A 61843-nucleotide genomic window follows, 5' to 3' on the forward strand; every position below is an offset into this window, starting at 1 on the left:
TGAGAAAGTACAAACATATTTCTGAACAAGGAACATTATTTTATTTAGAAATCTCTTACAACATATTTTTATTTTTCATAGTTATTAACATAGCTTTTTTATTTTTTTATTATCGCTATAAGGTTTCATTGTTAGATGCAGAGGGTAGCATTTTAAAATAGAAGTAATGGAAGCTTGTTTTATAAAGACTTTCAATAGCCTCATTTTATGCAAGAATTATGAGATTTTTCAAATGAAGATGGAATACATTTAACATTTCCACCAATTTGTAGCTACATTTTTATTTTGTAAAATAAATTAATTACATATATTTTTATACATAATCATTAGTCATGATAACATCGATATTTTAAGTTTGTTGGTTCTCTTTTTCTATTTTTGTGTAGGAATGAATCGAGCACCATGTCAAAACAGGAAGGGTAACCCCAATGAATGTTCTACAAAACTAACATAACCAAAGCAACTTACTTGAGAAGGATGTTACCTTCATCGAAATATACCTACAAAACTATATCAGATATACAAGATAGAATATAGAGCATATGATCATAAACATATTTAGAATTTAAGTTTTACAATATACAATTGCCCTATTTATTCTGAGAAATAACTTAATCAAAAATTCTTTGTCAGACAAAAAGGGGAGAGTCTTAAAAATTGGAATAATCATGCTCTATTTTCACCCCACCACCTCAGAAAATGATGAAATCTAAGTATCCTACATATAAGATTGTGACATTTCAGTCAACACTGCTAACCAGGCAGATGACATCACCAACGGGATAAAAATCAAAATAAACTCAGTAATACTTCATACTTGACTTGACTGAGAATTAAATAAATTACTTTTCAATATAATTATAAAACACCCTTTGGATCTAAATAATAATGAACTTGAATCTACATAGAGAGAAGGTAACCAACGATATGAAAGATATTTCGTTATATTTTTACTATCAATAATTCATTATTTAGGAGGAACCTCCTTAGTCTAACCCCATAAAAAAATCGTCATAAAATATGTGAAATCTTCGGGCGCTAAAGTCTAAGGATCTCATATACCACAATTTTCTAAAGAACATGGTTTGATAGAGAATTTTGAAGAATCTTTGCAAAAGGAAGAATACATTTAAAGTAGAAAATGCACAAGTGTGTAATATGCAGTTTAATGATTGAAGCTACAAGACCGACCTGGACATGAACTTCATAATTTTACTACCAGAAACAGCTATAAAAAGATGCAGTAGCAAGTCTGCTACTTCCCACTCAAGGCTAAAAGATTTTTGACCCCTAATCAAAAATGGGTTCATTACTCAAAAGAAGATATTGTCCCTGCTTTGATAATAAGATCAATGAGTAGACGTGCTTTTGAATATTTAAAACAGAAGAAAATCATACAAATGCCAAGTATCCGAACTCAATAGAGATAGCTTCAATATTTTAAAATGAATCCAGGACTTCAAGATTATAGTATCAAAGTCCTTCAAGAAATGATCAAGACCATCACATTTCAATACAAGTGTTCTGTGCCATACTTTGATGAATGTCAAATTAACAAAAATATTATATTAACATGAAGACGCAAAAGATTTATGGGCCTCACTCTAAAGTTCAAGTTGTTATGATGAGAAGATAAGTTGAAAAATGGAAACAGCCGATCTGGTTCCATTTTGATACCACTATGACCAAGAAGCTGCTTGATGATATCATAATCAAAATAGAGAGCAATATTTTTGAAATAAGAGCAATTGTTTGTGATCTTGGGAACCTCACACTCTTCGTTCTAAACTTGGGATTGACGAAGGAAACATGTTCTTCACCAATGTTTGATTAATGATCATAGCAGAGGAGATTCTACAAAATGGAACAACAGAATCAAAATAAGGATGATTGGCTAGTATCAAGTTTAATTAGCTCAGAAAATTCAATATAATATTAATTATCACCAAATACGTACAGGATCGGGGATCAAATTGTCGCCAAAATATTTTTCTACAAAAAACAACACAAAATATACATTTTTTTAACTTTTTATTAAAATCAAAAATATGACGAGCATATAAGTATAGAGTAGCCATTCATTCGATATAATCACCGTTGGCATCAATAACAACCTCAATACGCCCTCTGAACCGCAGAACAATACTCTATTTGTTTACATTAGCCAAACGAAAAATAGGCATACCTGATGTAGTAAATTAGCATCAAAATCATTTAATTTTGGGTACCCCGTACATTAAGATATTGTTTTTTGTTTTTTGAATTTCGATTAAGACTAGTTCGGAAAAGCTGTCAATTGGTTAGAATTTTTTTTTTTGCATAATTTAGCATAAACAATGAATAACATTATTGTAATCTGTAAAAAATATTTCTGAAGTTATCGTATAGATTAAAAAGACAGAACAACAAAAGAAAAATTTGATCTTTTCTTTTCTTTCTATAAATGTAAAAAATGTGCGATACGCGGATCATTAACTTTTTTAAATTTTTTCTTTTTTTTCTGTTCTATAAGGCAATTTTAGAAAAACAAATTTCACACACTTTTTGTAGGTCCAAATAATGTCGATCAAAATTATGTTAAGCAAAACAACTACATGTGTCTTCTTTGTATCTATGTTCACTGAGTAAAGAGTTTCTACTTTTTTCCATAATTTAATTGAGATGTGCGGTCTGAAGATGACCTCCTATGATAATATATAGGTAATTTTTATACCCAATGACAAGTTTCCCTCTTTACCCGTAATCGAAATTCGAAAAATATGAAATCAAGCCGCTCTACTGACCATTCTTAAATTTTTTAAAGATCATTTTTTTCGAATATATACAAGATGAGGTACACATTGAAGAAAAATTACAAATATTATCAATTAAGTTTGAGTAAATCTGCAGGAATTAAAAAATTATTATTATAGTTTTGGAAAATAAGAAACACTGTTTAGGTTGGAACTATATTTAATACATTACTTCGTTTAATCTCTTTTTTTTTTTTGGTACAATTATCGTCAATGTGCATAGATTCAATGTCTGTTCCATCCTTGAGAAGGAGATATAAAAGGAACATTAGTAAATTTAATTGACAATATTCAATGTTAGATAGGTCAATTTGTAAAACTAATATATAAATATGTACCTTTTTTTTGTAACTCTCTCAACTTATATAAAGGAAAAGAAATTGTCAAAAACACTTAGGTAGTTTGGGTAGCTTATTAAAAATATTAACTATGGAAGTTAATGAAAATTTAAATTCTCTGATGGATTAATAATTTATGTAAAGTATTAGTTTGTCAAGCTAAAAATAAGACATTAATTTATTCCGGAATGCTTAAGTTAATTAAACTATTTGTCTTCAAAACGGACAATAAATCCTCTTTAGCTTTTGATTCTTATAGCTTATATAGTGTTACATTTAAGCTGTAAAAGAGGACATTACCTCATAATAATCTTTACATTTATCTCAGTTAGGATTTTAGTTTTACTTTTTCTTTACTAGTAATAAGTTTAGAGTAAGGGTTAAGGTGTAGAGGTAGTGTAGGCCGTTTGTTCCTCATATATATATAACTGTTTCTAAAGTCACCCATATTCTTGTTTACAAATAAGCAGTTTTATAGCTATGAATCTTCTTGAGAAACCGATCTTCTAATCATTATTTCAATTAATCTTTCTTTGCAAATAAACTCGAAACTCAAGACCATTGTAAAATATTGGAATACCGTTTATCTATTTATGACTCAAATAAGAGAATGATATGTTTCAAATAATTTCAAGTTCATTAATTAATTTAAATAAATATATTAATTAATTAATTAGAGAAAAAGTAAGAAGAGATTTGGAGATATTTTTTATTTAATTATTAAACTCAATCGTAAAAAATTATATAAATAGATTCAGAAAAGTTCAATGGTCAAACTTATGAGTCTGAAATTTAGCAAGTAGACGCAAAAAATAACCAAGCATATACCTACGATTTTTTTGAGCCTCCGAGCTCATTAAGATCCAATTTTTGATCAAAATAAAATCTTATTTCCTTATCTCATTCTATATCTCGCTACCTATCTCTGTCTCTCCACACTTCTTTTCTTTCTCTGTATTTTTCTACATCCCTCTCTCTGTCTACTTTCCTCTACCTTCATTCTTTGTTTCTATTTCCCTACATTCCGCTCTTCTTCGGCATCCTTTACTTATATATATATGCCTCCAACGTCTTATAACAATCAAATTACAAAGCCGAATGATTTATTCGAATATGCACGGACAATATTAAAAATATGAAGATATATTTTTGCACAGAAGAAGATTATGAAAAAGAAAATACTATATTAGAAGAAAGGTTTGGTTCTGCAAAAACCATTAATGAGACACTAAAACTTCATTCATGTATTCCCAAATTAGACTGATCACTAATAGTTCGCTTGTATATTGAATCGAAGGAGTCGAAAGTTGAATTTCTTATATAGTTTAAGTTTAAAATGAAAAGGATTGACCCTATTATATTGTTATTTTATAAAATATATACATTTTCAATTACATTATACTTAAATAAGAATCCTATTATATTTTATTAATCAACAGAAAATATCTATATTATATATAATACGAGTTTAAATTTAGAACAATAATAAAAATATGCTATTAAAGCGGCTCGATGTACTCTAAATAACGCTCTTGTTAGAAGTGATCCCATTTCGATCCCAGAATTTTTGATATTTTTGAAAACGTATATTGATACATGTTCTTCCAAAATTTAAACAAAATCGGGGTTGCTTTTTGAGGGCTACACCAGACCCCCAAACATTTATTTTTGATTAAAATAAGACTATAATTTAATATAAGTTAAAATTTGTGTTCTTGTGCATCTTTTGAAGTAATTTGTGTTAAAATCAAGCCCCTATGAGCGGAATTATGGCCTTCTAAACAACACTCTTCCCACGTATCAGACTCAGTATTGAACGAGTCTAGAACAACCCAGGTGAGTCACAGAATCCTAATATTTCACACACTCTCTTGTTTCATATAGAAAAACCAGCTCACCAAAAATCATCAAAATCGGTGATGGTCATGCCATGAGGGTGTGTACACTTGACATGGAATGACCCTACTTGGAGAAAAAAGCGACAAAAATATATCTTTAACTTACATGGAGAATAAGAACGATCAAACTTCACAATCTTTAGAATACTATGTGAAGAAAAAACAACTTGAACACGTTTAAAGAAAATGAATGAACAATCCCCGGCTGTCAGTTAATACAAACCTGATATTCTTGAACAAATTGCGTTAGGATCACTAATCTTGTCCATCGCAAAGACGTCAAGGTATTACTATGAGCTCTTCGACTTATTCAATGATACAACCGAATCCCGAGAAGGATCACCACCTTCCCCAAGTACAATCTATCGACTCAATGCAAACTTAATTGTTGTTTCAATCTACCAGCTTTGTGACTTTCTTTTAAAGTCGAAGTGAATAACAATTGCAACTGATGGGGTCAGTGATTTTCCGGATATTATTAATAAACTGATTATAATAAATAACTGATCATTTGAAGAATTTCACATTGAGTAGCTTTGATGCAATCTGCACAAAAGTAGCAACATGGGTAAGAGAGGTCAAATTAGTTTGACAGAAGATGCCAGGTCTGCTTCGTTGAGCTTAAAATACTCTTTGGCTCAGTGAAGGTCTCTGGCTTCCATAAAAATTACCTCAAGAGAAGGTAGGCTCCAATTCTAGTTTATATCATAGTATTAATAAAATGATGGAAGTAGAAATAAAATGTTCAGAGTAGAAATCAAATCACCCAAAAAAAAAGTTCTTTTTAGTTCTGATAAGGAAAAAAACGACTTGGATGCCTGCAGAGGAGTCAACCCTTCTGCACTGATATAGGAAAGCCGCATTGGAGCCTCAAGACAGAATACTGAAAAGTCTACTGAAACTTATCGATAAACGAGTAAACCTATCATGGAAATCTACATACCATATAAAATTTGGACTTCTTTCTGTAGTCACATTCTCAAAAAATCTGAAAATGCAGCGCGTACTGTCCAAGAAATTCTATCTCATTTGGAATCTTGCCGGCTTGAAGCTAAAGAAGCTTCCAAATCACCGAAACTCCTTCGATTCACTGGTAACGCGTGCATTCTCTGCTAGCTGTACCTGTCAAAGTATATAAAGTAAGTTGAAAAAATTAGTAATACAATGATTAAATTAGTAATAAAGATTTAGTTTTCTCAAGCAAATTTTCATCCAGCCTCGGAGACGTCCTTATGTTACCACAGTTTTCCATAGTACAAGTATCGTCATATTTCATAAACCAACTATGACATCGATTTTTGAGTCATCTGTATAAACGTTGAGGAAATTTGAACTTATCGTTCCTGCTTGCTTCTATTTAACAAGTGAAAAATTATGTCAATTTTTCACTGAGTTCTCTTTATTGGTGTTATAAAAATATTTAACATAGATTTCAACTCTTCCTCATATATAGATATATTTATAACGGTTTCTAAAGTCACTCATATTATTATTACCAAATATGCAGTTATACCTGTGAATCTTCTTGAGCAACCGATCTTCTATTCATTATTTCAATTTAACTCTCTCTGTAAATAAACTTACAACTCAAGGCCAATCTAAAATTAGGGGATATAGTTTATCTATTTATGGCCCAAATAAGAGAATGATATGTTCATTTTGTTAATGCAATCATCAAAATCCAAGTAAATCAACCTAAATTAATTGGGATCCAACAAAATCTTATTTCTTTCAGGGTCCTTATATTATGCCAATGGGATATGGTATCAAAAGCTCTATAATAATCATTGGACTGGGGTCATTTTATTTAAGTAATTTAACATTTAATCATCTAAATAAAATCCCTTTTGGCATTATTTGAGGTACAATTTTTTAAAATAAAGGAAAAGCCACTTTTATTCCTGAAAAAATTGGTAATTTTCAAAACTTTGAGGCTGTTAAGGCTTCCTCTAAATATTGTTTAATTTTGATCAAACTTTACTAATTGTATTTTGTTTATCAAAAGGAACGGATTTCTACCCGGCAACTCGGACATTTTAACAAAATAAAAAATGAGAAACTTCCTAATGTATATGTTGCAGTTCTGATGTGTCAGTGGTATTCAGTTAATTATTAATCACTAATTTTTTCTCTTCTTCGGGGTAATAATTTGTATGCAACAATCTATCAGCTGCAAAGTTAAAAAAACGACCTTCTTCTGGAAACCTCTTTGTAAAACAATAAAAAAATCGGTGCCAGAATCACATAGAATATATTTCTTACAAAATTCAAAATTAAATCCCTGGAGGTCGTTATGAGTATTGTTTTTTGGCATTACAGTTTATTGCCTACAATATTTCATATTCTGACAGATAACCCTCAATTAGGTTGATTTTTTCCCTCAGAGCTTTTTTCTCCTCATTTATACCAATCACAACACATCAAATCTGCAGTTTTATATCTTATTTTTTTCATTTCGAGTGAGCATTACAATGGGGAATGAAGGTATTCTGAACCTTATAGTTCGAAATCGTTTTTGCTAAACCTTTAATGTAATCATTTCTTTACAACACCATAAAAATAGATTTTAGAACAAAGGTAAACTTTTCATATCATAAATAAATGAACAACAAAACAGTTATTCACATCGTAGTTTATTGAACCAAAGTTTAACAATAAATCCAAATTCATTCGATAAATTACAATTAAGATATGATCTGTGTTTTCTTTATTTTAACTTTATTAATCGATTTTGCTGATAAAATAATGTAGTCAGAAGGAATTTAAACATAAGAGGGCAATGGAGCTGGAGGGGCACCATATGCTGGAGGAGGAGGTGGAGGAAGCTCGGTCACAACGTCGGCAACAAATCCACTGTCTCCTTCTACAGTGTAGGAAACAGTCATGATTTTGCCATCAGCACGCAAAACCTTGTATTGTCCAGAGACGGCTCCATGCTTAGCTTCTTCTTCAGCGCTGAAGTCGTTTCCAGATTCGGCATCAAGAACAGCGTAGTTGTAGGCATATGGTGGGATTGGAGCAGGTGGTGGAGGAGGTGGTGGGGCAGGGGCTGGAGCACCATAACCTGCTGGCGGTTGATCTCCATATGCACATGCAACGAGAGCGAAAATAAGAATTACTTTTGAACACATTTTTGTTGTAGATGTGAATGGGTCTAACGCCTATTTGAAAATGATGGCAATTTGTGGAAACTCTTTTATTTTTATAGTGGTTCTCATACACTTACATAAATATTAAAGTCATTGATTTGGGTGATGTAACAACATACTTGTTTTTCTTCTTTTTACTCTAATGTTACTTACCACAATGTTTCTTAGATGCAACATAATGTATATTCATGGTTCATTTTTCAATATATCCAAGTTGAAGTGTATCATACTTAATGTGACAACACATATATTATTTGCATTAATAATGTATATATTTGGTTTAATTAAAATATGTTTAAATGTATTTACATGTTTCCTGCAATATAATCTAGTTCAGCCAGATAATTGGCTTGAGCTTGAACACAGATTTCTGACGTTTTTGCGTGGCATTTTTCTATGTTATGTCAATTTATGTCATAAAAATATGAGAAAATCGTTTTTCCTTTTAGAAAATTCATTTACAAAAGAGAAAAATGTATCTTCCCACATAATTTCCACTCCCGAATAGCTGGTGATGTCTTTGAGGGAACTTATGTCTGAGTTCACTTAGAGTGGGCATCAGCATGAGATGTAAACTTGACAACAGGAGACAGTAGAGAGCAACAGATATAGGATGAAAAAAAATTCCACCTTATTTTATGACATAACTTCAAAAGTCTTTTCTCAAAGTCTTTAAAATTATTCTTTAAATACTAAGTTTTTTGATGTTATTTCATTAGAGGTAAAAACAGTAAAGGTAATACAAATATAAATAAATGAGCAAAAATTGGAGCAATTTATCAATTTTCTAAAATTGCGAGCGATCTTCCACTCTCATTCAAGATTTTCGAGTGGTGCAAAATTGAGCCCCGTTCACTAATGCTTTGGCTATAATCTAATAATTTAGAATAGTCCACTTTTTATGAGTTGGTATTGTGTATAAATAATGAAGAGTAAACCGGTAAATATATAATCTTCATATTTTGTATAATTTATAGATGACAAAATCAAACTATTTTCATATTTATGTAGATAACTGCATTCATTAATCTTGTCATTGTACTTACAAAAATGTCTAGATGGCATTTTTGCTTATAAATAAGGTGATGAAAAATCTATTTAAAAAATGGCCAAACGCCCTATTGGCTAAATGGATTCCTTCTATTACTTGTTTCCTTTTCCCCACGCAAGATTTACTTATGATAATATCACAAGTGACGTCACTATATCATTTTCTTCCCTTACTATTTCAGTTTACAACATGAATTCAGTCTTTGTTAATGCGGACAAAAAACTCTAACAACACTGTTTACTAAAAATATTGATCACGTGGTTTTCGTTTCGACACGTGATTTTTATCTTTTAGGTAATCTAAAGCTATATAACAAAGTAGCTATACTATGACGTTAATATGTTTTATTTTCTGTAATTAAGTTTCAACTTGTACAAGGAGATGTTTCTTAGCCCCAAGCAGGATGTAAAAAGAGGAAATGTCTGGGGAAAAGATTGAAAATGGTCCTCCAGATAGTATTAATACTCATTGGTGCATCCAGTCAATATTTATAATAGTAATAAACGAAACAAAGTAAAAGGGGGAAACATATGTTACCCTCATAAGTGGCATTAAATAATGACATGCATGGATACTGTGAATTCATCTTGACCCGAGTTCCAAACTTTGGGAAATTTATTATTATCTCTGATCCCTTAGTTGAACTCTATTGGCTATCATCACAGATTGTTACTATTCAGATCCCTCATTCGAAATTCTTTATTTAATAATGAACATTAGACGGACTTTTTGAAACCGATTCGAACTTGAACATACTATGCAATGAATAGGAACATTTTCCGTAGGATAAGCTCCCTTTTCAGGTCTATCACCGTAACATATTTTTCAGAAGAAAGGGGAATTTTCTCCTAGTACTTATTTACTAAGGGGAATCGCCCTTTAGAAAAATCGAAAGCTTCGAAAATATAGGATGTAAATATTTATGTTGGTTGACACAGAGTTACGTCATTCACTATTATACTTGGGTACCTTGAAAAATTTAATGTCAAAAAATAAAGTCATGTTTAACTTATTTTATTTAATTAAAAAAATTTTTTTTTTGTTATAAATTCATTAAGTATTTATTGACAACATACAAATATAAATCAATAAAAGTGAATTTTTGTAATTATTTTGATGAAAAAAAAACATGATTCAAAATTTAAAAAAAAATAATACAAAATTTGAAATTTCCCTTTAAAAAAATGGTAATTTTGTTTTATAAATCAACTTTTATAAAACTTTTACCAACCTTTGTAAATTTGTACAAAGGTTATTCCAGTAATAATTGTGCTGTTTAGCCACAGCTAATGAAAATATATTAAACTGATTTGATGCACTATGGAAATGCTTTTGTATTTTAACAAATATCATTTAAAGGAAAAAGTATCATGTGTACAATAAGAGTTGTATCCCTTTAAGCAATAATATACAATGGTAATTTTATTCAAGACCCTATATTTTAATTAATAGATCATGTGAAATAATTATGGTTGATATATGATAACTTCACTGATTTAAAAATAGAATAGAAGGCAATAGTTTTGCTGAAGTTATATAATCTTTTTTAAACTAAGTGTTGTACATATTTCGACCAAAAGATAAATGTAGTACTTGAATAATGAATTTTACAATTTATAAACTCTTCCTTTTTCATGAATTGCTCACAAACAAAGGACTTGCTGTCAAGTTACTTTAGAATAATTTATACATACAATCCAAAATGTTATGTTTAAATTATTACCTATAACTAAAAGTTTTTAAACTATTGTAAAAATTTATAAGAATCAGTGGTTGTTAAACTTAAATGAAGAAAACTGAACATGTAATAGAATAGGATGAAGCAATGGACTGAGCAATATGAAATTGTCCATATGAGGTCCCTCATTTTACTGGAAATTGTGTTTTGAGCAGGACACTGTTAGTAAATAGTAAATATTGTGAAACTTATGAATTTCTTTCTATATTGAAAAAAGGAATGACCAATTTTTATTTAGTCTTACCTAAAGCACTTTAAGATAAGGGGATAACAGACAGTTGAAACAATAATTAATTAAAAAACAAGCAAGTAAATTATTTTCACTTATGCAAAAATCTATGATAAAAAAATGACTAGAAAAGTACCATGTCTAACATTAATGGGAGTCAAAAAATGAACAAAGCATAAGTAAACAAATTTTAAAGCTACCATAATTTAAGTACGAGTTTACTGATCATCAGAATCAGTATTGAAATTGGCAAGAACCAGCTTGTATGAAATACCGGAATAAACTCAATACTGTCAAATAGTTTCAAAAAAATCCTTCATTTTTATCTCCTTGGCAATCAGATCAGTAGATACAGGACAGTAGGACTTGACTATTTCAATTATTTTATCCACATTTTCGACAATTTACATTGCAGGGTGTGGTGTATCTTCTACATCAATTTTATCGTACGAGAATTGACGAAACCGAAATTGTGTAATTTTTGGCTGCTAGACTGTTAAGACCATAAAAACCATTTAATTTTCAGTAGCCTGGCTTAAGTTTTCGCCTTTTTCGAAGAAAAACTGGATAATATTGCTTATTCTCTCTTCTTTGGGGTATATCATTGACGTACACTCAAACGATAGTTACTATAATTACAATAATTAGTTTACGAAATTCAGGTTTTCTTATTCTGAAGTAACGTTTATTATTGTTATTGTACGTCTTAAACACAAAAATGACCTTCAAGACCTTTAACAGATCCAATTCTTGTCTTTAGGGCTTGTATGACTATTAATAATCTGGCAAAATTAAAAACATAATCTTGGAAAAAAACACATATTGGTACAAAAAATATAATTATGATTAAATGTAGTCAAATACTTTTTCTTCCATATAAATTTCATTTTTTTAATATTTTACTTAAAAATAAATGTTTCAAAGAATATATATGCTTGTGTCTAATTTAAATAAAGACAACTGTAATATTATTGTCTTTGCAACAGGTGTGCTGACCCATCATACTTATTTTTTATTTACATTACATCATGTAATCCTTAAAAGAAATCTGGCCCGTTAAAAAGAAAATTTATGTATATATATATATGCATACAGTATTGTTGTTTCTTGAAGAAAGGAATAAGATGGACCAATCACATTATATGTTGTCAATTAACTAAAATAATTGCATTGATGCAAACCTAATAACATTCTTGAGTGGGCACATCCTTCTTCAAGAATTTGTTATGCAATGCTATTCGTCATCTAATGTATCAATAACTGCCTAATGAAACAGGTTGCAGATAGCAAATTACTTGCTACATGTGAGTAATAATAATTTCAATTTTTCCTTAATAATAAAGTAATCAAACTGTTTCATGAAAATTTATCAACATTATTGCTAAAAAGTCGAAGATGAGAAACCCTTTATTCCATTCTTTTGTTAGTATATGGGATTTCAAACATTATGAACATTACACGTGAATTGGTTAAAAATCATTAGATTATCTCAATTTTGTATCTACCTACACCAAAAGAAACCATTAATTGTAAAATTTTATATTTTATTTAGTTTTATATAAGATATGGGGTGAAACACTTTGTTGTTTATTCGCTTGATGTAGCAGAGTTCCCACATCACTTTTTAAAGCATTGCTTAGCTTGTGCTGTATTTTTAATCATGAAGAAACAGTGTAAAATAGTTTTTGAGTAACAAAAGTATTATTTCACTAAGCACAATAACTCACAAACTAAAGAATAGTTAAGAACAGATTGTCTTGAAATTTTGTGAGCTGTCGTTTGAAGGTTGGTACAAACTGGAAGTGAGGTTGCATTTTTTAAATAGTGCCATCTATGTATGGAGCCTGGGACTTTCCAGCCCATGTGATATATAAACAAGTTAAAACTCTCATATCTCTCAAGACCATATAATTTCGACTCTAATCTTTTTTTTCTTATACTAATGATACAGGGTCGTTCGAGTCAATCCGGACCCTCATTAATTACATCCTGAACAATGAGAAAAGCTTTGAATTTTGTTATTTTAATTTTAAAGTGAGAGGTTCAGCTGTACTTTTATGTTAATTGCGCTACTTTTCATTCAAAACGAGTATTTACAAGAGAGGATACCTGGAGGAACACTATCATGTAACTTGGTAGCGCCGACGCAGCCAGGATTAAATCAACAATATACTATGGTACCCAAACAGCACCGTCTACAACGTTTCCTACCGCTTGACCCCCTCTCACAATGTCTGCAAGACTCAAAACTTGTTAAAAGAAGAGAAGGTGCCATTTGTGGACCCCAACACCTGACCCTTTAACTACCCCTATATGAATCCCATGGATTACTTCTTTAAGGGGAGTTAGAGAGGAAGATCTTTGGGAATTCACACAGCAGTATCGACTCCTTGAAGCCCTGGATCTTTAAATAGGGGACAAAGTCTGCCTCGCAGACGTCTTAAATGCCAAGGCATAGAATCGAAAGAATGATTGGAGAAGATGGCAGACACATTGAATGATTTTTTTCTTTTGTATAGTTATAACTTTTAAATAAAATTTCAAACCTTTATTTGCTTCCTTTTATGACCAGGATGCAGTTAAATTTGATCCAGTTTTACCTGAGCAACCAGGTAAATTGATTTTAAAGTTACTCTTTGAAAAAAAATAAAAAAAATGCTACAGAATCGAGTCAAATGCTTGTCCAATCTTACGTTGATCTTTCTTTTTTTTTTTGCTAAATCCCATTGCTTTGAGAGGTTTAAACACTGGATCAAAATTACCCGTTTTCCTTCTTTAATCTAAGAAAAATACCTCTTATTGACATTTTTTAGCCTGCAAATATCTTGAATTTTCCTAAATAGACATTAACCTTAGAAAAAAATCCTTTTTACTATTTTATTTTTTCTGAAATGCACGTGTGTAGAAAGATTGTCTTACAGGTCATTTTGACGCAATTATTAAAAAAGATATTTTATATTATAAAGAATTCTAGAAAATCATATACATATTTAGGAAACCCTTTAGGTTATTGAGGTATATTCTTGTAGAGACCAACCTTGATCATTTTGGATAGAGTGTAATATTATTCCTATTGTAGAAGAATATCAAGATCTGGAGTTTGAAGAAGATATATTAGAAGAAATCTTGAATACTTGCCTCGTCCTCATATGAAGAAAATATTTTTTCGCTAAATGTTGTATTTCCTTGTCAAAAAAAGTTTAATTTTGTTCCATATTGGAAAAATCAGTCAAAAGAGGAGGAATTATACTCGTAACATTATTATAATAACTCCTAGGCTCACAAAACATGCCATAGCTTTTTAAAAAGACATCTTTTCAGTTTGTGATATAACAACGGACTAGTATCCATTAAAAATAATTATTCATTTATTTATATAATTTGGTTACTCCATTAAAAATATACTACACCTCAAAGTCGTAGTACATGTTTCTTTGCAAAATATATTTAAGATCCTGCCAAACTTACTTCAAAAGTAAATTGATGGGTTGGAACGAATAGGAGTTGTAAACTAGTTTCTGAAAACTATAACATTAATTATGTAAGACCTAAAATAACAACATAAAAATAACCGTATTAAAATTTAAATTCAACCTTATACATACATAGGCATCTTTATATTCTGTTCATTAAGGATTTGATTAAGATATAATTTCATTGCTAGCAATTTGATAATCTTACCAACCTGTGGGGCATGGGCTGAATTTTGGCCTGCCTAATGTTTAGGTGAGGTTCATTACCCATTCTCACTTCAAATAGTATATTTTAACAATATTGTCGCAACATCAGCAAATTCCTTAGAACTCTCATAATACGTACACACATTAAAAAAGATTGACAGTGGTTCCTCTTTTCTGAGACTTTAACAGAGTTGCCAGACTAGCTTTTTAGTAGTATTACCTTGAAAAATTAGATTTGGCTTTAAGTTATATTTGGTCTAAAATTGAAATAAATTTGTATTAAAAAGGTTTTTTATCTATCCTTTTTTCATGAAATTTAACAGGATAGTTTCTGGGCCCCATTAAAATATTTCAAGAAATAATGCAGCCCATTATATTAACATCCCTGATAAATCAGACTTGAACACTTTGTTAAGAAAATGGTCATAAGAGAATTTTTATTTTACAAAATATACCTCAGCCAACAGCCTGTGCAGGTGGACAACTGGTCCCTAAGGGGGATCGAAACCTATTGTAAACACTATCCTGAGTATTAAGGACCCCTTCGAATATATTATAATACAAGCCGGTCCACAAGGGTGATCAAAATCTATCGCTGCCACTATCCCGGGTATCAAGAATCCCTTATAGTATCTTAGAAATCCATTATAAATCTACATAGAAATTCCTATCACCCACAAACTCAGGAATCATATGAGAGAGCAAATGGAGACATACAAGACACTCTCATTATGTGGCAACTTGACAACAAGAAAAGTAAATAGGCTAATGGACAGTTATTTGTTCAGTACAAATGGTACAAATTTAATTTTCAGAGTATGTACCTCCGTTAGCCACACATTTTTTCATCTTTCAGGCAATTTATCGATGCCTTTTCTAAAAATGCATTGTCTTTGGCTGCAAACCAGCCATCCATCCATTTTTCGGCTTTAGCGTGTGAATTCAAGCGTAAATCATTGAGTGCCTGGCCCATCGATGCAAACAAGTGATAATCGAAGGACGTCAGATCTGGTGAGTTAGCCACATGAGCAATAGGTTCACATTTGTACTATTCAACAAGCTGGTGGGCGGTTATAGAGTAATGCAGTAGTGCGTTGTCATCAAGGAAAATTAAATTGTGTTGCCTGGTTTCATATTTTGGGTGTTTTTGGCGTATAGCGTATAGTCCAGTGGTCAGCATCTAATTTTTCTGCGAGCTGTTTTTGCGTTTGGCCATCATCTTCATCGAGCCATACCTGCAATTCGGTATCTTCAAACTTTTTTGTTGGCCGGCCACGCCATTTTACACGTCGAAATAACAACTTTGGAATTTTTCAAACCACCAGTAGCACTGTGTTCTGCTTAGGGCATGTCCACTTTAAGCTTCCAGAAGCATATGATAGGCTTGAGAAGTGTTTTTGTCCAATTGGTAATAGAAAATCAATGATGTCTGTACAGCGCACTTGGTAGGCAAAAATTAAGCATTTTTATGAACGAAAAAAATCCGTTGTTGAATGAAACTATACAAACAATGAATTAAATATTGTTGACCCATGTCGAAATAAGCATTTAGATTTTTGGACAGGTTTATAATTTCTAACTGGCGACACTTAAGGATGAATAGCCGAAAGTCAGATTTTATAGGTACTTATATAGTAAATGAAATATACGACCTTTTATTAGGAATTTTTTCAAAGAAGATCAATAATTTTAATAAATTTTTTTATCAGATCTTTACTTGTTGCTGTATTCATCTAGATACTCACATTTTATAAGGATCATTAAAATTTCTCAATTTTTGGCTTACATTTTAGTATAAAATCAACTGTTTCCTCCAGTTGCAGAGGAGTCGTATGACGGTCATAAACCACTACCAAAGTTACTCATACATTTACAGAGGCCAGTAAGTATAATACCAAAATGAATTCAATCCTCTGAGTTGTGTGAATAACGAAGGATGTTGATGCTCAATGAAGCGGTGGCTAATGAACCAACTTTTCGACCAACAGTTCACTTGTGCACCCTATGGCCTTGTGTGTATTATATCACATTGGAAGGGTACTTGATATTTAAAATAGTGGCGGTGATAGGTTATTCTCAACCTTGTTAACAAATAGTTCAGTTGCGTAACCCGTAAATTTAAAAAATTAAATCTGAGTAATACTTCAATTTGGGCGATAGGTTTTTAATTCCCAAATTAGTTTGGAACAAATGGTTAAAAGTTTAAACTCATGGCCAAGTATTATATAATTTTAGAAATAATGAAGTTGAATCTCAAATAGAATATTTTTTTGATTCTGAAATACCTTCTAGGCATAGGCAAATATCTTGTAAAGATTATGATCTACAAATTCAAAATTTATTCTTATAAATTTGTTTAACATCTTCTTGATCTTCTTGCTTCAATCATGGGAAAAAGTAATGATGGAGTTTCTCATTTTTGTCAAAGGAGATAATAAATTTACGGATCAGTTCCAAATTTGGACGGGCTGTATTTACTTCAAATAGCACTGTAAGTATATAATAGCATTTTTAAAACTCAATCATCCATGGATTTGCAAGATGCCCAGTACGGTGCCAATAAAATCCTTTTTTTTTGCAATTTAAAGAAATGAGGGTGCAAATGCGTTCCTTTTGATAAAAAAATATGATTAAGAAAGGAACAATTTTTTTTTAATGATGCCATATGGTATCATTGGGAACATATCAAAGGAAATGATAATTATTCCATATGGCTTCAGTGGGAAAATGCTATAGTATTATTGAAAGGCAAAATAAAACAATAATTTTTTTGAGGTCTAAATAATATAATAAAAATGGAAAAGGGTAAATTCCTTTTAATTCCCTTTCTAAAAAATGTTATATTGATGTACTTATTATTAAATACATTCCTAAAAATAAAATTAAAAACAATTTTCAAAATAGATTTGGCAAATATTGAAAGGTTACGAATATTTTTGGTCTCAACTGTATTTGTATTGCCAATTATCGCCAATTTTTGATCAAAATCAGACCTTATTTTCCTTATCTCATTCTATATCTCTCTACCTCTCTCTATATCTCCAAACTTCTTTTCTCCCTCTGTATTTTTCTACATCCCTCTCTGTCTCCTTTCCTCTACCTTCATTCTTTGTTTCTATTCCCTTATATTACGCTCTTCTTCAGTTATCCTTTACTAGTATATATATGTCTCCCACGTCTTTATAAGCCGAATGATTTATTCCAATATGTACGGACAATATGAAGATATATTTTTGCACAGAAGAAGATTATAAATAAGAAAATTCCTACAATTTTTTTTTTAAATGCACTATGTTTAACATTCCCGTGATAATCCCTAAAGATAACCTTTAATATGAAAAATAATATATTTACAAAAAAATAACACATAAATGCAGTAATTAAAGAACACAAATCAAATGCATACGAGGAAGGGAATTTACAACAACTACGCCTGGGCGCGGTTCTTATAATAACCAGACATAGAAAAGGGGATACCCCATGTCTACCCATCAAACATTTAAAAAGAAGGAAACAAGAAAAAAGAAAACAATTACAGGTATTTGTTCATTAAAGTAAGGAGGGCAACATTATGTACTCCAGAGCTTATACGTCACGAAAAGCATGGGTGTGGTTCATGCGTCATTCATAGACAAACTAACAACTATAATCAAATCACCATGAAAAGGACTTCCCTCATTCAATGTTTATTGAGTGCATTCTTGATCTATAACTAGATTCTCTTAAGAATTGTAATGGCAAAAAAATATTTTGATGGCCATAGGAACTAACTTTTTCAAATGATGGAGAGCACATAATGCCTCAAAAAAACCTCCAGTTCAGTTTGGGTAACTGTATGTTACCACAGTTTTCCAAAATACAAGTACCGTCATATTTCATAAACCAAATCGATTTTGAGCATCTGTATAAATGTTGAAAAAATTTGAATTAATTGTTCCTACTTGCTTATATTTAACAAGTAAAAAATTATATTAATTTTTCTCTTTATTGGTGTTATAAAAATATTTAACATTGATTTCAACTCTTCCTTCATTAGCCAAGCCCCTTTTTCTTTACTTGTAGAATTTCAGATTATTCGAATAACTTCTTCTTTTCTCCTATGGGTTGCTATTGCTCGTCCTTTTATGCTTTGTTGTATAGGTTCTACATAAATCAAGACTTCCATAGATCTAAAGGGAGTAGATTTTATTACACTACAAAACAAAACAAAATTGTTTAACTGTTTTTTCTTCTCAAACTGAATCTTATTTCATATTATTAACAATGCCCATATTCCTGCTCCGTAAGTCAAAAACGATTCGACATAGGTTTTACGTATTTATCTAACATATATTGGTCATAAAGCCTACTGCAATCATTTTACTAGTATAAAATAAAGACTTTTTGCCTTCCTGATGGTGTAATCCAAATGCACTTTCCCATTCCATTTTCAGAGGCTGACTAAATCAAGATACATGTATCGGCTTACACATTCTATCATTTTACCATTTGTATACAGTATTTTTGTATCCACTTTTTGACACCCGGTGAATAGCCTGCATTTTATTTATTTTTAGCAAACATAAGACAAATCTTATCCAAACACCTACTTATTTCATTCACCTATTTTACATAATATAATCCATTGCTGAGTGATCTATCCCAGTTATTATCAGGGCTATATCCTCCACAAGTCCAATAGTCAATTTTATTCTAGACTTAGGTAGAATTAAATGCTGAAAAGCACGGTTCCACATGAATGGAGATAAAATTTCTCCTTTGGGGCATCCTTTTGTTGACGTAAATAAGATTTTACAACCCTTGTTGAGAACATTGAACCCTTTTATTTTACAAAAAGTACTTGACCCATTTGTTTGTTCAATCATCAATGTCGAACTTAAAAAACAAGTACTGATAGACCCTAGAAAGGATATCGAACCGTTTCTAGAAAAGATATGTTCATAAACAATAATTTTTCTGTATCGGATCTTCCACTATTGTAAAATCCATCGTCCCTCCGCCTTTGTTAAAAACACCAAGAGCTCTGATGTAGCAGAAGACTTTGCACAATTTATTATATGGATCACCGATGAGATTATTGTCTCTTGATGTTAAATCCATCTCTAACCTTTGGATTGGCAGCGACTATCCATTAATATTTTTTTGCTTTAATCTCGTACTTCATAACTTTTATTATCTGGTAAGTATATTTCACCGGATATGTTATTATTTTATGATGCATTTATAAAACTTACAATAAAAGTAGGCCAGAGTTCATCATTCAAAGTGAGGTTATAGTATTAGTTTTGTCTACGCTTAATTACTCCATTTGTCTTCTTTCCTTTGATCACACGGCTAATACTTTATTCTGTTTTCTTTGATCACACGGTTAACACTTTATTCTTTTTACAACTTTTATTATCTTTTTTTTATTGGTTTTTATTACGTTTTATCCATTCGTTAAATTTGGATAATGCGCTAAAAATAGTTTTTTTCTGAAATCAATGTTAAGAGTTGTAGAAAATATATTTGCCTTTATGAAAAAAAAACGAAACTTACATGTTAATCCTGACAATTTGATATAACTTTGGAAGTGGAGCAGATCAGCTTTCATGAAGTTTTAATAAACTAGTTAAAAGCATTTATAAAATTAAAAGAAAGAAATACACTGATCTCCTATTCATTATTCCAATTTCTCTCTCTCTGCAAGTAAACTTGAAACTCAAGGCCAATCTAAAATTAGGGAATATTGTTTATCTATTTATGACCCAAATAAGAGAATTATATATTCATTTTGTATATGCATGAACAAAATTTCAAAGAAAAAATATTGTGATTATTATTGTAATTCCTATTATTTGTGATAATGATAGAAACAATGTGGATGTACCTCATTGTTGCATCTGGAAAACACATATTGTGCCTTTAGATTACACTCTGAACCTTTTCTTCTTCTTAATTGAGGAGTACACCTGATAAAATGAAGACCATTGTTGCCTCGCAAGCTTTTGCTAGTTCCTTTTCTCAAAGATAAATGGAGTCTGGATTAGTATAACGAAATAAATAGTAGCTAGGGAGATATATGTTTATTGCTTATTCTACTGGCAAGAGTTTAGTTTTTTAAGTTACCAATTTCAAAATTGAAAAAAAGAGTGGAAAAAATTAAAAATTGATCTTGAACAACATCAACAATTATAAAAAACAATTCCACTTGAAATGTAAAGAGTGGTCTAGACAAATGCGGAAAATATTCTAGCGCTTATAACTATCGAACTAGATGTGGTAGAACCATAAATTTTGAATTATTTGAAATCTACATTTGATGGAATTCAATTGTTCATAATGAAATTCGCCTCTCTTGATAACTTTGGCCACACAATCCAAGAAGATTTGAAGACCCATGAGATTTCTATCTTTTGGGAGGGTCTAGTATGAAGACTGTGCCAAATATCATTCGTAGGTGGAGGGCTTGAAGAAGTCCATTACGCGTAAAATGGCAAGCTGGATCCGCACGAAATCACCAAGGCCGGCCAAAGCTTCCAGCTCCGCGTGGCCGAAGTTATCACGGGAAACATATTTCTTTAAGAATAAATGAACGTCATTAAATGTAGCTTTCAATAATACAACTTTTTTACTTTTTTTATTACTGCTGCTACTGGTGGTTGGTAATGTCAAAAATGCAAATGGAGTCAAAATTGTCGACCAAGTAATCAAGAACATTGATATATTTTATGTGATGTGTGTGATGGTGCTTTTCATGCTCATTTTCTTCTGCTCACTGTCTTTGTTTTACAAAAAAATGGATGGAAATGTAAAAATGTACAGATTACAGGATGAGATCATCTGGAGCTCGATTCTATAGAAATTATTCAATCTGTGATTCTTGCTACCAGCTGAGAAACAAGGGAATGACATTTAATGTTTAGAACATTGTGTATCAAAATTCTTTTTAACTTGATAAGCCAAGGCCGCTAACACTTTGAGGAAATTAATCTGAGTCAAACCATCTTCCTATATTGCAAATTCAATTATTATCTTACAAATAACCCTTTAATACTAATTTTAGTTTTGTTCAACTTTTTTGTTAATCTTCATTTATTGATTATGAAGAAAGTTTCATAATTTACGAAATAATGATGTTAATTCTTTAAAATTAATGAGCATCTTTCAGAATTGAATTATCTTTCAAACTATTTAATTTGCATGTTTCATTAAAATCATTTAATTCTATTATGTCTATTATGTTTTATATCCATCTCTCCAAACGACATTTAAATTGGTCATTTATTACTAAAAGTTTATATTTTTTGTTCCTTTTTAGTTTTATAAAAAGGAAATTAGATAAAAAGAACAAAATTTCTTCTTATTTTATAAAAATACCATTTTTTTATACATAGTTAATAAAATCTAATTTTGATTTACTCAAAAGCGCCTGGTGATTTATTTATGAATAATTTTGAACTAAATTTATGAGATATATCAGTAGAAATATATATTAAAAACATAAAGAAATAGGCAAACAAGAATAACTAATGCTATTCTTTCTTCAAGTATTCAAACCAGTACATGTATGTTCATATACGCTACAATAGCCAGATCAATATAAAAGGGAGGAATGGAAAAAAATAAGTATCAGTCTACAACTGAAGAACAAATAATCAACATCAAAATGTACGGAAAATTAGTCCTTCTTTGCGCTGTCATTGCTTGTACCTATGGAGACAAGCCTCCAGCAGGATATGGAGCCCCTCCCCCACCTCCTCCTCCACCAAGCTATGGTGCACCTGCTCCACCTCCTCCACCACCACCTGCACCCATCCCACCATATGCTTACAACTACGCTGTTCTTGATGCCGAATCTGGAAACGACTTTAGTGCTGAAGAAGAGGCTAAGGATGGAGCTGTCGCTGGCCAATACAAGGTCTTGCGTGCTGATGGCAAAATCATGACTGTCACCTACACTGTTGAAGGAGACAATGGATTTGTTGCAGAGGTTGTGACTGAACTTCCACCACCTCCTCCAGCCTATGGTGCTCCTCCAGCTCCATTGCCTTCTTATGCTTAATTATTAAATTCCTTCTGTCATCAAAAAATCAATTACTCAGAATCCGTCCATCAATGGAGTAATATCTTTTGTTGTGATTTACTCATGTATTTTTGTTAAATAAAATGTTCAAAAAAATTATAGATATGTTTATAAGGATTCAGTTTCTGTTATTTCAGAAAAATAATAACTTTCATCCTTTGGATAATTGTCTATACATATGTAAACAAACTTGGATTGTTTGAAGTATTTTAGTGCAGGGTCTTTTTTATACCTTATTAAAAACTTAATTTAGAAACAGTATCAATACATATAATACGGATGTTGAATTCTTAGAACTCGGTAAAATGTAATGGACTCAAATTCTTTCTTGATCCTCTAGCGTGGATTAATCTCCCGATTTTAACAACACATAAAGATTATACTTTACTTTCGATATATTTCCCTCTCTCAATCAGAGGATGTTTGCAGGATTATATATATTCTTTATTTGGGATGGGGGACTACAGCACCTCCAGCTCACCCCCTATTGACGCTCCTGTAACCTCTTATGTACATTCAGCTATTATATGGGTTTAAAGAAATTACTTTTTGAGAAAGTTCAACTTTTTTGTAAGATTAGACAGCTTACCAATCTAATGAGGATGAATTGCTGGACAATTTTTTAAACTCTTAGTATAACCCTGGCCATTTTTTAGATTGTTTTATGGATTAAATCGTGTTATCACAAGGTAATGTACAGAACAGTTAAATTAATATATTTCATATTACTAGTTACTTGTATTTGAAAGTAATACGTTTCTTTAGAATATTACCTTTTTTGTAGAGTAATAAGTTCGAAGTTTTTTCTGATCGGCGATCAATTGAATTATGGTGATATTATACCACTGATCGTAGTATCATAATCGGTACTGATCTGTTTATCGCTATATCGCAACAAAAATAGCAAAAAAAAAAAAATGTGATCCGATCAATTTGTACAAAATTACATATCATGTAATGGGTCTGTGGTTTTTGAGACCATTCTTTGTCTTAAAACTGCTCTCGAGACTGTTTTTTCATGATTTTGGTCTGGTCTTGGTCATAGCTAGTCAAATTAGTCAATCATACCAACTCCTTTATATCCTCTTATCAACTCCCAGACTACCACCATCATATTATTTCTTTACCACTTTTTTGAAAGATACGGATAAGTGTTTTATATTTTTAAATTGTATACACGGTATACTTTGTTTGTATAGTTTGATAATTTTGACGTTTTTTTCCAGTAAGTTTGGTTATGAGCTTATTTAAATTTCAGCTAATAAACAAGACCCATTAATGGTTGCAATATCGCTGGATACAAAGGTAACTGTAGTTGGGAGGTATCGTGAATCTAACTGTAAAAAATTTATTTAAATTACCTGATTAAATGGTTTTCAAGCCACAAATATTCTATTTTTGCAATCCAATTATTTGTTCCCAAGATACGGAGTTCTTTCATTTTACAATTTCAGAAAAAATTTATGCATAGGACAAATTATGAATTAAATGCAGTCTACTATTTATAAAAAATTATTATTTTATACAAAGAGCCTTCTCAGTAGGTGATTTTCGTTCTTTAAAAAATTTCACATATTTCCACAAGAAGGCATCACTCTTTGTCGCTTTGTTAACAAACTAATATAAGATAACAACGCTCATGTTGCATAAAAACATTTTTTTTTTTTTTTACCCTAATTTATTCTCGTATGATACAGATTACAAAAGCACTAATTAAACCATCCAACAATACCTTAACTAATAAAAATGTTCATAGAATCACAATTTAGAAAACTATATAGAAATTTAAAAAAAGTTCAAAACACCAATTTCAATATTCATTTTCTATATAAATATTTAACCAGTATTCCACTTTCATCAAAACTGTCCATCTTGGATATTGATTTTTTGAAAATTTTCACCATCCATTTGTATTAGTACTTGCCTCGTACATAACTGACTGTATTTTTTATATCATGTTTTCTATTTTGTTTTTTTCTGGGTTATTTGACGCCACTAATACTCATCCTTTTTGATTCTATAGTTCCATTTTGTACTATCTCCTCTACTATGATCATTAATCACAGTACCGAAATAAATAGGAACAGAAAGGGCAGTATTTATTCCCACCCCTGATTTATTAGTGTAGAGAGAAGATGAAGTCATTCGATATAGGAAGTAAAAGACTGTTTTTGCATCCTTCTTAAAGCCTAAGATCTCCAGTCTACTGGAGAGCCCATAACAATTGATGCACCTCTGTCTAGATTCTGAGTGATAAAAAATATTTATTGAATCATATTTTATTTATATTTGTAGTTTGCAAATAAAATTATTCATTAGTATAAGATTCCATGATATTCTGAGGTGGTGGGTTGAAAATAAACGACAATCATCCCAATTTTTAAGACCCTCCCATTTTTGTTTGACAAAGAATTTTTGATTAAGTTATTTCTCCAATAAATGGTGGCAATAATACAGTGTATACTGTTAGACTTCAAGCGTAAATACTTTTGGATCATATGCTCTATATTCTATATTGTATATCCGATATAGTTTTGTAGGTATATTTAGATGATAGTAACATTCTTTCAAATAAGTTGCTTGGGTTAAATGTTATATTTGTTGAACATACCACCGTCTACGTCGTAAGCAAGTCTGTAACGTTTGAGAAGAAGAAGGGATCTATCAAAAAGGCCAAACTGGGCCCGAATGAGTTAAATAAAACAGCCCAGGTCAATTCCCTCAAGTCCATTAGGGGCCATGCAAGAGATATCGGGGTTTCAAAAAAGAATGTTTGGAAAGCAATAAAAAAAAATGGGGTTTAAGACCCTTGTGAGGGAGGAGAGTCCACAATTGACCCCTGCAATGAAAAAAAACCATATCCTCTATTATAAAGGCTCTTTTGAAAGAGTCTTTTAAGTTCGTTTGAACTCTTTTTTTGACATTTTGCCCTACCCATTACAGCCGTGATGCCAGACCTCTCAACCACATCCTTTGAGTGCATGTCGAGGGGAAGACTTGCAGTGTTTGTCATCCAAACACCGAGGCCTTCAAAGCTAATGTCAGCCAGTACTGGGACACCGTGGCAGAGGGCCACATCTGCAGCAGATTCCATGCCTTCTGCCGCCACCTGAAAACCACCATAAGGCTAAGGACAGCTACATTAATGATTTAGAGAGCTCATAGACATTTCAATTTATAGTATTAATTTTGTTGAAGTTCTATTGTTAATTAATAAGTTATATTTTTTTGAATTTTAGAATTCAAAGTGTACAGATTTTAACTGACTACTCGATATGTGTTAGACCTATTTACATCTACATCAAAAATGTATTCAAAAGCCAATATTATTATTGCCGTAATGCATGTGCATTTGGAGTACAACCTCCGGTAGGCTATGGTGCTCCAGCCCAACCTCCTCCTAATCCATCATATGGTGCCCGTCTAGCTTCATTACCTTCTTATACTTAAATTCCTTTAGACAATATTATTTCCATCAGCAAAATCGACTGATAAAGTTTAACTAAGTTGTTGATACCTTTGAGTCAAGAATGACAACTTTCCAAATCTCTCCTACTTCCTACTAAGTACCTTGACCAACATAACCACAGTGTTCTTACTTTCTCACATAAAATGCAACAACTAAAAGATTTTTTGACAGGTACTACCAAATTTAATTAATTTTGAAAATGGGTTATTGAGAGGAGCGAAATAAAAACCAAACATGTTCAAAACTGGCTCAGACTTTGTGTTGAGTGACTTAGGGAACTTTTTTCATTTAGTTTCATGGTATAAAATTATATAACTATATTAATATGTTTTTAAGAACATATCTAGATTTGTTTTTCTGTTGATCACAACACATAATAACCGTTTGTTTAGGAGGGGACCCCTTTAACTAATACATTTGAAGCACGCACATTATATCGTTTTGTACAAATAAAATTAAATGTTTAAATATAAAAAAATAATTAAAATTATCTTTTCCCCAAAAACGATTATTCTTTAAAATGTAGTCTCTTCTAAAAAAAAATCTAATACAGTTTTTTTATCTTCCAAAAATTAAAATTAAAAGAAAAAACATGGATATTATTCATTGACTTACGAAATATTAAAAGACTTGAAGACAGGAATTCTAACTTGTGTTGATTAAAAAATATAGTTGTTAATATTATCCTCAGGAGCAACATTGGCAGATTAAAAGATGAGAAAACTTGTTACTTATATAATAGTACGGTAAAAACATCAAATTTTTTAAAGTTGAATTTGAAGTAGTTGAAGATATATCGAATCAATTAATAATACGGTTATATCTAATCCGTTTACCTCCATTGAGTCAATAAAAAAAACTTATACATTATCAGAAAGGTATCTATACCTTAACCATCCTTTGGGAGATTTTAAACATGGGTTCTGAAATAAATCAACGAGGGTTTTGATTCCCCTTCAATTTGTAACCCTTTGAAATAGCACACATTGGCATATCCAACAACTATTTTTAATGTCCTAAAAAGTCAGGGATGTAAAATACATTCAAAATGGGACAACTGGTGTATGAATATTTTTTGGCTTTGGTCCAAAGATTTTGATACGATTAAAAAACCTTATTGCAGCAAACATTATATCATCTATTTTCCGGACAAACATTGCAGTCACATCATCTCATAAACTAAATTTGCTGTTCAAGGGTTAGATTTTGTAGCATTATTTTTATAAATCCTTTAATATCTTGTATTAGAAGATCTGTTCTTATTCGAAGGCAAATTGTTTGCATCCTCTCCCAGATACATATCAAGTTTTATTTATTACAAAACCTATGATATTCCTTCTAAAAATTAACATATATCCTACCATTCGTATTGGTATCCAACAAAATCCTATTTCTTTAAGGGTCCTTATAATATGCCAATGGGATTTGGTATCTAAAGCCCTATAATAATCATTGAACTGGGGTCATTTTCTTTAATTAATTTAACTCGGACATTTTAACAAAATAAAAAATTAAGTTAATTATTTATCACTAATCCTCTCTCTTCTGAGGGGTAATTATTTGTATGCAATAACCTATAGCTATTTGGAACTTTATAGTTTGAAATCGTTTTTGAATATAATAGTTAATATATTGTGTATATTATATATTTGATCCACCTTTAATATAACCATTTCTTTACAATACCATGAAACATAGATTTTAGAATATATGTAAGCTTTTCATTTCATAAATAAATGAACAACAAAACAATTATGTACATAATAGTTTATTTAACCAAAGTTTAACAATACATCTAAATTTAGTCTATAAATTACAATTAAGATATGATTTGTGTTTTCTTTATTTTAACTCTATCAATCGATTTTGCTAATATAAATAATGTAGTCATAAGGAATTTAAGTATATGAAGGCAATGGAGCTGGAGGGGCACCATATGCTGGAGGAGGAGGTGGAGGAAGCTCAGTCACAACGTCAGCAACAAAACCACTGTCTCCTTCAACAGTGTAGGAAACAGTCATGATTTTCCCATCAGCACGCAAGACCTTGTATTGACCAGCAATTGCTCCATCCTTAGCTTCTTCTTCGGCACTGAAGTCGTTTCCAGATTCGGCATCAAGAACAGCGTAGTTGTAGGCATATGGTGGAATAGGAGCAGGTGGCGGTGGAGGAGGTGGGGGAGGGGCAGGAGCACCATAGCCTGCTGGAGGTTGGTCTCCAAATGCACATGCAACGAGGGCGAAAATAAGAATGGCTTTTGAATACATTTTTGGTGTAGATGTGAATGGGTGTAACGCCTATTTCAAAATGATGGTAATTTGTTATAAAACACCTAGTTTTATAGTGGTTCCCATTTTACATGCATACTCAATCGATTGATTTGATTAATCTCAGCATGGAACTGGTATTTCTTCTTCTTCTAATGTTAATTACTACATAGTTTTTAAGATGCAACGTAATTTATATTCATTGTTCTAACATTGTTACATTGAATGTTCATTGATACTATTGCACACAATAATAATAAAGACCTCATTAAGGAAATATAACTTTTGGGACCAAAGACAATGAGCAATATCAATTTAATTTTCAAAATTGTTTCAGAATACTAATTTTTCACCCAATTTCATTGAAAAATAACATTAGTTAATTCAAGTTATTTTCAAAACTAACGACTTTAAGTAATAGTATATAAAATAACTATAACTTTTATTATAAATATATAGTTAAAAAATAACGCTAAATATAGAAACTGTCAACATAGGTCTTAATTGATTATACAACATCCAGATTATTTTTTATCAACGCGTATGATCCAAGAGATAGAGAGAGAGATAACTTTTTTTCATGTTATTATTATTTATCATGACCGAAATCCTTATCCCTCGCTATTGTTGTTGATCTAAAAGTGGATATAAAGTAGCATTTGTAGTCAAAGCTTGAAAATTTTAAAGGAGTAAACGTTGGAGTTTAATATGTTTGATTTATTTTTAAAAAGTTGAATGAATGAATGAGAAGATAGAAACAACTTTCTTTGTTCAAGGAAACACATGGCACAAACTTCTCAAATGACAATATTGGAAATTATATTGAGAATAACTTTAATTACTATCAAAATGTAGGTTTGATGGAATAATTGACAAAGTAATTTTTGGCCGCGTTTAGCGTCAAATAGAAAATCCATAGAGAAGCACGGTCGTCTTCCAAAAAGCGTTTTCTAAGGTAACAATTACAATTATTCAAAAAAAGAAGTTAACTTAATAGACATCAGCCGTTGGAGGTCCATAATAGTGCTTAATTTATTAAATATAAATATTGTGGAAGATAAAGGTAAACAAATACAGCCCATTTTTTAGTATGAAGTACAGAGGATATCAAAAGGTTTTTTTTCATGTCATAATAATTACTGATATTTTGTGGGATTGCCATTGGGAAAGCCATTGATTTTTTAAAGCATTTGACTCATTCTAGAATATTTTAATTATGAAGACCGTTCAGAATATGTTTTGTAAAAAGTTTTATAATCCAATTAACACTCTACTTTATGAAAGAGATTCAATATGTAAAAAGGTGGGTGCTAGAGTAAATCCATTGATTTGAAAGAAGTTGCCAACAGGGATACCCGGTTTCTCTTTAACTTTTTGTTGCGGCAATTGAAGGACTCAGTAGGATGATCATAAGTAAATATGGTAGATTTGATATTTAAGTAGGTTCAAGTGGAAAAATAAGTTATATTTATGTTGATGATGTGCCTCTAATGGTGGAGGTTAAATCGGGAAAAACAACTTACTAGAATAATAAAAATTCTCTGGAGATGCCATAAAAGAAGTTTGATAAGAAATCGGGCTTGGCTATCAGCAATTATAAAGCGGCAATACTACCAATTGGTAAGTGGAATCCCATATCTTACAACTAATTGTGAGGATACGTACAACAAGAAAGTTTGTACATTCCTGGGAATACGACGTAACTTTAGGAAATAGGAAGTCGTTTTACAGTTTAGTTTATTAAAAATATGCTGAGATCAATAATTTTAATAAAATTAAAAAAAACGACCTATATAGTACACAAGTAATTATATGGATCTTGAATAAAAATGCCCTCTTTTAGAACTCTGACTTTTTAGATTTTTATGTTTATTTATTACATTTATTTTATAGACGGACAAGTTAAGGTACTTTTCTAATCCAAACTGAGTCTTTGGGAAGTAATTTTAAAGAATAATGTTTTGTGATATTTTTTATTAAATATAGAATCCCAAATTTTGATCTTGTATGTATGATGCATTTTGTATAATATATATATATATAATATTAAAAAAGACCCAAAAAAAATTAGGTTATAGCTATCTAATTTAACTAACATTATGTGTACTTCACTTTCCTCCTTTTAAAAATATGTTCTTGCATAAGTCGAAAGGAATGTTCCAGGTGAGTATTCTGCTCAAAATGGACCCACAAGTAAAAATGATTTGTGGAACATTTAGAAGAGTGCCTGGAATGATATCATCTTTAACTTTCAGAAGGAGTCCTGCCAACGCCACATAATAATATAATTATTGCAATGCTGATTTTCATGTTATAGAGTCAGTGAACATTATATTATGTACCTGAATTCCGGGATTCCACAAACTCTAACCTTATCTTAAATTTAAACATAATATTTTTAGCAAAATTTGATTTTTACTGTAGCCCTTGCCATCCTCAAAATATGTTCTGGGGTATTGTAGTTTAAAAATTGTAATTTTTTTTTAATCAACCAATATTATCATCCCCCAAAACATTTTTTTAGTTATAAAGAAGTTCTTAAGATATTTTTTTTAAATGTAGAACTCCAAAGGTTTCAAAATGTTCCTTTTTATTAAAAAAAAAAAAAAACCACTAAAATATTTGAAAATGATCAAGAAATATAACACAATCATCCTAAATCTTTTATATTTATTAATTTATGTATAAATTATCAGCTTGTTTTGTAATGAATTTTTTAATAATCAAAATAACCTAAATCATTTCACCTGGCAATGTAAATGCAGCTAAAATGAACATTGACCACTTTATTGGAATTTTTATATATAGCCATTATTTCTGCGCAAATAACATGGCTCGATTCTGGTCCAATGAGATTTGGCCCACACTGAACTTTTCCAAATGGGGCACTTTGGAGAGGAAACCCAATAGAACCTCACATCCAAATGTGGACTCACTGAAGTCTTTCATTGTGGCTGTATGGGACAAATTGTCCAATGAGGTTTTCATTAACTCCTTTATGGCATTCAGGTGACTTGTAAAGGCTGATAATGGAGGCTGCCATATTGCGTGAAACAGTTTTCAAAAATCATGTTTTGTTAACGTTATTTTTTGCCTATTATTAAATCTATATAATTATTGATTTCGAGTACAGGTTTTGCTGCCCTACCCTGTATATAAAATACTATACTCGAGTTTTGTGCAATATATATGCTTAGTTTTTAGTCTGTAGTCATTAAGTGTAATCGAATGCATCTCTAAAAACTTATTGTATATGTTCATGATATAATACAAATTAACAAATAAAAATGGGAGGTTAATATTTGAGGACAACTTTTGATAATTTTTTCACTCCTCACAACAGATATGTTCTGAATTCTTTTTAAGACTTTTAATTAAGGAGTTCTCAGGTGGCTTGAAAGGGTTGATTTCAAGATATTAAAAAACATCGATTAAAATAATATCCCCAATATGATGACTACATGCTAAACACGAGAGTGCACGCAGAAGTTTTAATTTGAATGGAGATAAAATAAACTCAAATTAAGCTGTTGGCTGAAACGATTAAAACTTAAGGGTATTCGCACATAGATCTCAGAGCAGATCGATGAAAGTGATGAGCTCAAGGACATTGCTGAGAGGTTCAGCATGAACGTAAATACCGTGTGTAGAGTTAGGGACATGTTAAGGAAGGGGAACACAAGTTTCTTAAATAAAAAAGAGATTAGAGAGGCCAAGAACAACAAAAACACCAGCCAAGATCTTGGATGAGGTTAAAGTTTAAACTTTACCTCACTACTAGATGTGTTTCTAAATAGCATTTCCCAATAGTTATTTGAGTCAGATATAATTTGTAAAAAAGTAATTTTTTATTGATATATATATTTCAGACGAACTTTTTAAGAATATTAACAATTCTTTAAATATCTTCTTTCAGAAACTAATCCAACAAAGAAGTTTTTCTTTAGCTCTTTCAATAAGAAGACATGCTCCTTTATGTATTTGATGCCGTTTGTATCAAAAGACATAGCGTATAAATTTTCTTTTATACACCCCTGCTATAGAACATTACATATAGTATCAGCGTGTACTTCACTAGTTCTTTCAATTAAAGAGATAGCCAATATTTTTTACTGATAAGAGGCTCCAGTTGCTACTACGTCCAATTTCTCTACAATTATTATCATTTTTGAATCCATGGAATTGTTTTTCCCAGTGGAGACTTGAGTTTTAGTTCTCTGAAAGAGTCTTTTACTTCTTTGGATATATTTGTGCGTGTTTCCTCCAGTGCTCTAACTGTTCATGCCTTTGAAAAAACAATATCTCCAATTCATTTCTCCTCCACCAGCTTTAACTGTTGCTGCATTCAGCAGAGTTGCCATTATGTTCGAAATTTCTCCTCTATCAATGAATTTGGCTATTATCAGAGATACAATAACATTTTTGGCAAGGTCAGTAGCTAATTTTTTTTAAGTGAGTTGATCAGTGAGCTTCCTCTTTTTGGGAACAAATTCTAAATCTCTTTCAACTGAACTTCCTGGTTTAATCATAGGACATTCTTCATTTCAAAATTAATTATTGGTTGCATTATCATTACCAAGCAAAAGTTGGCAATGATAATGAACACAACTACTGTAGGCATTTAGCAGCCTAAAGTTCTATAGAAATACTCCATATGACTAAAGTATTTGTTATAGCCCAACAAGAGAAGCCGCTGAAAGTGTTCATCGCCAAGACGGTTTTGCTTTGGTGTGAGCACAAGTCCTCATTCACTGAAAAGCCTTTCGACTGATGCACTGGATATTGTTGTAACATTATATCGTAGCAATTTTTTAACTCTTGGAAATTGGTGCAGGCTTTCCATCACAGGGGCAGATTTTAGATAATCTATCATCTTTGTTTCCACGGATATGGGTACATTTCATTCATCGAGTTGTGCATCAAAAGAAAAAAAGCCCTCCTCGCAGGGGGGCAGCAGCAGCTGGATGATGATCAGGTATCTGGTCTAGAGGTTCCTCTGATTAAGAGCTGCGCTCTTTAGTGAGCAGGAACTTGATGTAGTCTTCCCTTGATTTCTCACTTACCCAGCGAAGCTGAAACTTAGGAAGTGAGACAGCAGCCAGCAATGCATCCTTGGAGTCAAGAGTTGCTGCAAACCGGCTTTTGATTGCTTTCACAATGATGTCAGGTAGTTCACCAGTCATTTTGGATATGCCATTTTTAACTGCTAGGGGTTTGGGCATAAGAATTTCCAAAGTTGGTAGAAGTGTACCGTCAATACAAGTGTCCTCACTCTGTAAAATGTCAAGTTCTATAATGAAAGTTTTCTTGATCAAACAATATTCTTTGACAAACTGGTATTCCTTGTCATTTATGCATTTCATGTTAAGCTGTGTGCAAAAGTTATTGATGTTGTCAATGGGCATTTCAATGTTACGTGCGTAGGTATCATAGAAGGAGTTTCAATGAGTGACTGTGGGAACGATTAGCTTTTTTTCACTGACCTCTTCCAGGTACTCTGATTCAAAAGTGGAACTGCTGGCCTTCGTTCACAGTGCTGTACATTTTCATGTTGCACTACAATATACAGCCATTCAGTCTTGATTAGATGACATCATCATCAGTGGCGGTGGTTAGCACATTGTGCAGGTATATTAAGGCTATCTCACTAGCCTCTTTCTCCTGCTCAAGTTGTGTTTGTTGAAAGTCATTGATCGCCTTCATAATGTTACTTCCTTTATCCATCACACATGCTGTCATTTTGTTGTTCAGCCCATATCAGGAAAAGATGTCCTCCAGCTCTGTTGCAACTGCATTTTATGTGTGTCTGCCCCTGAATCTTTTATAAGCTATTGCTATATTCTGTCTTTTAAAGTATCTGCATCGATCCTGTGAATAGTCACTCGCATGAAACTTTTGTTATTGGCAGTACCTATATCAGCTGTTACATAAACATTCTCTAGGGGGTCAATCTTTTTCTTGAGCTCCTTTTCCATTACTTCATAGGCTAGTAAATGTTTTCTTGCCTTGTAGTACACGCTGAAAAATAAAGGGAACAACTAGGTATTGGCACATTTTCATCATCTCTCACACCACCTGTAGTGTCCCTTCTTAAATTATATATCTGTGGAAACGTGTTTATATATTAACAATAGGACTCTATCATTAGAGATTTGTTTTTACATTTGACACATTGTCATGGTCAAACAGGGATTTTGCTGACAAGTTTTTGAAACACCGGTGATTCAACTGGTAAGAGAGGCAGTGTATCCTCTACGACGTACTCAGCCACCAACCTCCTCACTTCTCCTGGCTTAAGTATCTTCCTCACGGGTCTGGAGAAATATAACTTCTGTTATTTTGCTCGCACCATCATCTTCCCCCATCCCGCTGGCAAGAAATTGTTGAACCACTAGCTTAAGGTTACCGTGCACTCTCCAGGTGTTTCTTCAGGTTACTTGTGCTATTTTTAGCCCTTGACAGTTCCCTCGGCCTCCTACCAACACATAAAGTGCACCTTACTGTGAGGTTCTTGTCTATTTCTCTGAAAAATTGAAAATAGTGCGAATAAACCACTTAGAGAATGTTGAATTATCCTTTGTTCTTGGCATCTTGAAATCTCCAAACCAAATCGTCTTCTTCTCCTCTTCATTTACGGCTGTTACGCATGTGTTGTTTTTTCAAAAACTCCGCGCCTGTGAAACAACTCAGATTGTAACGCACGTTACCAGACTCAGTAACTGTAATAATATTACCGTAATATATTTAGTAGCGCATAATATTACTCTGTCCCTGCCTAATATAACATATTACAATAACACCTTGCTTTTGTAACGTGCTACGCCCAACACTGGTTTTGAACTAAAAATATGTAGGTTAAATATATTCATATCTATTTTAAAATGTAACAACATCAATTGTCAGTGAACAAGCCCTATACTGGTCAACTGACTAGTTAATTTACCAAGCTATTGATCACAAGTCTCGAATTTGAAATCTAAATTTCACTAAAATTATAAAGATTAGTAATTCTCATCTTTAAGGATAAAGAATTTACTGCGTGGTCCCTGACCTGTGCTATTCCTTTGTACCATAGAGAAGATATTACATATTTTCTTCATAAGTATGAAGATGTGATTAATCAATTTGCCACAAAAATTATTAAGACCGTAATATTATTATTTATATAAAAAGGTTTAGTTTATGTAAATATATATAAAATTTGCAACACTACTAGTGATCGTTATATAGTTATAAAATCATTTATTTTGTGGTAAATTATACAAACATACGAGGTTGAGAAAATGAGAATATAACATACATGCAATGGTGAGCATGATGTTATATATCTTAAGTAAATAGGGAAATAGCTAAAGCCTCAAACAAAATTGGAATTACTTCCTCCCCCCTCTAGTCGAGAGTCTATAAAATTATTGAGTTAGGGCAAGAGACTAATAGATCTCTCCTTGACTTCTTCAAAGAGAATGGTGACTATGCTATAAAATTTCTTTTTAGTGAATGAGTGAAGAGCACGACTAATATTTAAGTCAAAAGTGCCAGAGTTTTAGCTGAATTTATATGCTTGTAAACGATACAAGTCTTATTCTAGACAAATATGAGTCTGAAAAAAAGTGTTTTCCTCATCCAGAGAATCATTTATCCCACGAGCAAAATGTGAGATTACTTGTGACTTGGCTTGTGAAGGCAGTCTCAGAGACAAGGGCACACGAGGGGCGTTACCCTACCCGAGAAAATAACGTGATCTCTAAGAAAAATTGATTAATTTTAAAGTTAATTTATATATTATATTTGGAGTGATTTTTTAAGCCCACCACGAACAAATATCTGACTCCAAGCTGAAGAATACTCAATCTGTAAAATCTAATCCTTTTTTAGAGTGGAAACTCTGAGGTAGGTCACTATAATCTAATTATAGTTACAATTATTATATCATAGTACTTTAATCAACAACTTTAAACAACATATTTTTAATATAATACAAGGTATTATTCATACAATGTGTTCTATTTCGATCTTTTTCTGAAGGCGTTCACTTTAAATTAGTTCAAGAAGAGAGAAATGTACAATTGATCGCATGTGTTTTAAATAGTGTGCAAATACATAATCAAATGAATCATTTTATTTTGTGATGTAATAAGAAAACCAGTTATTGTTGAATATATTATTATGTAACATTGGATAGTGTTATATTTATATTTGAATAGTGGTACATCTTTGACGTCAAAATTAACCAAACGGAATGGACGGAATACAATGTGTTACAATCTCAGCACCATATACACTATTCACATTTGTTGCCACCTGCCTTGTGTTTTCCCTTTATCAAGGCTAGTGTTCATCTTTAACTACCCCTCAAACAATAACAAAACTGTTAAATAAGTTTTTTTAATACGAAATCTCATATATCTAACGGTATTAAGTTTTAACCGATGTCACACGCGAGATACACAATACTAAAGACGTTTAATCGAAAAAATAATACATTTATTTTTACTATACCTATTATATTATAATATTTTAGTTTCATGTATTTTTTGACATTCATTTGTGTGATTAATATATATTATTTGTCGGAAAAAAAAATCCAAAAATGGCATTTTGGCTAATATACAAGGCCGATTAGTTAAGGTATAGGAGGTATTTAGAAAGCTAAAAAGTTATCTTTGATTTTTTCACATCTTAAAGCATGGGAAAAATGAGAAAACATATCTAATATAATAATTTAATTCAAAAAAAGTATACTTTTAAATAGGTCTTGTCCAGCGGTTCCTAAACTGTGTGTAGTATTTTTAAAGTTTACTACAGTAAGGATTTACCATGGAAATTCGTCAATCACGTTCAAGTGTCATTTTCTTTACTTATACGTAAGTTAGAGAGCTCAAGATGGTTTTGTTTTGTAACTAATTGTTTATGCTTTAATATATCGAAATTTGAATTGTTTTCAATTACTCAATCTTCATTCATTGTAGAAATCATAAGTGTTCAGATTTCAATAGATCATCTGGTATTATAGCTATGAATTACATTATGCAACAACGATTTTGTTCCTGGTGTAATAGTTATTATATATTCGCTCTTATTTAAAAAATGCAAATAGGCAAGACTTAATATTCTTTGAGTCATACAAACCTTAAAAGTTTTGTATATTTATCGTTACATATGGTAAAGATGTAACCTTTTTTATTTCGACAAAATTAGTAGTAGCTGGATTGATTTTGACACCAAATATTGCAATTATCTACAGAGACAGTTGCAACTGGTTAGAAGGGAAATAAATTCGACTTAGAAATATGAAAAATAGATTTAAGAAACATTTTCGACGGAATATAACACATTGGCTGAAAAATTCCCCCCTGAACAAAGAAAACTCTTATTTTTTCACCAAAAATTAGATTTTTTAAAATTATTATAAACTTTTTTTATTATTCACTTTATGGAATGGTGTCCTATAACGCTTTTCCAGACATTGCTTAGCATGAACGTAAATGTTTCTTTTCAAAAAGTAGTGTAAAATTAAAACCCAATATTGTTTTTTCACCCATCGTTGTGGAAATAACAAAAGTTGTGTGACACTAAGCACAATTAATCATATACTGAAGGATTGATTGTCATAAAATGTTGACATCTATCATTTGAAGCTTGGTACTTACTGAAAATGAGGTGTAATTGAAAATATAGTGACATCTACAGGGTAGGGTAGCAAAACGTGGACTAGTAATAAATGTTTATTTTCTCTTATTATGAAAAGTATAACTGATTATTTGTTGAAATTATACTTCTGCCGTTCTTTTTGCATAAACAAACCATACTTATCATTTACTCGTTTCATCATCATGAGCAAGTAAAAAGCAAAAAGTAGGGCATCTCAGATTTCCTAAATGCTACTGTTGATGTGATGAAGATTACGGACATTGTTAAGTGTTCCAGGAGGAAAGTTTGCAAAGATGAAAAAAATGGAGAAGACTTCTCCATAATGTAAGGAAGTAGCGGACATAATTGAAAGTTGGATATAAAGTTCTTGTTAAGTTTGGAGAAGAATATAAAGAAAGATCCCGCTATGTCGATGAATCGCCACGTTAACGACTTCTTTGCCGCTTCCAGGACCATCCACAGGACTATAAAGCACATATTGGCATTATTTTCTTTCCCAAGGATCCCACATCACCTTCTGACAGAGAAAAATCCTCACATAGGTCAATTGTGGAAATTTTCTCGGGCAATAATATTTTCAAATTTGATACATTTCACAGGCCCTGCAAAAACTGCTGGATCGTAGGAAAATAAAGAAAAGGGCTCAGGGGGCTTACCACAACAAATATCTGACCCAAACATTGGTCATTGGCGTGTTGGTCTCTGATTCAAAGAAGACGTCTCCCTTTCTCTTCAAGTTTGGACAGAAAATCGACAAGGAGGCCTAATATAAGGAAATTAAATACACTAAAGTGCCAAAAATTCTGCATAGATAAAATGACTTGATTCTGGTCCAAAAAGATATGGCCCCTTCTTCACCAGATTTGAACCACAAACCTTTTCTATATGGAGCTCATTGTAGAGGAAACCCAAGTGGACCTCACACACAAATGTTGACTCACTGAAGTCCTCCATAGTGACTGCATGGGACAACATGTCAAAAGATCTTGTCATTAGATCCTGCTTACCTTCAGGCGACGTGTGATTGATAATGAAGATAGCCATATTTAGTGAAAAAAGTTATGCAAAAACCTAGTCCACATGTTTTGTCAACATTACTTTTTACCAATTTTGGAAAAAACAAAATTATTGATGCATTTCTAAATCCATCTCTCTACTGCCCCTTTTGCTGCCCTACCCTGTATATGCAAAGCCTGAAACTTTTAAGCCCATATGTTATTTACTAGATTCTTAAGTAAATACAATTGAAATGAAATATTAGTAATATTTTAAAACAGGTAATATTATAATATATTTCAGGTATAAGTGTATCTTGTGTCTAATTTTTGATATATTACATTAATAATAAACAGGGGAATGACATTTGCTTTATAAAATGTTTCTTTCTTACTGATTTATTTGTTTAAAAAATTGCATTAATATTATATAATTTCTTTTCATAAAGACACGTTTATTTTCCAAATTAACAAATAAGTTTAAAAACTGTTTATAAAAACAGTTGTTGTTGAAGACGTTTTTTCTTTATATGACTAATTCAAAATAAAGAAAAACAATGAAAATGTTGAAAAACCGGTATCATCTCTAATTTTAGTACGCAAATTTCTTTGTTTAAAGGTGTATGCATTTATTAGAAGTAAAAAATTTCTATATAAGCGTTGTTCGACTTTATTATCCACCACTCAACAATTCAAGTCCAAACTCTTCACAACAAGGGAATATGTATCGAAAGGTTGTAGCATTTTGTGCTATTGTGGCAAATGTATATGGAGACAACCCACCATTAAGATATAATGAACCGCCTTCAGTATCATCATCTGGATATAATACTCCTGGTCAATATAATATCCCAGCTTTAATTCCAAATACTTTACATAATGTTGCCAATGCTGAGTTACAAGCTAACAATGGGATTTTAAACGGACAATATAAGATTAAGCTTGATAACGGAAAGGTATTAACTGTCTCTTACTTCATTGAAGAACCAAGTGGACATGGTGATGATTCTACAAATGAAGAAGCATCAGCAGGCCCCAGTTATGTGGTCCCTTCCATTCCAACTCCTATTCCTTCAGGTTATGGTGCTCCAAGAGCTGCTGCCACTATCGAGGATTCATACGGCTCTCCTGTTTCTTCTACACCTGTACCACCCCATTCTACTTACGATGCTCCAACTCCTCATGCTCCTGTTGATTCATCCTACGGCGCTCCAGTAGTACCTTCCAATGGGGATCAATCCACTCCAGACGCACGTGTAGCTGCCGATTCATCATATGGTGCTCCTGTGGCACCTTCCTATGGAGTTCCATCAACTTCAGCTCCACGTGCTGCCTCCAATTCCCAATATGGTGCTCCTGTAGCACCTTCTTATGGAGCTCCATCAACCCCAGTTCCACGTGCTGCTGCTGAATCATCTTATGGGGCTCCTTCTGTATCAGCTTATGATTCTCCTGCAGAATCATCCTATAGCGGTCCTGCTGAATCATCTTATGGCGCTCCTGCTGAACCATCAGATGGTACTCCTGCTGAATCATCATATGGTGCTCCTGCTAAATCATCCTATGACTCGCCTGCTGAATCATCTTATGGTGCTCCTGCTGAATCATCTAATGACGCTCCTGTTGACTCATCTTATGGTGCTCCAGCAAAACCCACCCCTGCAGTACCTTCTTATGGATCCCCTGTTGAGCCTGCAGCCCCATCTTATGGAATTCCAGTTCCACGTGCTGCTGCCTTTCCATCATACGGATCTCCTGCCCCTCAACCTGAATATCTTCCTTCATATGTCTAAAAATGAAAAATATAAATTTTATTAAAGTGTTGTATTAAAAATAAAGAATTTAATGAAATGTTAATATTCATTTTTGACTATTCTAATTTACTATAAAAACTAACGGGATCTGTATTTTAAATCTGAAATCAGACCATAGTCATGGACTTTTTTAAATTGATAAAGATTTAACTATTTTCAAACGGGACAAATTTAATGATCACATTTGCCTAACTAAAACAAATCTTGTTTTTTTATATAACATACTGATGGATTTTTTCCGACCTTACAGTAATCTTGACGGTATTTAAAAAATGATAAGAACATCGAAAAAGTGACTTATAATCCGTAAAATATTAATTCCATAAAACCCATCTATGTCAATACCTACAGGCGATGTACAACTTTAAGGTTATTAAATCATTTTGGATAATTGATCCACTTATTCTCTTTTGGATCCCTAAAACAATCCAACAAAACTGGCTTTTTGATTATTGTTAACGGAGTTAATCAGACAAAATAGTTTCAACACCTACTTAACTGTCAATGAAGATTCACGTATTTGATTTTTTTCTTTTCTTTCTACAACAATCAACAATTTTTTACACGAAAATTAAAAATATTAGGATATTCATTATAATGGTTTATTTTAAATGCATATGTTTTTGTCATTTAATAAAAAATAACTTATGCAAAATTTCATAGATAAGTTTGAAACCAAGTAATCAATTTTTATTTACTGATTAAAGATTAAAATGAAGCATTATTTGTTATTTTTCTTGTTATATCGATCCCATCCCATGTCCCACTTAATTACCTCTTTGTTGTCAGTCCAAAAAGTGTCCCAAAACATAGAGTAGGGCAGGTTTATTTTCAGTTTGTTTTAAATTTTGATTACGAGTAGTTCGGAAAAGTTGTTGTATGGTAAGAAAATAATCTATAGAAAATTTCATTGCTCTAAGATGTAATCTTTAGATTGCATATCTAGTTCAAGTATGAAATGAGATGAAAGTTGATGTTTTTTTTTTAAAAGAGATTTAAATACAGCATTAATAATTATTATATATGATATACATTATTATAACCGATTAAAAATAGTAATAAAGTTTTTTTCTAACGCTACTCTATTGAGCTAAAAGAGGGAATAACATTAGAAAATTATAATCTTTCCTTTCTAGTAATGTAAAAAAAATTATGGCCGTTTTACGTGAATAATAATATATTTCTAACTTTTTGCTTTGTTTTTGTTTCATATGCCAATTTTAGAACAAAACATTAAGCACTATTTATAGATTTAAAAAATATTTATCAAAATTATCTTTTGCAAAATAACTCAAAATGTCCACTTGGTATCTATATTTACTAAGTAAAGCTTTTTTTTTCTTTTTTCATTATTTGATCAAGATGTGTCACCTAAAAATGACCTCTTAGGACAACATAATTTTTCATAGGTCATTTTCATTCCATATTACAACTTTTAAGCAATAGTCGTAGTTGAAATTCGAAAAAAGTTGAAAAACAAACTGCTCCAATGTAGAGTTATCTTAAAAATCCATCATGTTTGCAATCACATCCGGCTTTTACCAGAGTTATAATCGTCAACGAACAGACAAAATGAGCTTAAATAATATAGAAAATAACTAATGATGCTAATTTTGAGCATTTTTGGGTATGGTAAAGAAAAATAAACGGAAAAGAAACATGGTAAACCTGACAATTTGAAGAATTTTTTAGAGGAAAGCAGCTTATATATCATGACGTTTCATTAAATCGGCAACAAGCAGCTTTGACAAGGGAGGAAGGAGAGAAGGAAAAAGACTAGAACATTGGCAAGAATTACTAAGTGGTCGATTTTTAATTCTACTCTGAGTCCAACATATACTTTTTCAAGAATATATGGGGCCCTTTGTCTTTGGAATGGGAGGCACTCACAAAAAAAGTGTTCACTCTGGTTTTTTTGTTTTTTTTTGTTACCGGGAAGTTTACTTTTCCTCTCATAAGATATGCCAAGTTACACATTGGGCCCGTTTGTTATCATTTGAAAATGATATTTTCTGATTCAGAAGAGGACTTTGCGTTGTCAAAGTGTGCAGGATGGATTAGGGAATTAGATATATCTAGTAATTAAAAGTATCGTATTAAATCTTTGACGTCCCGAATAGCTGATGGAAGAAAATTCACAACTCAATTTCGAATAGCAACAGGAATTTTATTTTATAGCATTCCATTTAAAGATTGTGGTAAATTATTAAGGTTGATAATTTTGGTAAGAATACAAAAGCGTGCGAGGGGAAGGGAGGAAATACTTATGGTATCATTGTCCAGTTACTAAAATAATAAACATCTTTCTCTATCAAGAACGCTATCAATTCCCGCCTTTATTATTCAATATTGATATAATATTTTATACTGATAGTCGATTGAGAACTGAATAAAATATCTAAAATAACATCTCCTTCTGTCTGGATTTCTGGAAATGGAGAACCAAGGAATTTGGAAATACTTACCGGACAAGAAACAGATGGCTTGTCGGATTTGTCTACATAAATGTGACTTTAGGGCCCTGTCTAGAATTAAACGCCAGTATTATCTTCATCTCATATCAAGAGTATGGATATTCATGTACAAAATCAAATTAATGATGAATACATCAAGTCAGACTTTAACTCTGATCTCACAAAGATGCTTATTTGATGTAATATATCCTTATACATTACTAATCCTCCTACGTTTAAAAAAATTATAGAGAAATACACGGGTAACCCCGTCCCTTCACGAGGAACCATCATTAAATTAGTGGAGGATGTTGGTAATGATGTCATTTATAGAAATACCCCCCATTGTAAATTGTGAAATTGAGTTCATTTTCAGCATGTTTTGAGTCATCCACACCAAATTACGATCAAAGTATCAGTGAAAAGGATAAAATATATATTAATTTCGAAATTGAACTCTGAATTTTGTACCATCTAACAGTAAGCATAAATTTTTTTGTTAAATCTAACCATAAAGTATGATTCTATTTTAGCTAAAAATATCAAGAATAATGGTACACAACAAATTAAATGGCAAAAACAACTGCTGAAATGGTTGCAACAACGGGTGTAGTAGCTTTGGATGGTTCGCAACTAGTTTGTCTGAGACTAGTTTCTTCGCTTAAAGACTTGGGTATGATCATTAGGTTTCCCAATATTACATAGTCAATAAATATTACTTTTCTATCACTTAAGGCTTAGCTATGGTTGATAGGCTCAAAGAAATGGTGTTCAGAAAACTCTTAAAAGGCAAAAACAACTGTTTAAATGGTCACAACAACGGGGGTAGTTACATTGGGTGTAGCATTATAATTAGCAATTGTTAGTATCCTTCATGATAATAGTATGTAGTTATACAAGCATAAATAACAGGGGGGAAATATTTTTTGATGCTCTTAATAAGGAGTAATATCGCCGGACATTACTACATAATTAGCTTTTGTTCTAAATCTATAAGATGGATTTATTTCTAACATTTTTTTATTAATACAGCTAATGTCTAATTTTATGATTTTGACATTTACTTTATTATTAATAATTATTAAGATCTCATCGGTAGAGATATATCTATCCTGTGCACAATTGTACATATATGCAACTTGTACGTGAGGAAAAAAAGGCGATGCTCTTTTTGATTAAACTCCACGTCTGGCTTGTGTTTTGCAACCTAAAGTTATTATTGACATATATAACTGAATTCTGATGTCTAAACAAGAAAATATTATTTGGCTCAATCTATTATTTCAATATTCTTTATTGATAATATTAATTATTATGATTCTAATTGTTTAATTTTGTATATTTAACATAAATGTATTATGGTTTATTTTTTAGTATGTAGATAATAGTCAATGTAAGCCTTCCTTTTTAAACTTGGAACTTCAAATATATTTTGCAATACTCTACTTTGTCGTTTCATTAGTTATTATTCTGAGAATATGGTTCATAATGAATTACAATTTCATGGAGAGTCACGTTTTCAAATCTACTGTAACGGATAAAAAACGTCAAAGTCAATTATACATAGTATATCTTCATTAAACATTTTGCTAATACATGCTTTGTTATACCCTCAAAAATCATAATAAAACAGGGAGCTAATAATCACATCAGTATTTTAAATAATGATACCATAAGTCTTTCTCCACTCCATCACAACAATGGCAGCCTTCACGGAGTCCACGTTCGGGTGAGATGTCCGATTAGTCCCCTTCTCCAAAGTGTCCCACACAACAAAGTCCAACGGGCTCAAATCCGGCGAAGATGATGGCCACATGTCCTTCTCCAAAAATCAGCAATGTTGTTGGCACAGAACTTCTGGCATTTGGTCGATGTGTGTGAGGATGCACCATCTTGGGTCCACACATAGTTGTCCTCTGGGTAGGTGGCCTTGAGCCATGGCAGTATAGTGAACCTTAGAACCTTGTTGTAGGCATCCTGGCTGATTTTCTCCCCAGCCTTAAAAAAGAAGGGAGGCATCTTCTCGCCGAGGGACGCCATGACCACCTGGAACATTTTTTGGGCCTGATGTTTGTAAAAAACACCCCCTTAACCTCCTCTAGTGATCCCCTAAGCCAACGGTCGTTTGAATGGTTGTAGACCTGGTCCACAGTCAGAGAAATTGTTTACTGTAGAACCATTTGCCTTGATCCATGCACGAACTGTCTTACAACTCTGTAATATATTTTCCTTCAAAGTGTCCGTCAACAAGTGGCGTGGGGTCCTTGTGTAACAGGATAACACCAAGTCGTCCTTCACATCCCTCCTGATTGTCCCCTCGTCCACGTCAAACTCGTTAGAGAGGCATGGATTTTGTGGGGTCCTCCTTGATCTTCTTCTTCAGGTCCTCCAAAAACTCAGAATCTCTTTTCAAGTTGTGTTCCCCACTTCCTTCTTTCCTTGAGAGGTATTTTCAATCCTTTTTCATATATGGAACACTTCACAATGTCCATAATCTCTGCCACCTCAATTTTGGGATCCAGAAGGTCTGAGATCCTCTGCCTTTTTGCTTCTTGCTTACTCATGATTAAGGGTGATAATTTTTGTAAGAATAGAAAAGCATGCGAGGAGAAGAGAAGAAATACTTATGGCATCATTGATTAAATAATATACATCTTCTTCTATCAATCAAGAACGTTATCATTCCCGCCTTTATTATTCAATATTAATATATTATTAGATGCTGATAGTTGATAGAGAACTGAATAAAATGCCTAAAATAACGTCGCCTTCTGTCTGGATTTCTGAGAATGGAGGCCGAGGAATTTGGAAATAAAGGGGTTTTCATTAAACATTTGGCTAATAAATACTTTCGTTATACCCCAAAAATCATAATAAAGCAGGCAGATGATAATTACATCAGTATTTTAAACAATGATACCATATGTATTCCCCCCCCCCTTCTCCTTGCACGCGTTTTTCTCTACAATACTATCAACTTTCCTCATGAAGAAAAGATATGAGAAATGTTTATTATTGTTTACTTATGCCGAAAGGACAGGAAATTCAGAATATGCGGGGGAGTGAAATCACAAGAACCTCTATTTTTAATTACATAATTAGTATTTATTAACAGTCCACGTTTTGTTTCCGAACCTTGTAGATATATAATAGAAGAATGTGATGTGAATCATCACTACCGACCTTAAAAAATGTCTTAAAGAGGGGAAATATACGATTTTTTATAATGTCTTTGGTTGATTTTTCTGATATTCAACCCATTTTATTAGGGACAAGTTTAATAAATATAAATGATTTAAAAAAAAAAAGATTTTAATCAGGTGGAAAATATTACCAGGATTTAAAGAATTATGTAGAAGGACTAACTTATCCTTAAAGTTATCAAACTTCGACCGACCGTGACTCTCAATTTAGTTTAGTTTAGTTTTAGTTTTTATCCAAATCTTGGAAAATATTCAATTATGGTATTCATATTAACCTAAAGTTTTATTTATAAGTAGCTTCAAACTTTTATGAAAGGAAATTAAGGGTTAAATTTATGATTCTTTTCACGTTATATTCTACCTTTTTTGAAAAAAATATATTAAACTAGTTAATACAATCTAACTTGGTATATTCTTGGAAGCTCCTGGTGATGTATTAGTAATTTCCAACTATATTTATAAGAAATATCAGTGAAAATATATGATATTAATATCAATACATAGAAGAAGACAAACCAAAATCATTTTTATATTCTTTCTTCAATATGCAAACCAGTACATGGGCCTTGATATACGCTGCAATATTAAGTTTAAAATAAAAAGGAGAAATTGAAGGGAAATAAGTATCCGTTTACAAGAGAAAAACAAATAATCCAAACCAAAATGTACTGGAAATGAATCGTTCTTTCCGCTGTTATTGCTTGGGTCTATGGAGGCATGCCTACAGCAAGATATTGTAGCACCTCCACCAGCTACAATCCTACTATATGCCTACAACTACACTGTTCTTGATGGCAAATAAGGAAACGACTTTAGTGCTGAAGAAGAATCTAAGGATGGAGCTGTCGCTCGTCAATACAAGGTCTTGCGTGCTGATCGCAAAATCATGACTGTTTCCTACACTGTTGAAGGAGACAAGGGATTTGTTGCAGAGGCTGTGACTGCACTTCCTCCTCCTCCAACATATGGAGCCCCTCCAGATCAAATGCCTTCTTATGTTTAATTATGAAATTTTTTCTGTCATCAATGAATTAATTACTCAGAATCCTTCCATCAATGGAGTAATATCTTTGATTTTGATTTAAACATGCATTTTTTTTTTTTTTAAATAAAATGTTCAATAAATTATAGATATGTTCATAATAGTTCAGTTATTGTTATTTCAGAATAAGAAAAAAAATTCAACTTTAATCCACTGTGTATAGTCTATCCATACCCATTGTTTTTCATAGTGAAGGTATTTCAGTGAATATAACTCTTCAAGAAATCCTGAGTTTTGCTCATGAGTTTTTCCATGTGCACACTCACACATAACTACTCAAAATAATAATATTTATATCATTATGTTCTCAACTCGAAAATGAAACAATAATAAGGAGTTTTGAGGAAAACAAAATATGTTAGAAATACTGATCTGTACTTAAGTCTTAAAAGGGATCACTAATAAAAGCAAACCAAATTTATCTTAACATACCACTTCTCTTATATTTTATTCCAATAATAACATATTTTCACATGAATTATGATTCATATAAATAAAAGGCCAATAACAAAAAATAAACATAAACAACGCTCTTATCATACGCACAAGCCTACAATAGCTCATTAATACGACTACATTATTATTTTTCATATCCAAAAATTTTGACCTGCACCCTGTATACACGTTCAATGCTAAATGCACACGGTTGCCATATTAAATTAAACGACTACAAAGTTATTTTTTAGATTAAATTATATGTTTATGATATACGTTGCGGGGACTATATACAATGAGTGACTGGGTTGAATATGTGTGGGGATTGTAATGTATTTCATATTTCCTTTCCCCTTGTTCTTATCTTCTTGTATTCTTTTATGTATTAAAGTACTGTATTTTACGTAGTATAAATAGTCATGTATTTTGTAAATAAATATGGTTTTGTATTATAAAGAATACAGATGATCTTATAAATAAGTGTAGTCTTATTCCTCCACGTGATTTCTTCTCCTCATGTCTCTCGGTCATCCTGGATCTCTCCAACTATAAATAAGTTTGTGTCTCTCCCTCGTCAAGACACAACAGTGATAACATAAAAGGAAGCTGGGATACTTTTTCCAAATATTGCGACAGTATGATAAACGTAGCCCTTGATATGAGTCGCGGTTTTTAAGCTTAACTGAACCTGATAAAAATCGGTTATTTGGTAAAACTTATCATAAAAGATACTGAGACGTCATGACGTCAAAATTATTTTTCAAGGAGAGTGTTGCGAGAATAATGAAAAGAAAGGGATTATTACCTGGTTGAGAACATGCCTCACCATCTGGAATTGATTATATTGATGATGTCAAAATACGATTTCATGTTCAAATACCGAACGATCAAAATGACTGAATTTGTATATAATATGTTCATGTAAAAATTTAAACAAATACTATTCATATTAATAACTTGTTGGGATAGTTTTCAGTGGTTTAATATTGTATTTGACTCTTTAAATATTCCTGATCGGTTTTTCATTCAAGTAAAAACTTATATTGCGTTTTTCTCTGTTTCACCTAAAAAATTAGAGTCTTCTGTTATGCTATTGCCATACATATATTCACAGACAAAAAGTCAAATTTTGCATTATTAATATATATAGATGTAAATATAATAGGTAAAATAAAATTGTTCGTAGCGTTTTTTCGCTTTATTTTCACAATCAAATTAACATAGTTAGGATTATCCGATAAAGATCAAATATGCACCGTATTGTTGGATTACTTTTATCTATTTAGAAGGCAATTTCATTATTCAGCGAATGAAAAAGTCTTCGTCCTTATTCGTAAAAAACTAGACCAGCTCATTTTCACAAGTCTCTATTAAGGACAATTTTGTAACATCAAGAAAATGTTAAAAATGCTTGAAGAGGTGATAATTGCTTTGTAAAGGTCTTAACATAGGGAAATATGTGCAAATTGAGTGTTTTTCCTGATGGGAGCAGCTCATAGTGGATTATTCCTTTCCACTCCCACCAAACACAAAGCATAAACTTCTTGGCCGTTAATTAGGGCTCGGCAATCGTTTGAACCGCTTCACTTTACTTTGAGCAAGATCTTTTTCGGCGGTTGGTCTTGTATATAACCTATTTTTCATCCCAGTTATACTCTTGAAAAATGCATCGATTTCGTTACGTTTTAGCAAATTTTATCATTTTATCAACATTTTCAATGATTGGCCTACAGGAGCGTGCCTTATTTTCTACGTCCATATTAGCAGAACAGAATCGTTGAAAACATCGCTTTGTTGTTGCACTCGATACTGTAATGTTTCCATAAGCAGCACAACTTTTTTTGCCTGCTATTTCTAACTAAAATAAATATATAAAATATACACTTTTCTTAAAAAATAATTTTTTTCCATCTTGGTCGTGGTGATACTGAAGAATACATCGAATTTTCACCCTTTTTTTTTTACTTCACTTTTGGAACTCTATAGCACACAACTGGCTTTACCAAATACAAAAAATGTAAATAAACTTTTTTAAAGTGTATAATTTCACCTTTAAGCATGCTTTAAGTATTTTAATGCAAACTATTAATCGTGAACTAAAGACATCTAGTGAAAGAGCTTAGAATTTTTACTTTACCTAATATTTGGGGGCCAAAAGCCAGCAAGAGAAGAAAAAAATTGGAGGAGGTAGAGCTCAAATGATGTCAAATTAAATCCCTCTTGAGAGTAGATCGGAATCGATGTCCATCAGTCAAAATTTCATGACAATTTGTTCTTTGTTTTGTTGAGTTATTGTGCTAACTGTGAGTCTACTTTTACTATTTACAAAACAATGAATCAAAAACAATTTCGTACTTTAATTTCAAACTCAAAAATGAGTGTGCTGAGATTTCATTCTAATCATTCTTCTACCCTATTTTTAACGGGTACGCTTGCGCCTTCAATAACAGGTTCCTAGTATTATCCAAGAAATCACAATTCAATTGAGCGCTCGCGTCTTATTATACAAGAAAAAAAATGTAGAAATAAGTAAAATAAAATGTAAAAACTTTTTAGTTTTTTAAAACTTAATGAAGATGAGTAAAATATGGTTTTTCATGAAAGATATGGTTTCTGTAAGTTACTCTAAGCAATATAACACAATAAATAATTTTTTTATTTAAATATATCTTAATTTCGTTGAATACTTTTGTAACATGCTGAAACAGCATTATTTTGTAGAAAAATCCAATGGGATTATGTCATGTTTGATGGAATGAATAAAAGATATTGATACTATTTGATAAAAAATCGTATTTTCTATTCATACAATATATTTTTTGTTGCATAAGGAAAGGTTATTCATAAAAAAATAGGATTATGGTTGTAAATCTTAAGTATTTTTGGTATGTAAAAAATAAAGAAACAGAAAAATATGAAGGTAAGTAATAGTGATAGGACAATTTTTAAAAAAATCCCGATTTCGATGCAATTCTAGTAGAAATTCCCGAATCCGATTTTTAATATTTTAGATAATAATTAAAAATATCATTTTGCTATCAGGGGCTTAGTTTTTAGAAAACCATTTTGAAAAAAAAAAAAAAAATTAAAGAAAAATATCCAAAATAAATTTATTGGAAAAAAATTCAAATATAAAGTTTACTACCTAATTTTTTTTTAAAAAATCACAGCTATTCACAAAAAGTTAAATTTTTTGGAAAAAAAATTCAAAATCTACAGCTATTTTCAAAGAATTAAATTAAAAAAACTCCCATATTAAATTTTGTAAATAAATTTTTTTGAAATACATAGCTATTCAGGGAAATTTAAATTTTTTGGGGAGGGTAGCTTTAATTAATATACATTCTACGTAGTACATTGTGCAAGTATCAAAATAATTTTTGTGATGTCTTTCTTCTGCTCGTCCTGGTTGGATAAACAACGATAAAAACTTTCAAAAACGGAGACAGATACAAACTTTAGACATAAAATAAAAGCTGTTCAGAATTTTGAGTTAAGTACGTGATGTTCCCTTATTAGATTCCTCGGTTCTGGAGAAAAAAGTTTGTTTTTCGATAATAACTTGATCTTTTTTCATTACTCAAGATCGGTTCCCCGTATCTAATTTTTTTTAAGGTTCGGGTAGTCGATTCGAAAATGCAACAACAAAAAATCCAAACAACGAATTAATGTACAAACAGAAATAAAGGAGCATGTATATGAAATACGAATTAAAAGATGGGAAATAAGTGATTGAAGGAAGAAGAGGAGTAGCGAGTTTGTCTTAATATGTATCTTCATTTTTGTTGAAGAAAGAACATGACGAGTAAGTAGTGACAATTAATAAATCACAAGGTCAAACAATAGAAAAAATTGCTATATACTTAGCAAAATCAGTATTTTCAAAAGGTCATATTTTGCATTTTCAAGAGTGTCAAAAGGGATTTGATTATATTTACATCAAATGGACGGAAAATGGACCCAAAAAATCCAATTTACAATTATACTATATCTCCACCAAATCCTTATTTCTACTCTACGTCTTTCACACACTTGGGATTACTTTATATCTATATGTTCTCTCTTTAAAAATTAAGAACAATTTTCATGTTACCAACAACAATAATGCCTGCACAATGAATACACCCCCCCCAACATACTTAGGATTTACAACTTTACATTAGATAAAATCATAAAAATGAATTTATAGGGAGCCTTAGCAGTATGATATTATGGGGATGGTTGGTTTTTGGAATTTTTTTCAAAAAATTTCAAAAAAGTATTGTCCAAAAAGTTTTTGGACAAAAAAAATCCAAAAATTATATTTTAAATATAATTTTTTTTTTTAATTAAAATAATTTTATAGCTTCTCAACACAGAAAATTAAATTGTTGAAAAAAATATTGAAAATATTAATTTTTTTTTATTACAAAAATCCGCTGCCATTCACACAAAATTAAATTTTGGAAAAAAAAATTGCCGTAAGAAACAAACATTCCAAAAATTTTATGAGGGGAGAGGCTAGAACTTCACGTGGTATAGTTGTTGACAATAAAAAGACGGAATTAGTCGGTTTTGTTAAGTCTGACGATAGTTCACCTTACAAGAATCTGTGATTCTGATCTATTTGATACTAGTGGTAGTATCCAGCAATGCCCAGAGATATTTGGTGTTGACGAACATACAAAGCGGTTCTTGATTGTGTTCATATTTTAGTGAAGCAAGTTCTTGACTCCATCTTTGTTGGAAACTTTCATAATTGAGGTTATCCATTGCTTTTATAAAATTATTCGTTAAACCAAGTTTGATGCGTAGAGATGGTAGACAGATTATTTGGAGATCTCCTAAAAGGACAAACTGTATACTGCGTGTCCCTGAGACATATCTAGACCAAAGATGCAAGTCACTTTGTACGTAATATTCCATAGTAGAAAAACTGACCCACAGACCTAAAAAACAACAAAATTTTGTTAATCCTAGTTTGCATATCCATAAGCATTCCCACAACTGTGAGATATCCACAAAATTTCCATTGATAACTATCATATTTAATTGCCTTTAGAAGTATCTCCATATTGTCATATGTCTCTTTTATATGGACAAAATGAGAATGAGAACGGTTGTAATTTTATTAAATTATGCAGAAGGACACTATATGGTGTTAGGAAAAAAAAAGCTAGGGAAGAAATGTCAATGAAAAATTGGTAGTGGAAGAAATGGCAGGAAAAAAATAATGAAAAGTGTCTAAGTGGAAAAAATGGCATGATTCTTTTAAACTGATATTATAACTATTACCAATATAATATTTATATATTGCGATAAAAGCAAAATAAACAAACACAAGAGAGGTCCCAATGGAAGGAGTCCTAATCAAATAATTATCCGTTATCAATTATACATGATTGATTATTCATATTAGACAAGACTCTTGGATTGACGGACAAGCATTTGCATAATACTAGGCAAGAGCAGTGATCTCCACTTCATTATGATCCAGGACGTGTCAGTAGAAGAAGCGGTTATCTAGTGCTAAATAAACCAGGGAAAATTTGTGGAGGTAGTCAAAGGTCGGGTCATTGGGAGAGTGCGAAGAAAACTATAAAGCTCAGTACAGTTGGAACAATCTGAAATTGCAATAGAAGGATGGTCTTCGTCTTTTGAATTAACCTTATTTCTTGTTCAAAGAGAACAAAGCACCATGCATGATATAGTTACTCAAATGACTCAAATCCTCGAAGTTGTCTATCTTGGACTGTGAATTCATACTTCCATTAGATATCATGCCATATTATTTTAACCATAACAAGTGACTTATTGGCTCTTTCAACAAATTTTTATTAATACTTTTCTTGGATGATACAATTTTAATAACTTGTAAGTACGTTTGTAATGATGGTCTTCAGTGATTTTTATCAAAGAATATGAATATTACAGCTCTATATATTCATTCATTTCAATTTAGAATGAGAATCCGTCTCCAAGTTCAGTAACATGTAAAACAAATATTAGTGTAAATTTCTTTGTCAATATTTAATTCCATCAATTAATTAATTTATTGAATAAATGTAAATACATATTTAATGACGATAGAAACGGCTCTAAAAAACTTATTTGACACTGATATAATTATCTACTTTGGTTAATTTAGATAAGTATGGTTGTGCCCAAATCTATGGGAAGGTTTCAGGGACTTTATATTTTTCTTAATTGTACATTTGTATTTCAAAAGTTTGGCATTTGTGAAACTGTTTTGTCAATTTAACTTTAGGTTTACCATAAAATCTTTTTCATTTATTTTGATCATGTTGGTTATTACTTCATTTCTGGTTATCTTAAATACATTAATAATTTATCAATGGCCCTTAAAATGTTCGTTTTAATAATAAAATATATCATCAAATTATTGATGTTTAAGAAATGCTTAATTTTCAATTCATTTAGATCAAATATATAAACATGGGAAAAAATCAAAAAAGTCGCTAAAAAGGATTTAAATAATCATAAAAATTACATATATCCATTTGAGATAGAATAGATATGTTTACTTAGGATAGTCACAGCATGAATATGATACATTAGTTATTATTTTAATGTTGAAACATATCAAACATAATACAAAGAAACAATTTGATAAATAGAGGGTACCATTTTTAATTTACAGTGTGGAAGGGGCATGTTAAACAAAAAGAAACCGAAAATCAACATGGTAATCCTGATAATTTTAAGAATGTATTATTGAGTAGAGAAAGAATAATGCTCATGACGTTTCATCAGTGTAATGTATTCGTGTCTCCTTCCCTCTTAATCTCTTATTTCTTGTATTGACTTGTATATATGTAGGTTTGTAAAGTACTGTTTTTACCTCTTTATAAGTATAAATATATATATCAGAGTAGTATTTTGTATTAATGAGAATATAATTGTTCCTATTAAATAAGCATTGTCTTATTCCTCCATGTATTTCCTCTCCTCAATTCTCTCGGTCGTCCTGGATTCCGTTGTATAAATAGTTTGTGTCTCCTCAATCTCGTCAAAACACAACAATTAGATCAGCTATGGCAAGAGAGGAAGGAAACAAGAATATAAACAAGGACATTTGCTAGAATTACTCCGATGTCAATCCCCAATTCTACTGTGAACCCAACAAGGACTTACAATTTTATCTCCACGACAAATCCTCAGGGTTACACTCGGTCTTTTATGTGCACACACGAAAGTTCAAACAGGTTTTGAATATTATTGCATCTATTTAGGAAAAGATGTTTACTACTCAGGAATTAAATAATAATGACAACTGCTAAGGAAAAAAAATTGATTTTTTGTGCTACCAATTTCAAATTAATGGGCCAACTAAATATATATATAACTAATATGATAATTATTATTATCTTGTACAAAGTACTTCATTGTTACAATAAACAGTCTAGACTATTTGTTTGGCGTCCTTGTGAAGGTCATACTATTGTATTTTATGTATTTAAACGGAATTCTAGAATCATGGAAGACTCCCCTTTTTTTACGTTGCAAGATGGGGGGGATATTTTCAATAAGTTAACAATAATTTTTTTATAAGAACAATAAACCTTTTATTTAATTCAAAATTAAGATTTCGTTGCCTCTGTAGAATAAAATAATATAAATAAGTATATAATATTAGTCTAAATTTTATTGATTAGAAGATAATTTAATAATTTTTCCGAGTTTTTTACATGAACTCAAGCAGGATTTTGGTTATTTGACATCCTTCTTGTCCCACCAATTTTCCTCCAAAAAACTCAACTCTTTGATCAATAATAATTAATAATTCATCCACTAAAAGAACAACTCTCTTTTAGACATCTAATTATGACTTAGATCTTGCAGTATTCTCTTGATAAACATGATAACCCCACATTGATTATAAATAAAAAAGTGAGTCTATTAAGATGAATGAGCTGAAGGTAAAGTTACACCATCAATGGACATCTGGCGATAGAGTGTAAGTGTGTTGTCTCAATTTCAATATCGAAATAACATTTCCATTTCTAAAATAAAACAGAATGAATCAATAAAATAAAATAACAGAGAACTCATGAATAGGGAATTTGAATTTAGAAAATACAATTTATTTTCTCATTATTTTTATTTGTCCAATTAATTAATATTCAAACAATCGTATTTTGATACATTTAAACTATATTTTCTTCTATCAAACAACTCTAATTAGCTCGTATGGCACACATTTAGTAATTTATTTATTTTTGTAAAGATCCAAAATCATCGAAAGAGTAATATTCCAATATGCTAACAAGCAATTTAACTGCTTAGAAGAAGATTCCTGAGTCAATAAGTTTGAGAATTACAAACACATTCAGATATTCTATTAGAAATACATATATTAAAGTTAAAAAGTAACTTATATTTTTTAAACTACATTGTCACTTAAAAGTTCCCAATAACTATTTACATGTAATAACATAAATGAATAATGCATTGCAGACTAACATAAGTAGAAAATGTATTATCTTTGAGAGTTTATAATAATCTTAGACTAGTTTTCCAAAGGCCAAATACGACTATTTATGAAATAAGAAGTGAGGCTTGAAGAGTTGAAGATATATAATTGTCCATATTTGCAGTACATCCCGAATTATAACTTATAAATGGAATTGATATTTGTGATGGAAGATTATTTAGTGGTGATTCGTGCGTTATATGCAGTAAGGACACTAAATGACTCTTATTAAGGAAATTATTTAATTAAAGTAGGAGTTGAAGCTAAGTTGACTATAGGAAGATTGAACACAAGAGTTACAATGAAGGATTTGTAGGTGGAGAATGATAAATTTCTTTGTTCCTCACTTTATTTTCCGTTCTATTTTTCTTTGTATAACTCTTCACTTCAATAATATTAATATAAGATGATTTGATACAAGATATGTATATGCAATAGTAGAATAGAATATGAATTCCAGACAAAACTATTGAGAAAAGAGAGGCAAGTCCATAATCATCTTCCACTTATTTTCCAATCACAACAGAGACTCACAAATTTTAATGAAATCACTAATTAGGAACGAGGCTTAAAGTGTCCCGGGTTATATAATTATCCATAGAGACTATACATCTCAAACTCCACCTTATAAATTGAATTGATTTCAATGTGATTGAGATGAGTTATTTCTGCGTTATATATATTAAGAACACTTATCAATTAAATAGAGTTCTTAGAGTAGGAGACGAAGCAAAGTGGACGTAAAATAAAAGTACTCAAGAACTTCAATGAAGGAGCAGTGGATGGTGGAAGAAAACTATCTCTGTTCCTCACTGGATCTGTCAGTCGATTATTCTGTCGTTTTATTGAAATATATAGTTTATATTTGTCAAATGATTCTGTAGAAGATCTGGAGGTATTTTTGTATTCTTGAGCATAGATGCAATTATTTACGAGGTCAGAAGTCACTATCACAGACCTTGATGTAAAGGGTACACAATAAAGGATTCCTCCATTACATGAAATGACATCCACCGATTTTAACTGTTGTTTTTTTCTCGACTCTTCCGGAGCTTATCTTGACTTTCTGTAACAAAATCATAACCTTCAAAATGAAGAAAGCAAACTCGTAAATTCTTAGAAGATACCTAGACTCCACCAGCTTGCCTAGGAATAACTCTTAGCCAGGCACTTATAAATCATTCATCATGAGGGAACGAGTGTAAAGACACAGTAGGGTCCTTTGGTGCATTTTTACATCCACTGCGAGGATTTGGTACACAACAGCAGGCTGGCGTTAGGAAAAAAGATCTGAAAAATAATTTCAAAATTCATTAGGTACATAAACTATATAGCTACGACCAAATCATTGTCTTTCCTATTAAATATTATCATTACGTAATAATAATCATTCAAAAAAGTAATTATGTAGTCAGTTTAATCAAATTACATCAATTTTCTTACTAGCTTCCTTCAATTCCAGTTTCAACAATATTGACTTTACGATTATTAGAATAGAGTTAATAACCAAGGATTCAATCCAAATTATGAAATGAGGAATAATATCAAATTTAATTGTTGCTACGTATAAGAAAAATAAAATAAACTAAATAAAAAAATAAAGCACAGCCAGTAACGAAAAAAAGAAAAAATTAAAAGCGTGAGACTTCCATATCTAGAATTCTATGATATTTACAAGTTAACCTTTAGCTTTTTCTCTCTTCTTCTTTAACTTCTTGTCATCGTTTAACATATGTTTTATTTATGTGTCATAAAGTACTTACTCTGTATTTCTTAGTAACAATACCCAGAAAATATTATGAATGTCAGAATTGTGTAATATTCGTGTGTATAGAGTATATATCAGTTCATTTTATACCTCCACGATCTCTTTCTTTAATTTTCTAGGTCATTTTAGATCCTCTTTGTAGAGTTTGTCTCAAGTAACCTCATCAGACAAAACATTGACAAAGAGGATACAATCTAATTATCTCTTTATCCAAGTATTGTCACATACTAAACAGTATGAAGTCAGTTGCGTCTGGAGATGGTGAGGTAGAGGGGCTGTAGCCCCTCCCCCATCCAAATTAATGAACTTTTTGTTTTGTTTTCGCTATGTCAGTTACAACTTGATGAGAAAACTAATGTAATTTTTTTTTTAAATATTTCTTTAAAAAAAAGTCAACAAAATTATGCAACAGAGCTCCCTGTCGTGAACAATAATCCCGTTAAGCCTCATAATTAGTTTGATAATCATTCTTAAAATTTTACGTTCTTAATTTATAAATATGAAATATCCTAGTGAACGTCCGGCAAATCTACTCTTATCTCCCTTATTAAAGAGTGTGCAAAACAGGTAGCGATAATAATTCTTAAAATTTTACGGTCGTTATTTTTGTTTTATATGAAGCAAAAGAATTCATAATTAATTTTAATTTTTTAATATCGTGGGCAACACGCGGAAAACCTAATTATCTCTTTATAAAAAAGGTTGCTTATATACAAACTAACACCAGCATGCAGCGAGAATAATTCTTAAACTGTTAACAGTCTTTATTTTTTATGATACAATTTTTTGGTTTTCAAAGTTATGGCGGCCTCTAATAGCACTTTTCTAACACATTTTTTATTAACAAATGATTATTTCATTTAAAATAAAGAACATAAAATTTTAAGAATTATTCTCGCAGCATGTTAATTTGTATCTTAGCAACCGTTTTTAAGGGATTATTAGGTTTAGAGAAGGAAAAAAGAAGAGAGAATTAAGAGAAACGATTTATGAAAATAATATAAATCTTGAGCAAACAGTTCAAACGGAATATTTTTTCTTCCTAAACCTTATAATCCCTTAAAAACGTGTGCAAGGATACATAGCAACTAGTGTTGAGACTCGGTCCAGCACCGAATATTTTCATAATTAATTATTTTTAGACTTATTTGGACCGATTTTTCGGACCAGACCGCGGTCTCAGACGGTTGATCGATTTTTTCCGGTCTTATATAATATTAGAGACTCTTTTTTTCTCTTTATCAACTGTCATTCATTTTTTTCAAAAAAAATCTCAAAAGTACAATATAAGTTCTAGAACAAATAATGAATACAAATAAGAGACGCGGTGTCAAAATTTATCCGAGACATCTCTGTTTAAACTTCGTATAACGTCATGGTACTTGAAAAAACATATGAGGTCATGTTATAAACAATTTATCTGTAAAAAATGGTGTAGACCGATTTTTTTGGGACCGAACTAAACCAAATTTTTATATGAGACCGGTCCAGACCGAGCTTTTTTGTTGGAACAAACTAATTCCGTCCAACAAAAAGTATATTACCTGTCTCAGACCGGTCTAGCATTTTCAGACCGAAACCCAACACTAATAGCAATATGTAGCCAGAATAATTCTTTTATATGATTTATGAAGCAGGCGAGTTCAGAGTTAATTTTAATTTCTTAATGTCCCGGGCAACGCCGGATAAACCTACTCTATCTTCTTTCAAAAAAAGTGTGCAAAGATAAATTAATACACTCAGCTAGAAAAATTCTTTATTTTTTCTTTTATATTAAGCAGAAGTTTTCAGAGTTAAATATTAATTTCTTAATGTCCGGGCAAACCTAATCTAGTCTATATACTTCATGTGAATATCTCTGTGTGTATTTGTCTGTAAGTCCATCAATCACGGCCGAACCCATAGATGGACCCTCGGGCCATGGCGAGCCTTAAATATCATTTTTTTAGCATTTAGCCTGTACAATCTGAGGACTGGGTTGTATTTTGGATATTAGAAGTGTTATTTGATACTCAGGAAAGCAGCGATGAAAAAATTTAACCTGCCTCTGATACCAGCAGTCCACAACAGTGCAAGATCCACGTTCATATATGCTTCGGACAGTTAATGACTCTTCCAAAAAAGAAAAATCTTCTTGAGAAGCAAATGCATATGTACATAATAAATATGAACGAGAAGATACATACTTATTGGTTTTTTGATGGGAATTTTCGTGGATGAAAGGCTCTGGAAAATTCTGAGGGATAATATTTAGATTCATAACTAATAAGGGATTGCTAGAAATTACTAATTTATCTAGTAGGCTAAGAGTAACATATGTTTTGATCTGTGATTTGGTGCCGTCAATCTTAGTTAAAAGATATTCTAAGTGTGAGGTTTTGACTTTGGACGATTTATGTGCTTATCCCATTGAATGAACTTTAGAATTGCAAGCCTGGATTTGTCAAGTAAGGACACTTTTTAATACCCTAAAGGATTTATTCGACAATTAATAGGAAGAGATTTAAACAAACATTTGTCTATTGTTTATAGAATCATATAAAAGGCACCTACAATACATACATTATAACATGAATATATTACGAGGAGAATTAATACATGAATACATACTACATAGTTTTAATACTACTCTAATTTATTTCTTTTAATAAATCTAGTACATAGGTGTATTCCTTGCAGTGCTGCCACTCGTAGGGATAAATTATATTACTGAAGGAAATTAATTCACGAGGGATTTCTATCTTTACTTTTTCTTCAGTAACTAGGAATGGGAATTATAAGATACGTTATGACCATCAGAGGGAAGAGTTTGAATTCTTTTGATTGATAGTTCTAGTTTATCGGTTCATTTTATTAGGATTTCGACGGAACATTCGGACATATTGATTTGCATCTACTCATTGTTACAATAAATTCATATCGTTTCAGTTGAATATTCTAGGAGCATGCCTCTTACTTTTAACTTGATGGATCACGTCCTCTTGGAGGAAGTATTTGCTTCACTCCTTAACTTTCATTGTGGAAATGGACTTTAAAATAAAAGTCCATGATAAAGACTTTTAATCTCGTAGATCCTCGACTCATTAATGCATCAAACGCCCCAGGTCTCCTATGGAATCGTTGAATACTCTTACGAGAACTTATGAGTAATGAAATCGATATAGAGCAAGAATAATCAAATAAAAAACCCAGTTTGGAAGAATAAAACTTAGAAAATATTTGGGAATAGTGGATGAGGAGGATATCTAGTCGTCAGACTAATACTATAACACTATAATAAATTGTTATTGTCAAATTGGACTTATTTTTATACACATGACATTCCCAGGAAAT

At 31.4% G+C, this 61843-nt stretch overlaps 4 protein-coding genes across 4 annotated transcripts; 2 read left to right on the top strand and 2 right to left on the bottom strand.

Annotated features, from left to right (window-relative positions):
• Positions 1-7645: 7645 nt before the first annotated feature.
• LOC121129360 (cuticle protein 7-like) lies at positions 7646-8216 on the bottom strand. Its single transcript, XM_040725081.2, has one exon. It carries the CDS (start codon positions 8157-8159, stop codon positions 7791-7793), a length of 369 nt encoding a protein of 122 aa, XP_040581015.1. The 5' UTR covers positions 8160-8216; the 3' UTR covers positions 7646-7790.
• Positions 8217-22475: 14259 nt separating this feature from the next.
• LOC121129362 (cuticle protein 7) lies at positions 22476-23039 on the top strand. Its single transcript, XM_040725083.2, has one exon. It carries the CDS (start codon positions 22524-22526, stop codon positions 22917-22919), a length of 396 nt encoding a protein of 131 aa, XP_040581017.1. The 5' UTR covers positions 22476-22523; the 3' UTR covers positions 22920-23039.
• Positions 23040-28261: 5222 nt separating this feature from the next.
• LOC139907156 (cuticle protein 7-like) lies at positions 28262-28731 on the bottom strand. The gene has a single exon (XM_071893335.1). The coding sequence runs from the start codon at positions 28674-28676 to the stop codon at positions 28308-28310; it is 369 nt and encodes a 122-aa protein (XP_071749436.1). The 5' UTR covers positions 28677-28731; the 3' UTR covers positions 28262-28307.
• An 11255-nt stretch (positions 28732-39986) lies between these two features.
• LOC121129574 (uncharacterized) lies at positions 39987-41179 on the top strand. Its single transcript, XM_040725295.1, has one exon. The coding sequence runs from the start codon at positions 40045-40047 to the stop codon at positions 41113-41115; it is 1071 nt and encodes a 356-aa protein (XP_040581229.1). The 5' UTR covers positions 39987-40044; the 3' UTR covers positions 41116-41179.
• Positions 41180-61843: the final 20664 nt, after the last annotated feature.

This window comes from Lepeophtheirus salmonis, chromosome 14 (assembly GCF_016086655.4).
Source record: "Lepeophtheirus salmonis chromosome 14, UVic_Lsal_1.4, whole genome shotgun sequence".
In the NCBI taxonomy this organism is placed as follows: domain Eukaryota; kingdom Metazoa; phylum Arthropoda; class Copepoda; order Siphonostomatoida; family Caligidae; genus Lepeophtheirus; species Lepeophtheirus salmonis.

Excerpts from the sequence above, each read along its gene's own strand:
- LOC121129360 (XM_040725081.2), bottom strand. The coding sequence starts at position 8,159 with ATGTGTTCAAAAGTAATTCTTATTTTCGCTCTCGTTGCATGTGCATAT.
- LOC121129362 (XM_040725083.2), top strand. The coding sequence starts at position 22,524 with ATGTACGGAAAATTAGTCCTTCTTTGCGCTGTCATTGCTTGTACCTAT.
- LOC121129574 (XM_040725295.1), top strand. The coding sequence starts at position 40,045 with ATGTATCGAAAGGTTGTAGCATTTTGTGCTATTGTGGCAAATGTATAT.
- LOC139907156 (XM_071893335.1), bottom strand. The coding sequence starts at position 28,676 with ATGTATTCAAAAGCCATTCTTATTTTCGCCCTCGTTGCATGTGCATTT.